This window comes from Diorhabda carinulata, chromosome 9, assembly GCF_026250575.1.
Source record: "Diorhabda carinulata isolate Delta chromosome 9, icDioCari1.1, whole genome shotgun sequence".
Classification (NCBI taxonomy): domain Eukaryota; kingdom Metazoa; phylum Arthropoda; class Insecta; order Coleoptera; family Chrysomelidae; genus Diorhabda; species Diorhabda carinulata.
The window spans coordinates 18,644,230-18,716,318 of record NC_079468.1 but is presented as its reverse complement, the minus strand read 5'-3'; the positions used below and the strand labels follow the sequence as shown (position 1 = coordinate 18,716,318).

Sequence of the window (72,089 nt, the reverse complement as noted above, 5' to 3'; positions counted from 1 at the left end):
AATCTCACGGTGAATGTGGAGAAACTATTGAAATTTTTCTATCATACTGGAAGATTGCGATTTCTTTCTCAGAACATTGAATGAGTCACAAAACACGAAGAGAAGTTACATATTTGGATATAATTATCTTACGCAAAGTGAAATAGAAAGACAATTTAGCGAAACCGGGAATGTTTGAAAAATATTCAACAAGTATAGAGAAATCATAGAAATATCAAAATAGATGTACTGCTAATTCAAAAAAATTCCTAATATCTTTAACAGGAGATGTAATGAAATTAGGAGTCGTACAAACTTCCTCCACGTCTTCCACGAAGTACTGGAAGATAATCCTAATAGAAGACTGAAGTTTGGATATGGATGAACTAGAATCGAACAACAGATTGGTCCCTCATCTGTCTTATTCTCCTAAGTGAGGTCCGAATGACTATTTCTGGTTCCCAAACCTCTAAACTCTGGCTCCGACGATGAATTCTTTTTACAAACAAATTCATCTGACGATAAAAAATTGGTGGATGAAACCAGAAAAAGCTTTTGCATGTCACTAATGTCCGTATTCTGTTCTACATTGGGAAATCTTCATTTTCATTTAAGAAAATCTGGATTGAGTGTATATTTTCTAGTCTTTCAAACTACCATTTTTTTAACAAACCAAAGTCTCAAATTCAGTTTGAAATCAATTGAAGAAATAGGAAAAAAAGTAAGAGTAATTACCGATAGCAGAAGCAGTAGCTGTAGCAATGAGATTTCAAATGACTGATATAGAAAACCAATTGGTTCTAGAACTTATATCAATTACCATTTATATTACCCACGTAACAATAATATCAATGTAATCAAACAGATGATGAGTCTTTAGAAATTCTTATACAATATTTCATAAAAATAACATCAAAACTTCACAAACTTTTATATGAATACTCATAACCTTCATATCTTCTAAGACGTATTTTATATAATACATCTGACACTGACTTTGACATCAGTTGAGAGAACAATATTAGTTTCAAAGCTATCTCATTTATGTATACACCCTTACCATATAAAAATTCAGTTATTCCTAAACTTTCCGGAATCTTCAAAAATATAATTTGAAGCTAGTTGAACAACAACATTTGGTACTCCAATGAGCATTTACTAAAAGTTAGTTAGAGCAAGAATATTCCCAACGTAGTTCATGAGAGTCATCATTTAAATTGGGATAAGAAGTACATTAGTCATTACCAATCAATAACCGCTCACAAAATGGACAAATTATATCCAAACAGATGATTACGTTTTTTATGAATGTCATTCTACGACTTATAAATATACCAAAGTTTTGACATACAAAAGAACGCATGTTTTAAGAAACAACATATATTGCTCAAAATGATCAGTGATTTAATAAACTTAGTGTAATATAAGCGTATCTTTTCGATTCTGAGGAACAAATTCTATGAAAAATTCAACGTCTTCATTAACGAACTAGCTTCATGATCAATATAATGAAATTAATTTTGGTTGAACCTTGTTCTAGCGTGGGTTCAACTTTTTGTTCATATTTTGATGACCTTCGAGGTTAATTACCACCACAAATGCTTTCATCGAAATCGTTTTTATGAAAACATGCCACAAAAATATAAAAAGTCACAAAAAGTAAGCAGACCAAGAAATGCCCGGCGCGTTCACCAAACTTGAACTTCGACAACATATCGGAACAGGACCGACTTCACGGTATATATAGGTGATGATCATGATGATGATCAAATTCAACTTCGCTCATAACGACCTAACCTATAAGCATTTAATATAATTCATAATTTTACCAATAACTAATCAACTTCATTCATAACGACCTAACCTAATCTAGCCTATAAATATTTAATGTCATTCATAATCTAACCATTTGAAAAGCAGCCAGAATCAATAAACTTAATATTTATGTTATCCAATTTGAATATTTATTTTTGAATCCTAGAATCTTATGAATTTTGTTAATTTTCGAAAAGAAAATCAAAACTCAAGACACTACAATTCTTAATTAATATATGTAAGTGATTTTTAATACTTTTATACATATTTTTAAATAGTATTTTGGCCATGATTTCATTCCCCGATGAAGAATACATGAGTACCCGAAACCTCGGAATACATATAAAATATATTTCGGGATTTTATTCCCCGAACTCCAAAATTAAGACCTCATAAACTAATTGGCAGTCCAATTATTTTTCAAATTATATTGATATTCATTGAACATAGTTGTGTGTATAATAAGCACATTATTGGCATAATTAAAGCCCTAACGATCCATGAAATACAATCACCTCTTTGACCTTTTTATACAACAGAGTGGTTACTACAAGTTGTAACCAAAGGTAGACCACATGTTAGTGGGTGCAACGTGCAATTATGGTCACATGTGGCACTTTAAAATATCTATTTTTATAGCGATGCATTTCATTTAATCCAACATTTGGCATCCAGCTCGGTGCCGATCAACAAGAGACGAAAGAAGAGAGAAAGAAGTATTTCCTTAACGTTAGCGAAAACACATTCAAGGAACACAACACCCATATGGTCCCTAGACACGACTCTCACTACATAACCCAGATGATTCGTCTGGTTTTAGTTTTTCGAGAAAAAAGTTCTTGAAAATTGTATAATTTATGTTAATGTGCATGGGAAACCTTATCTTCACATGATCAAATTAATTTCTATTTGAAATATTAATATATTACGTGTAAAGTATTATATTTTCATACATTATTTTATAAAATAAAAAAATACTGAATTATGAGAAATGAGAGTAGCTACATAGCTATGCATGGAGGAATGATTTTGATTGATTGAGATCAATGCAATCAAATAGAGTGTGAATATATATAGAGTGATTAAGTAATATCTAGAAATCTTTGTTGAAAAAGATAAGCGTTTTCGAATTTTTTAGTAACATTGCGTTACAATAGCAACGAACAATAACTTGAGTTACGCAATAAATTAAAAGAAAAAAGATGTCCACCGAAATTGTGAAAATCGAAAAATTGGAGTCATCAGGTACCTGTATTTAAAAGGGTTGAGAGGTAAGCAGATTTATTAAGATATGCTTAATACACTTGGTAATCATTGTCCTTCGTATGCGACCGTGAAAAATTGTACTGCAAGCTTCAAAAGAGGTAAATTTTCCATTGAATATGATGTCCGATCAGAAAGGCCAGTTTCTGTGTCAGACCCCAAAAATATCGATGCAGTTCATGATATTATTTTATCAGACCGTCGAATTGGGCTAAAACGGATATCTGAAGCACTGAATATTTTATACGAACGAGTTCATCATATAGTTCACGTCAATTTGGACATGAGCAAAAAATTGCTGCAAAAGGGATCCCCAAATATTGACCAAAAGCGTGAAAGGGTAGAAGCATCGCGTTCGATCTGTGCTCGATTTGAAAACGATGTAGACTTCTTAAACCAAATTTTTACTATGGATGAGACTTGGGTATATTTCTACGATCCAGAAACAAAGCAACAATCGATGGAATGGCGACACTCTGGTTCTCCAAGACCTATGAAGTTTCGTGTCCAAAAATCTGCTGGAAAAGCTCTTGCTTCAGTTTTTAAAGGATTGCCATGGAGTAATCATGATTTTTTGGATAAGGGTAGAACAATAATAAGTTTCTTAGGCGCTTTAGTTTTTTGTGAACTCATCTCTTTTCAAAAACTTCCCATTACAAACATTTTATTTTTGTTAGGTAATCCGTAGATATATGCTGCACTTTATTTCAAATGAAAATTTTATTTTCATTAAACAACAGTAGATCTGAACTAAATAAAAAATCGTAAGTTTAAAATTATTAATGCAGAATTTCCGCCATCCGGTTGGCAAATAACGTCATCCCTCCAGTATTATTGTTTACATGTAGCAATATCTGGAAATTAGTAACTACAACAAACCGATTATTTTAATACTTCAATTATGAAAACCAAGCTTTACCATAATCTGAATTTGATATCTGAGCATTTGAAAACCAAAAACCATACCTAACCAACAATCAAAATCTAATCTAGATTATCACTAATCTTCATATAGGTAACTAGATAAAAATGGTGGGAATACGCTATAATAAAAATGATCATCCGATATCACATTATTTCCTAATTAGTCCGGGAGCCAATAACAGAAATACACCACCAAGTTCCGTTTAAGACATAATTAGTAGAATGAATCAGAAAGTTGTATTATAAAGCCTAGTGAACGTCATCTGCAGCTCAGTGTGTCGGATAAGATGAGAAAAAAAAAAGAAATTCAGTCATTTTCTCCCAAATAAAAATTTGTGATACTGTAACTATCCGAATATCTCGAGGAAACAAAATAATCAGCTGAATATACTATAGTGTATTATAGTTGGCGCCTCGAACATGAAAAAAATATATTCTCAGTGATTTCCTCTCAAATAAAATTTTTTATTGATGATACCTTACATTTAGATGTGAAGAAATAAATGAATCAGTTGGTTATATCTCGGTGGAAAAACAGTCAGCTAATTAACTTTCAAAAAAAATAATTAACCGAATTTTCATCTGGCTTCCGGACTAAATGATTTGTCTTTGCCAAGCATCTTATTTTAATTGAATGCAAGTGCTACAATGTAGTCCTCCTACGAAGCAAAGCTGCCTGATTCATTGTCTGAATGATGAAAAAATCGGACATATTCGGACAATAAAAAATTGTATTTTTATAATTCAATCAGTAAGTATCAATAATATATTTGTAAATTAATTGAAAAGTATTTTTTGAATCAAGTTAATGTAGGATAATATATTTCCCCATGAAGTTGTATTTTTTGTTGATAACTCACCTTTTCAAAAATAAATCTACCCATAAAAATAACGAAGGTAAACTTAGCGTTTACCTGCTTTGATTCCCGATTCCCCCAAAACCATTCAAATAGAATAGTTTTTGCTAAAAAAATAACAAAAAGGCCGTAGTCCTCAATTTTTTACGTGAGTTGGTAAATCCCTAAAAAAATTCCGTTACTTCTTTTGTGTTTTTCCCAATATTATTTCAAGATTTATTGAAATACAAGGGTAATGCGATTAGTTGATACAACGATTTTTTTTTTAAGAAGACAATCTGATGTATGAAATAATACTTCTTAGCATTCAACATAATTTTTTCTAGGTTTTGAAAGAAAAATATCAAAATTGATATATTCTAGGGGTGAAAGAGATTATAGGATAATATGATAAGTTATTTTTCTTATTTAAAAAATATCTCACTTTCAACAGAGTTCTATACAAGAACAGATTCAAAGTCACTAACAAGAAACTTTATTTTGTGAATCCTTTTCACAATAAAATTTAGATTTAGCATAAATCTATAAATCACTGTCCCAATTCGACGCCTAAAAAAATCACAAAACAACAAGAAGTGTTTATGAGATTATCATAGATTAAACGAAGTAACAGAAGAATATTCTCACTACAGATTCAAGAACCAGCACCTGCTTTATAAAAATAGATCAAATTAGTTCCTGATAGTACCACACGGAGAAAAAGAAACTAGTTTTTGCAGAAATTATCTTATAGTTGTTGCTAATTTGATCAATTCATCTGTGTCATTATGATTAACTATTTCTATATTTTCCCCGTCTACAAGTTGGTTATAAAAATGAATGTCGAACAGTTATAAATGAAATGTCAAAGGGCAAAGCATTTACAACAGTTTTACCTACAAGTTTTCACTGTGAGCACTATTTGTCACACGGTATACTTCAAATATATAGCCCAAACGTTGATCAGTGTGTGCTCAGTAATTGTTGCAACAACTGTTTAAATTCTGTTACTTGATTCAGAAATCACATGGCGTCAGATCTGGTGGACGGCATAGATCGTTACACCAGTGGTATGGCTCATCATCTTGCTGGGAAAACAAGTTTTTCATTCTAAGTTCTTCCAATTGAGAGAAGAGTCATTTCTGTAGAGTATCAAGGTAAGTAGTACCAGTTATAGTTTCTTTACCAAAAAAGAAAGCATCATAAACTTTCTACCGTGATAAAGCATGAAAAATATTGATTTTAGCGAGCACTCATGATCTCATGATGATTTTCTGAGCCCAGATGCACACATTATAGTGTTAAGTGAAAAGTCGATTCATCACTTCAATTAAATAGCGAATTTGGTACATAATTTGTAGTCTATAGACTTCCTTATAACCATCCAAATGGTCGCACAGAAATTCCAAATTAGAGAGTAGCCTAACAAACCTCTCACTCGTTCAACACACACATCCCAAGCTCTTGGTGTACGCATGTCTTTTTTTACAATGACAAGTATCTTCAAACTGATCATACCATCTACGGAGGCTATTATCACTCCGAGGATCACAACCGACCTTAATCGCTATCTAGTGGATTGAGGTGGAAATATTGCGTGCACATGCGCACTAGTAACAACAAACAAAACTGCGTTGCTATTTTATTTGACATAACATTTATAATTGTAATATATTGAATTTGTTTATTATTTTATAGTCACTCATTACTTTTTTCTTCTTGTCACATACTTATGCATTTCCAGGCGTCGAACTAGGATTCAGTGTCATGCTATTAAGTCCCTAACAAGTACATACATAGTTGCACTTCTTGAAGACACATGCATTTAAATCCAAATTACAGCTTCTGCGACTGTTGATAATTATATCCATTTATCCAAACATCATTACATCTCGTGAATGTTCTTACTTTCAATTGTAAATTTGCACTGAAAACAGCTCCATTTACTATATTTTAATAACCAACCGTAGATTATCATGCAAAATATACTGACCCACTTAATTGCACTTCATTTACCTTCGAAATAATACACGAGGACGTTCTTTTTGTATTTATTTATTAAAATCAGCATGTAGGCCATAAATAGCTTCAAGACAAATGAAATCAAGTAAAACGTACTCGACCCAAGTAATAAGTAATTTGGTTTTTGTCACTTCAGCTTATTATATTTATTAAATAGTAATTTTGGGAAAAGAATACTGCGAGCGAGAATAATTAGAAAATTCTTTAAAAAACGTGACTCTTATTTTTTGTTATTAAATATAATTTTTTACCCGAAGCGACTTTTTAGCTTTGTATGTAAATAAAAAATATGATACAAGTATTTTCATTAATTCTGTGAATTCACAGAATATTAACCCGGTCAAAAAAATTTATAGAAGGGTGTGATAGAGATATTGAGTAGAGATACGCCCAAAACTACTACCCTGACTCTATTGAAATATATTAGGTAAATTCCATATTAATATGCGCAAAATCACTTAAAAGCAAATAGCATCACGGATAATTCCTTTTCAAATCCACAAACTTTGAAATTGAAAGATTATTTTGAATAATATTTTCAACCTTAATAACCAAACCAATAATTGAATTTCGAATTTGGTTTGCTAATTAAGCGTGTTCATTCATTTTTTTGAATTATCATTTATTGCTCAATAATTTTATTATAATAATATTAAATGAATTAAATTGAATAAAAAAAAAGAAATCTGTTCATTCTATTTTGACTAAATACTCTGAATTTTTCTGAATCTGTACCCAATGCTCTGTGTCTCAAAAATTCAGAATATTTCAGAATTTTTTCATGTCAACATTTACCTCAAAGGCTGGTGTATATTTTAGTATAGAGTAGCCTTTAATTTTTTAGAAAGCTGAAAGTTTCTAATTTGCAGAATTGGTAGTGGAAAAATAGCCTCGCCTGCAAGTGTTTTTTATTCCCAAAATTTTTCTCCTTCTCCCAAAAATATTGTTGAGATAGAGTGCTGCTTACAAAAATTGTGAAAATTTTAAAGAATTAACTGAACAAAAGTGGTTTATTTTTTGGCTTTAAAAACTATTTAAGATATTTCAAATTTAATGAGGATTCGAAGAAAGCAAGAGATTTCCTAAAAAAACTATCTACTCTCAGAATTGTCGGACAATTATTTACTATTTTTACCGAAGGTTGAAAATACTTCTGAAAACAGATACTTAAGTTTCCGCAATCCTTCCTCATCGAACAAAATATATCATCTGAACTAACTAAATATGAAGAGAAAAATTTGAGAAATCACAGAATGGATCAACAAATGCTAATCCGCTGATGAAATATTTCCATCGCGCTTTTTCAATAGGTTACGCATTGAACAATTAATAAGCATTGCAAATAAGGTAATTGTTAATCTACAAAACTTTCTTTTTTTTCTTTCGTGGAACCTTAGAGGGCTTAAGAATAGATTTCGGTTGAAGGAATTGAAAAATTGTTAATACTTACATTGTTATTAACAATTGACATCGGTGACAAACTCGAAAACTAAATTTTCCTCAACATCAGTATTTACTCGTTCTTGCAGAAGTTACAAATGATTTTTAATAATTTTTCGTTAAAAAATTTGTTTGTTGCATATAACAGTTTTTTTGAGCAAAAATTCCTCTTTGCTACTTGTATTCAACATTGAGGAACCATTTATTTTAAAATCATAATTTATCTGTGATCATTAAAAAGAAAAAAATCGTTTTCATCCAAATATATATTGCGTATTTTTTATAAACAAATTGTTTATTGAATGAAAAATGAACAATTGTGGCAACTATTCCCTTTGCAATATTTGCTTATTGTTGAACATGGAAAATCAGCCTCTCAGCAACCATATCTATAAAACATAGTTTCAATTTTGATCCAATCCCAATTTGTCGAATTCAGATTATTGCCACGCTAATATTGTATTGGTAATACACTTTGAATGGATGGCATGTCAATGCATTAGACGCTGGAAAACGCAGTTGCTAAATTTATAGTTTTTATTTCGGCATTTTAAGTCTATAAATTTCATCAACACGTCATGGTCTCGCAGTTATGTTGCTCTTTAATTCTCCATACACTAATAGCAATAAACATTCTGCAGCTCCCTTTATTTCTTCTTTGGAAGAACTTCTGGACGCACTGCCTCATTCACTCGTTTTTCATTATAATGTCTAATAAATTTTTTCTCTGCCAAATATTGACCTGACTGTATCACAAACTGTGGAAGCGTTAGCGTACGCTATAACCTTTTTTAAATGTCGATTCTTCTGGTTTTAATCGATTGTTTGGAAAAAGCACGCCACATCATAATATTCTCTGAAGAAGTTCTAGCATCTATTACCAATCTCCATTAGTTTATCAGATATAAATTTTAACAAGGGACTCACGATTAACAGGAGAAATATAAAGTGAAAAAATTTGATTGTATATAACTAATTGTTTATTTGATTAATAATGATAATTTAGATAAAAAACCAACATTTTCAGTTGTCAAAGAACAAGATTATGATTAAAATAAAAGTTGAATCGTTAAAATAAAACCAATACAAGTGGTAAAAGGAAATTTTTAATCGACCAAACCGTTTTTAAGCAAAATTTCTAAAACAAAGGGAAAAAAATGAAAAATTACACCCTCACCATTCCATTAACAGATCTAGTGTAACAGAATGTTTTATGATGGTTGCTGCATGCTTATATTTGGCTTTTTATTCGGTTCCAATATCAACATTGCAATATCGCTGAAGCATGCTTCTAAATTTACACCAAACAAATATGTTATCCATTACTACATAAACTTAAACTAGCTTTTACCCGCGTTCTTAAACCCAAACGAACTCTGTAGCTATATTAGAACCTGAGATATAGATCTTTGAATGTAGAAAAATTGCCAAAAACCTACAAAAATCCATAACTCCACATTGAATGTCCGCTCCTAGCTCCTTTCCAACTCAACCGATTTAAGTGTTCAAAAACTCAAAATAGAGAAGGTGTTTCAGCGAGTGTTCTTAAACCAAAACGAACTCTGTAGCTATATGAGAACCTGACATATAGATCTTTGAATGTAGAAAAATTGCCAAAAACCTACAAAAATCCATAACTCCACATTGAATGTCCGCGCCTAGCTCCTCTCCAACTCAACCGATTTAAGTATTCAAAAACTCAAAAGAAAGAAGGTGATTCAGCGAGTGTTCTTAAACCAAAACGAAGTGTCTATCTTGAATAGAACCTGAGATATTGAGGATAGAACGTGTGTATGTGAAAAGCTCCCATAAGTAATGTACAGGGGGAAATCGCATTTGAGTATAACTTGAGCATGGTGAAGATTAGATGAAATCCGATGGTTGTTGGCTGATCTGTGCCTCAATACCTTTAATTGAAAAAAAAAATTAAGCAAATCGGTTGGGTAGAACGCCTGAACGGACTCAGAATGGAAATTATCAATTTTTTTAATATATAAGATTTGTGACCAATATGATCACTGGATATATAACGAGAAAGATTAACCGACCGGAATAACCTTATTTAAGTAAATACGGTTGGTTAGAAGGAAATTTCCATGTAATACTCTGCTATAGATACTAAACTTGCATTTAATTGAATTTGTAGTGTTTTAATACTTGATAATACCACCAAATATTAACAAGATCTCCTGTTAATATTCGGTGATAATACACGATAATACAATTTGGGAGCTAATTGACATGTTATTAGAATCAAACATTAGCAGAAATATAATTTAATAAGAAATTGGGAATTTTGCAAGAAAACGTAGTAAATATTTTAGTCATATAACAAAAAATGAACTGAATATTCAATATGAACCCATTTTGAAAATATGAAATACAGATATAAATGTTCGTGTGTCACATTTTGAAAAAACAACCACTAAATATACTGCAGATATATTTTAATAACGGTATTAGAGAAACAAAATATTTTCTATTTAAAAAAATGTTCCAGCCCCTTTGACGACAGTTTCAATGGTTCGTCTGTAATCAATTTGATACAAGAACCCAGGCTTACGTAACATAAAATCATTTTAATCCCCTTCACAATCGACCAAGTCGAATAATCATATCCTAACTGTATATTGCACAATAGTAATTGGTTGGACAACATTTGACTGGCAGTTACGATAAAGAATAGAAAATCCCGTCAATTGTTGTGCAAATTTAAGCTAACAGTCGCGTGGCAAGAAGTGTGACTGGCTAGACATTCCCTCTGAGCTCAGGTATGCTTCTGTCTTTTTCTAATTTGTAGAGGAAGCTAGTAGGGGAGCTCGGAGTTATTTCAAACTCACCAGTTTCATATCACCTGATCAAAGCCTTACAAAAAGTAATGGAAACTAGCGAAGAAGACTTTAAAGACGTATATAGATTATTAATATAGAAGAAGACACGAAATACCACCAAATAACTTCAGAGATAATTAAATATTTGAGGCTAAACGACAAGAAAATATTTTTGCAAAGACGTAGGAAATAGCGAATGCCAAGTTGTGTAAAGAAAATATTATCATGCAGTCTTGTGAAGAAAAAACTGGTGAACCCATAATAAATAAACAGGAACCGAGTATCCAATTAAACTTTTTAAGTTGATTACTACATTCCGAGTATTATGTTCTTTTTTGTAAACGTTGTTTTCTTTTTCTATTAGTTATATGTTATTGGGTTATATTTTCAATACCAACGTCATCTGAAGTTATATCAAATGGGCGCTAGTCTTAGGGTCGAGAATGGTGATGAGGTAGCACAATAATCAAAGTTCGATAACTACTGAAACTTACTATATAAACATCGATAAAACAATATACAAAACGAATCGCGCGTGCCGAATCTGTAGGAGCCGCTGTCATAATGAGGCGCTATTCGATTCAAAATGTCTTTCATGGACTCCTGTAAGTGTGTTGGTTTTCCTAAAACGTGTACCAGGTATATCCGAGATGATTAAGTTAATTGCATGTTATTAGGACATTACATACGTTATAGAAGAAATGAGACTCGGAATTCTCAAAAAAAAAAAATAAACTGGGAATTCCCTGGGTCAGGTATCAGTTATTCATGGGTAGAAGGATTATTGTTTTATTGAGGAAGATGTTCGGAAACTCGGTCGAATGATGGATATTGAACCTTATGTATTTTGAAATGCAAGGGCACATGGCGTTGTCGCCAAACATATACCTGTTCTACTTATTCCTTTTGCAACATCGTATATCATGTTGATATCTGGTGACAATATTGTGAATTAATATTTATTGATTTTCGACTATTTCTGATGATGATATTTTAATAATTCTATTGTTATTGATCTTTAACCGTCAAAATCAATAAAAATATGGGTATACAGTTTCTGCTTATTTTATAAAATTTTTTCAAGAGAAAAAATATATTTATAAGCCCCAATTTCCCCTACATTTAATTGAATAGAAAAAGAAGGAATGAGTGTTAGTATGAAACCTGAACATCTGGCGTAATTTCCTTGCTATTCTTCAGATTTAATTCGTCGACCCTTAGTTCGATTGCAATGCCCTTGGATATTTATTGTGCTGGATTTTTGAGGATGAGGTGTGCAAGTATCTGCTGCATCAGACACCACAAATAAATTCAAGTTCAAAAACTGGTTTAAATACTTACCGGGAATGGCACCATACGAATCATGCGTTATTAATTTTGTTATTAGTATAGCAACTGTCATATTCTTCCATTCTGACAGTGGATATATTCAATATCGTATGAGTGTGATGAAAAGTTTTCAATAGATTCAGCTAAAGATTCAAACATTAAGTTGTTATTGAACATGTCCAAAATACAATTGAAAAAATTAAACTTTAACTGAAGAAATTATCGAGATTCTCTCAAAATACATAACTTACATATAAATTTTATATTAACGGAAAGCGGAAATGAATCTAATTGGACATTAAAATCTTACACTGGTTAGTTGGTAGAAGATTCAAATTAACGGTTGAGATGAAGCTCTTTCTGGATCCATAAGTAACTTACTTTGCAAACGCTAGCAGCTTACTTATAACTACTTAAACTGGATGGATTTACTACGAATTGAGAGAAAATATCCACGTGTTTTTTCCTTTACCACCTCGTTCCTAGCTTTCGACAGTAAAAAAAATTGTGTAGTAGTCATAATGTTCATCAATTTGACGATCTGGAAATAGTTTCATAAAAAAATTTCTAACTTACAGAAATTCTATAAAACTTTTATCAATTTTTATTCTGTAAAAGTAGTATTAAAAGTACAACTGTGAGCAATATTAATTTGAAGTACTCTTGGTACTTGAATTGACAACATTTAGCGAGAAATAACATCGTCTATAGTATTATTTGTACTTATTGGATTGTTGGCAGGATTGTGAATATTTACAATCTTGCTTAAAGTCGAACTAGTTGTTACCATTAAAATTTTCACTGCGGAATCCATTTGGTTTTTTATTGAGTCGTTTACGTAACCGTCCGCAACTGTGTTGGATTCCCAGGCACCGTGCTTCTTTAGTTAAATTATATCACCACCGGAATCCACTTATAGAGACGCCGATGAGCGTCAAAATGTATGCCCAGTGTTGTTTTTTGGATTTAGTAAATTCAAATATGTTGCGATTAGCGAAAAGATATTGATACCTACAACTTAGTTTTTTCATTTTCCATTTCTATACTGCATAAAGAAATGATCTGTTTACCAAGTTTAATCTATTGTCAGATATTTCACTAATAACAGTAAATCGACGTTGAACATTAGTTTTTGTATCAGGTACTGTGATATTTAAAACATTTACGGTATTATTAATATAGTCACGCTTCAATTTATATAATTCCTCCATCCGCAGATATCCTGCAATTCCGAATATTAAAGCAACCTGAAAAATGTTACAAATAATATCTAAGCTTACATTAAAATTTTTTGCTGCCATACCATATGCATGAGATAATAATCGTCTGGAGCTTGCAACAGAAACTTGACGGAAAAATGATTTAGATTTTTTGGGTCTATAGCCAACTGATTCATTTTTCAAATATGCAATGAGTATCGAGTATTTACTGATGTCTACGTCGTTATTTACCATTAGGGTGCCTTTCAGTTTTGAATAAGTCGACCGAAGTGTTGAAGACTTCCACATTTTGGATTTAGTTTCAAAGTAAGCTAGTAACAATCTTTCTGTGAAGCTGTTTATGTCTTTTTTCGTACGCCACTCCATAAAAGAATTATATTCCATTGAATACTGTTCCCTGGATTTCTCAGGAAGAAGATTCATAGTCGCTGCAGTTACCGATTCAACAACATCTTCTAGTAGACAGTTTAAACTTTCTTCATTATTACTCTCCATCACTAATAATAATACTAAACCCTTTTTAATTGGACACAAAACGGATTTTCTTGACAGAATATCAAGAAATAAAAGTGTGACAGTTTATCGGAAAAACGAATTGACACGAGAAAGAAAGCATTCACAGCCCAATATTTTGATAAAACAATTTTATAATTGTGTTAAAAAATGACATGTTACGGCACTTTTTTCAGAACTTTCATTCATTTTTCCCACAGCTTCATGGTAGTTCTGCCCCGCTTCACTAAATATTAGAACTGCTTCACATTTTTATGTTAAATCACGATGCTGTGCCATTTTCATATAAAAAGTCTTCAAATTGCAGTTAAGCTAATTTTGTTTAACTTTGTTCTTTTCAATATAATTCACAATCAATTATTGATAAATTTTGACATTTATAAAACCTAAAACACACCAATTAGATTTTTACAATAGTGTTCTAAAAATACAAAAGTATTTATTCGGAAAAAAATAAATCGGTATAAGCGTTAAAGATTAAATGTTGTATAATTTTTGTTATTTTGATTGTCTAAAACTGAAACAAAACCAGTGTGATTTTTTTCATTATTATTCGTAATGAACCAATGAATCATTATTAACTAACAAATATTTAGGATTGCAGCAAAGTGTGATACAATTTTGAGTTTTGCTTTTCATACTCTCTTCAGTGAAATATCGCACAACCCCATTAATAAATCTGAGTGGCAGCTGTCAAGAGTAGGGGGTAAAAAGAGTGACATTTTTTTGATATAAAACACCTCTATTAAAAAAATTGACAAGTTCGAGGATTTTTCATCTTTGTCTAGAATAACGGAGATTACTAGGGGTGAAAGACTTAATATCTTCACCGGATATATTTGTAGTGGTACATCGATTGAATTATCAATGAGAGCCGCTAGTTTAGTTCAAAAGCAATAATTGAAAGAGGCAAAAATTAGGGGAGAATTTTCATACCAATATATATAATTTAATTATTGATTCGTTTTATAGAAATCACTAGAAATAATTTTTCTCGTGTCCATATTTCCCATTGGCGGCAGTCATTGCTGCCTAAATGGTTTGAATACGTTTGAAGAATAGTCAAGTACATACCAAATAGGTACAAAATATTTACCAAATCTCAATAAGTATAATTAAAAGTAAATGTAATCAATTAGTAGATAAAAAAATAATATGTAGTATAAGTTTGTTGTAATCACTCTCTAAACTGCAGTTGTACTCTATCAACTTTCGTTCATTAATGTAGTAAGTCTATATTTACTTTATTAATTCTTAGTAAATTGTCTACATGACAATCAGCGGCGTTTCTCATTACTTTAGCAACAATGAAGGGAATTGTTGGAACATCTCGGTTACCTCTATCAATTACACGCGCTTTAATGTTGAAGAAAATTTCAACTGTACTGGATTAATAATTTTCATTTATTAACTATACATAGGTGACTCTGTATATTTTGAGATATCTACTAGTAAACTACCAGTCGTTTTATGAAAATGATTTGATTTATTTTCAAAGCAATCACTAATTAGGTCGATGCAATTTTTGTTGACGAAGTTCTCACAACTAGAAAGTTTGAATTTATTGCTTTGAAATCTTTCCAAAAATTCATGAATCGCTCCATTCATCTTATCCCCCGTCGTGAAAAGACTATCACGCCCTTTGTTATTTAGAGTGAAAAATAATCATAGATAACACATAGCCAAATCAGGTGAATAGTGTAGACGTTCAATGACTGTAAAACACGTGAAAATTCAACCGACTTCTGTGCAGTGTCTGACGATGTATTATCGTGAAGCAACATGCGAATATTCAATGACTCAAGAACTGCAGATAAACATTTTGTGGTATACAAGTTTGCTGTAACTATACTTAATTCCTTTTACAAAGATTGTACCACAGAGAAAAACTACGTATATAACTTTCTAGACAGACCTTTGCTTCTTAGCCGTTGTTTGTGTTGGTGAATCTTCGTGAGTCCAAACACGGTTTCTCTAGCGGTTAGGTTAGTTACTATTCCAATAAGAATACGATGTGGTGAATTATTTGAAATTTGTATCGTTTCCCGTCTTGGTGTAATCATTATTCTCTTAATAGTAACTCATAAACAAGCTCTACCAACACGCGCTTCATCACCAAGCAATAATTCGCTATATCAACGAAATACAGTTACTCCAGAAGGACATTCATCACTAAATGCGCTTTTGTTCACTTAAGCCCATCTTGAAATCATAGTAGATTGGTTTTTTGGGGTGAGGGAGCTGGGTTTTTATGGGGTTTCGTGCCTATATAAACTTTTAATCAACTTGCTTTAAACTATAATTGTATCTAGGTTCAGAACAATTGGCCAAAACTAATTCCCTTCTTCCCGAGGTACCTTCGGTCACATTAGGGGTACTTTTCACGTTGAGAGGGGGTTGAAGTTTCATGCTCATTGAGACTTTTAATTAGCTAGCTCAAGTCAATGAATTACAAATAGAATATATCCTTACCCTTTTTTAATTTGTATTCACGTTCTATACATCTATTCTCTATCCTTCCATTTAAATTTGAAGTATGCTGATTAGTAATATACAAAATATTATCTTCTAAAACAAATTTATGAGGCAGTGGCATTAAGAACCTTCATTCCAAAAATTTTAAGTTAAGTTAAGTTAACTTCAACATATTTTCCTCAATAAAATAGTATTCGTTAATTTACGAAAATACCGCTTGTAAGTCCATAGTGTAAACATCAGAATACATCGATTTTTGTTGAAAGGGCGATTTTATCATGAATGTAAATGGGACAAACCAGTATTTTGTTCTTTTCTTAAAGAACTGAGCTTCTGTTCAGTGAAAACTGTTCAGGCCAAAACAAAAACCAAGCGATGTTGAGGTTCTGCTTATATCTGACAGATTCAGTTCATTTCCAGAAGGTCATTCAGTATTTCACTGTTCGCCGCCAAAGTTTCCTCCCGTGTGCCAGGGATTTCGGAATAATATTTGAAGCTTTAAAGAAATATGACCGCGCATATTTTTGATGTTCATAAAATAACTGACACAACTCATCACAGTTTAATAAGTTCGCTGTTCATGAGGTTACATCATCAAATGGCAAAAGAAGTTTCACAAAAAATCGTGTACTTATATCACAAGAAACAAAAGAAGGGAAAGAAGGATAAAATGTATTTTCAGTTTAGTACTCTCTTTACGAGTCTAAGTTGAAAGGATGTGTTAAAGCCTACTCTACAATAAATGATTCTCTTTCCTCACCTTCGGTTAAGGCTTACCAAGGTCGAGTGCCAATAAAAACTACCAAGATGGAAGATATAAAAAAACTGAGAGCCTACATTCTAGATGAGTATCGGTGATTTTTCGAAGAAATTTGTGGCTGGCCAACTAATGACAGATCTCAAGAGATTACCAGCGATTTTGAGGTTGAAGAAACCAACGATGATCCGTAAAGCAGAAATATGGCCACAAATCTACATCTTTAATTTTTCTCCTTTTAAACTCATTTAAGTAATTTTACTATGTTTTTAGTAAATTGTAAACATTCTCTTACAATAAAATTAACAGTTTAAACTTGAAATTTAATGGTTTATTGTCTTCTTCCAACTTAATTTTTTTAAAAGAGCGATAGTTCAACATTTTTTGAGCTATATAACTAAATTATGGATAAAGATACAAGATACAAATTTTGAATCTTGTTGTAAATTGAATTTCTTTACATGTTGACATTATTTAAAAAATATTTTAAGTGAAAGTAAAGTCAAACAGTTTTTTTTTAGTTTTCCGAAAGTTTACTCTCTTGGACTTACGCCCATTTAAAAAAAACGATTCGATTAACAAAATGACTAATAAATTTTTTCTCAATTATTATTTCTGCAACTATTTAAATGCTTGCGACTAGACAAAAAGATTGGAAATGTTACAACTCTAACTTCCAAGACCATTAACAATAATTAAAAAATAAATTACTAGTTGAATGACTTAAAGTGGTACAAACAAAATAAATTAATACCACTACACTATATAACTACCATTGAGAAAATTACTTGAAACGTCGGCTTCGACATTCTTTTAAAATTACATCACGATGGACACATTCATGTGAAGCTGAATAAATATTACAGAAGTGAATTCATTCCTCATAATTAGTGATTATAAAAGGAAAATTATTGATGTCTACAATTTTTTATGAATGCACCCGAAAATATTAGCTGCATCGACATAATTTTCATATGATTACAAACTTATTCATTTACCAATGATGAAAGATGGATATCTTCAGATCAGAGGCACAATAGCAGATAAAGAAATCAACTCAAGAAACAAAGTAAGAAATATAATTAGTACCAAAATAAAAAAACTACAATCAAGAGGTTTCTAAATTCATGCGACAAAAATCATGATAATTACCCGTAAGAAATTAAGATGGGTCTTTCCTATCTTCTGCGAAGATATCAACCCTACAAAGTGGTGAATAAACTAGAAATCATATCCTAAATATACGTTAATATAGAAACTTTTATAAGCTTCGGGTAATCCTAAAAATCACCGGTATACTTTCAAAATTCCTTCTAGATTATAAAGGAGAGAAATGTTAATGTTTATTATCAAACCTTTTTTTAGAGATTTAAATTCATGAAATTACTTTTAACCTCATTTAACAAACAATGATTTCCAATCTATAGAATAATTTGATTCGGAGAAAAATACCTATATATTCACTGTTTTCCATTACAATATGCATTTTATTACACAAAACAGCTTAACAGGCCTTATAGGCCCAATTCAATGCTAGATTAAGAAATGTGAATGGAATATACAGGCATTTCAGGGCAAATTTCTATTATAAGTAACCGAGTACGTAAAACAATTTGATAATGACGTGATCTCCATACACCAGCAGCATTCCAGGACATTCATGATACTTACCAGGGATATTGGGTCTTATATTTCGCATGACAGGTGTTTTCATCTATCTCCGCAGATGATTTCTTGTGAGAAAACTACTCAGAGATATAATAGCTACACACGTAGGCACAATTTGGTCACTTCTCATCATAATGATTCGCTATTCACGTGCAGCCTACGTCCAGATTATCGCTTGTCCCGTTACTCTAGCCTCCAATTAATTGAGGGTATTTAACTTATGGAGCCACCACACGATGGCTCCGTATGTTAGAAGAAGTACCACCATCAAAGGATATACCCATTGAAGGATCTTCGGTGGAGGGCCTTTTGTACAACCGAAGGCGCTTCTACATGCCAAGTGCATGCAATTACCTTTGGTGCTCACGTTTTCGAACTAGAGCAGTTTTGGATACGCTCTTAAGTACTCGATAGTCACGTTTCCCAATGTTATAATTGTGTGTGTGTGTGTAAATAATGTGAATTTTTGTAAACCGATGGAATTCAATTTTTTTTACTCAGCTTTCAGTCTTTCAAAATGGTACCATCGGTGCAGACTCCGCAAAGTTCTAGACATGAAGGGTTCTTAGGGCAAAAGCGTCTTTACCCGGACAAAAAACTAACAAACTAAACTTTCACTTTAGGTCTATGTATATAAGCCTATCTTGTTCAGGTGTAGGATTAAGCACTTTTGTGGTTGATTCAAAAGGCTCAATTTTGTTAAAAAATAGCGTGTTAAATGTTTATGCTTCATTTTTGTTTGAATGGAAATATATGAAAATTAAATGAAATTCTACAGCTTCCTTAGCCGCTTCCCGCATTCGTACACCACATATTTCTATCTATCCACTCGTTTTCTTGGATAGCTCTGTCTCTCATGGTCTATTCAATCGCTTCCTTCCAGTTTCTCGAGCTTCTTCTTCGTCTTCTCCTATTCTGTTGATACATCAATACTTTCTTCCGCCACCTGTTCTGCTCCATCCTCATCATACGTCTTTCTCTGAAGTCGTGTATACTATATTGTTCTGGATATCCTGCACTATCTTCTCAAGTAGTTCATTTCCACAGCCACTATGACTTTGTATATTGTAATTTTTGTGTTTAGGTTAATTTTTCCTTCCTAACCATAGCAATAAGTAAATATTTTTTTTGTTGTTCTATCTTTCGAAATTACTCTTATAATGCATAATTTTCATGTATGCACTTTATTTTGTCTGTTCTATTCGTTTTGTGTCCTCAAATCTACTGGAAAAGTATAAGAAAAAATGTAATTTTATATTTTCTTGGTTCCGTCGGTTTTTGGATCTAGAAAATCAAAATTTTATTTCCGATTTCGATGGTTTTTTTTTAATATTCGTTTTTACCACGGACTTACGAAAACAATTATGGAATAATAAAAATGGGAATTAATATTGGTTTCAGGGCTTGTTCATTCCCGTGTAATTGTTGATAACTTTTTTCCAAATAATCAAATGAAGTTGTTATATTCTTTTTCATAATCTACACAAAAAATTAATAAATTGGAAAAAAATTATAGAGAAATTTTGATTTATTATGTTTTTACAATTAAAAATAATAACAATTTCTCTTAAAATTTACTTTTTCTTACATAAACGTTTGTACCTTTTTTATAAAACACTCATTAAAGTTATATGAACAAAAACATTCTTAAAATAACTTATTGTAATCAAGTGTACAATATTGAAAGTTAACTTTGAGAAATTGAAAATTTTCACCATTAAAAAAATGGCATCTTAATAAGGTTGACTGTTAAAGATAAAAAAATGGGTAAACAAAAATTTTTTCCAAAATGTTCGTTTTTTGTCTAGATTAACAAAAAAATATATGAGCTGCATTTGATGCTTTGTAAAAAAGTAATGAGTAATGAACGATTATATGCGAAGAAGTGCGTTTATGATCACATTTAAAGTCATAAAACTATATGAAATCTCCAGGTGATATATTTCCCATATTTGTTTTCATAAATTCGCCGTAAATATAAAGATTTAAAAAAAATTCATCGAAATCGGATGATTTTTCGATTTTCTAGAGCCAAAAAACGAGAGGACCGCGAAAGTATAAAATTACCAAAAAATTATTACCCACATTTTCATAAGACAGTTTTTCTTTTTTCAGGAGACCTTGCACAAATTTAGGGGAAAAATAATAGAAAACGTTATTCATTAAAATATGGCTAAGTTTAAATATACCGAACCGTTTGAGTTTCTTCTTTAGAAAAGGGGCCAATTATTAGACAATTATGTGACAAATTACTTTTCGATAGATAGAAAAAGAATCCTACTCTGATAATAAAAAGTTTTTAACCATTTCTATCATAACATTTTTTCATCATTGTGTCAATAAACTCTTCGCGTGTATCGAATTCGTCTATTAACTTAACACTTGAACCAACCTTGAACCAACTTTGGTGATCAAATTATCATGTAAAATTCTCTTTACGAATATTTGGGACATCCCAAACTCCCGGCATATTTGTCAGTACTTGAATGTAGATCGTCCTCAAACACGAGAAAAACGTCGTGGTTATTTTTTCTTTATACAATATTTTTACATCCTGATTTAAATGAATGCTTTACATCATCAGTTTGAACTCACTACGTATATCAGGTATACGACAGAAGAATCTCACCGACCATTTTGTGGAGAAAAACACTCTTCGATTATTCGATTCGATTATATTTGATTATATGTGATTCCAGTGTGTCACATTGATAAGCGCTTTGGATGTTTCCTTTTAGAACTTTTTATTATAGCGTGCGGTTTATTTACAGTATTCCTTTTATATAATTTCTAGAAGAGTCTATTTATCTATTTCTTGAGTTTCTTTTTTTTTCTAGAACTTTTTAGAATTTCATTTAGGTATATAAATGATTTCTGTAAACGCAGTAAGTTAGTTTTAAATAAATAGTCGTAGTGAAAAGAACGAATTAGTATAAGTGATCGCAGAAATTGTTCAAGTCATATTTATAAGTAACTTAATATTAGTTAGGTATATTGTATGTTGTATAAATAAATTAAGAACGTAAGAGACAGTGTTTATTAATTTACCCCATGAATAGAAAAAGTATAAAAACGTTACATTGGTGTACTGTAAATAATAGTGACATAAACATGACCAAGGGACTAAGTAATCTGAAAATGACGGAACTAAGAACCGAATTGGAGAATCGTGAGTTGGAAATGTCCAGTAAGAAGAATGAATTGATAGAAAGACACTGGTTAGTTCGAAGACGACCTTGATCTCGTCAATTTCTGCCTAAATGAACGAGAAGATTTCAACTTTGAAAAACAATTTTTCTATCAATATATGGAATATGAAGGATGATATTTCGACTACGAAAAACGTTATATTACAAAAAAAAGATAGAAAAAACTATTGTTCAAGTAAAAATTTCGAAGTTTTTGGATGAATCGGGTCTATTCACATCGTATAAAAATATTGCATAATGATTCAGCAGGCTTGTTATTATTAGTGCCAAGTTTCTGGTTGTTTAAATTTAGGTCACTCATTAACGACAAATAAGCGTGAAATAACCACTTCCAAATCATGAAATAACCTTCTTTAACTGATAATTTTATTGTTCCATTGCATTTAACAATACCTTTCTTAATCATCTACGTTATTCTGAAGGAAAATGACTTAGGTATACCTCACTTGTACTTAAAGCTGTCACGTTCTTGAAAGAAACATTTAATTTTTTAAAGTAATTTTTACGATGTAAGTAGTCATACGGTAGACGGAAAGTCTTTACTAAAGTATTTAAGATGCTTCATACCCAATAATCGGAAATTTCAAACAACGTGTGTGAACTATTTTTTACATAAAACACTTAAAAGACGATAAAAATCACTTAACGATAATTGTAGTGCTCAGTGACGTACGTTACTGAAGGTACTCATGAAAGAAGAGAAGGAAAATTTGGTACAGAAAATTTACGAACTGCTATCAAATGTTTTTAGTGCGATCATTTAGAAATTATCTCTAGTTTTTGAGAAAGAGGTTAATTTAGATTGATTCTGATAATAAGCAAAAATAAAACAATAAATATATATTTGAAAACAAAAGTAGAAATATTCTAATCATAATTGGTTCTGGAATCAATTTTCTCATACTCGTTAAACCTTCTCGATACCATAAGCTCCAAGTCAAATTCAATGAATTGCTTGCAATCCTCAATCAAAAGTTTTTTTACATAAACTTAAAACGAGCGGTGCTTTATAATCAAAATGTTGTGATTTGTGAAAAAATTTACAATATCTACTAATATTTTATGGAATTTCAAAATTTAAATCAAATTTCACAATCTATTTCGCGTAACTTATACGACATATGTTTTCCCTGCAATAGTTTATATTTACGCACTAGTACACAACGCTCTTAACACCATGAAAAAAAAATGATCAATTAGTGGCAGTTATTTAGTTATATTTTAAACGTTACTATATTAACATTACATTTCAAATGCATTAGTTTATAGAGGGTCACATAAAAGACTTTCGAAAAAATAGGATGTTCAAGAAAACTGAAAATCGTGGCCTAAACTAAAATTATTTTACTTTTTGTTATGTTATATTATGTTATCTGTGGCTACATATTATTTCAAAAATCAATCTATATCATATAATGAAAATTAATTTATCATCGCTAGTAGAACTAACTTTTAAGAATGCTATGAAACATAACTGTCTTTCCAACACAATATTCACAGACAGTTCTTCAAAACCAACTTAATATCTCAATAAGCAAATTTCTTGAATGTATGATATCAAAATAGATGTTATTTGCATCGATAAAATACGGATACAGGTCAAATTTCTCTCAGATCTTCGTTTTAATATATAGGTAAAAATTACTAGAGGCCATATCTAAAAATTGAGTGGACGCTGAAATAAGTTTTAGAAAAAATTTGAATGCTAGCATACTTTTAACCATGGATACGATTCCAAAAATTCGTTTTAAGAAAACTTGGAACAATCTGAAACTAATTCAGGAATTGAATATGATCACATGAGATTTTATATATTCAATATATTGTTGTAACGGATTCCTGATTGATGTTTTCACGTCTCTAGTTCAAAGCAGTGAAGTTATTAATAATATTAATATTAATTGCTGAGATTAGTTAGTAATATGATAATAAGCTCCAAAATCGGCTAGGCTAAGATTCCTAACGTTATTGAAAGTATAACTAACTTGTCTAATTACCCAAGAACTATGCAAAATTAGTTCTAATCTTAGGTGAAACATTCATGGCACACCCATTTTGTTTACGTGGACGTACCTAAAGTTTCATCAGTTTCGTTCGCTTTTTGTTAACATGACTTTCTTCCAGTTTAACCATGTCTTTCGAATTTCAAATAACATTTCTAGATTTATTTTGACTGTATTTTCCCGTTGTTTTGAAATAAATTGCTTAACTAAAATTGGTGTCAGCTTTTCATGAAATTTCTACTACTTACGTATTTTGTAACCAAACGGAATCAGAGGAATTGTCACTATAAAAAAACAATCTATCTCTATCTGATTCAAATAATTTCCTATTGATTGATTTTGCTTCGTGAGACTCGGATGGTTCAGTCTTCATATGATATATGTAATGAATATCACATCCCATATTACGCCAATGGTCAAGCGATGATATAAAGTACCAACTGGAAGAAAATTATTTTTCAGCTGACCCAGATTTAATGTTTTTTATGACCCTGGCAAAAATGAACGATTCTTAGCTAAGATTGTAATTTTTTTGATGTGATGCCAACCGATTTACTCACGGAATATCTCACATTAATTTAGTAAGTATGTTTTGAGATCATTTCGAATTTCTTTAATTTGAAAATTTGGATTGCCCTTCCTTAAATCAGAAAAGTACTACCTGGTTAATATCGCATAGAATATTGAATTAAACCTTCTCCGAAAAACGTGATATCCATCGAGTTCTTTGCTTTTCCAGAGATGTCAATATCGGCAACTAAATTTGTAACAGTTTTTAATTCAACGGATTTCAATTTCAAAAAACAGAAATCAGATATAACAAATCCAATATTTACTTCATTTTAAAATTGCATACTATAAATACCCACAGTTACTTATAGTTTTCGTAAAGAAGTTTGTGCAGTACTCATAGATTATCTCCAGGAAATATGGAATTTTGAGGTTTCTATTTTTCATCTGTTTGAATGAATTGATGTTACCTGGGTGATATAAATGATAAATGTATCTTCCAGAACATATTGGTTTCCTATATCAGTCGATTAAGATTTTATTGTTTTCGTCATTAATAAATTTGGTGCCAAAAAAGGTCAACATTGTTCAGCATTCTTTCTTTATATCATAAATATTATATGAGGATAAAAATTTTTAAGTAAAATAGTAAATTATCAATTTCATCCTATGGAAGGAATAGAATTATATCAACTGCATACTTTACAATGAAGGGCAAACCCAAAATATAATTAGAGTTGGAATTGGAGTGTTCATTGATACTTTAAGTGGTCTAGCTGATAATGTAGATTTATAAATGTTGGTGAACAACATTTTTTCTTTAGTTTCTATAACAATTTGTTTTTTTTGTTAAAAAACTGTTTTATAACAATGATTCGTTGTTTTAAGAGTGGGATCATTAGGAAGTTCTTTATAGACTGTATTGCTGTCTTTCTATTATAATTGCGTCATTACCTTTGTCAGATGGTATGACTATTAAACTTCGATTTTCGATCACATAAATCCCAAAAGTTTTCAATAATAAATAATAAAAATATCCTCTATAACATCATAACATGTAATGGGTTATATTTTGGGCTTTGTTAAATCTGCTTTACCCTTCAAACTCTTACTAATTTTGATATGATGTAATTGATGAAACTATTACTTTTTACTATTTTACTTCAATAGTTTCGATCCTCTTGTACAATTTTCTATAGAAAGAGAGGATGCTGACAGTGACTTGAATATCAGACAAGGTTTACCGTCTAATACTAACACTAATTTTAATAAAACCATCTTGCCTTGAATACAAATTTACCATATATAAAATCAGTTAAACCTGATCTTTCCGAAATCTTTAAACAACATAATGAAAATACTTTTCAGAAAATTCAATCTGTCCTTACTGAAATGCAAGATAGAACATTAACCAATAAATTGTCTAACATAGTTTATGAAATTCCTTGTTTAAATTGGGATAAAAAATACAATGGTCAATCTAAGAGGTCACTCACGATCCTAACCTAACCTAACCTCTCCCAAAAGTGACAGCAAATTATACCCTGACAGATGCTCGTCTACCTAATACGTCTTCTATGAAGATCACTCTCTGGATTATGAATCTGCGAAAGTTTCAACATTCGGAAGTAACTACAAAAAGCGCTGGTTTTTAGTAACCATATATATTGGTCAAAATTGATTTAAGTAACCCTAGTGTAATTTCTGCAAATCTTTTAGATTGTAAAGAGCAAATTCTATAAAAATATTTAATGTTAATGTTGATGTTAATTTAAAACCTAACTAGTTTATTGTAATTCATAATCTAGCATAAAAAAAGTTAGTTCATAACGATTTAATCGAACCTATCCTAAAATTTGACGTATCTGTATGTCAAAAATCTTTTAATAGAAACAAGAATAAACAAACTACACAATTCTATTAATTCTTACAAAACTCCATATAACAATTCTCTTTTAATGAACTCAAGTTATTTTAATTATTGTTATACTTTTATGCAATGTACATATTTCAACATTGTACTTTGACCACATTTTCATTCCCCGTTGATGAATACATATGTATTCGAAAGCTCGGAAAATATATTTAAAAGAATACGCTATGGTGTTTGATTGCCAAAATCCCATAAAAAATATTATATGTAAGTATTGAACCGCGCTGGGATAATGAAATTTCTCGACGTTTTGGATTCAACCCTGAAGCTTTTTTCATTATTATAAGTTATCCTTTTCGTTGGTTCATTTTACCTACCCCACGCCATAAATCACCTTCCTCGATTAATTGCAATGTTTCAGTCTGCCTACTTCTTGGAATTCTACCCACAAAATGGAAGCTATAAAATAAAAATAGTGATTCAAATTCAAAATACCGTGGACATGCCGCACATTTATGATCTAACCTTATATACAGATGATCTATTGGGAGATTTTGGTTTCTCGAACTTCTTGTTTGCTCATTAGCAATCACAACTTCAAGTTATCTTTTATTTGACGTCACACTGAATTTGTTCATAATTTAATAGAATTTTCTTGAAGTTCTCAATTTCTCATTTCATAGCAATTCAATGTCCAAATTTATACATTCATTTTTTTAAAACAGTGATTGACAATAGATATTTTTGTTGCTTATTGTATATTCACAGAACGTGGTTTTAATTTCAAATCCCACGTTCTGTCCGTAACATATAGGGCGACCCAATGGGAAAATCTGCGAGTTTTAATCCGTCATAGAATCTTCGACAAACATCAATGAGAAATAAATCCCATAATCCCAACCGACAAAATAATAGTTTCCGATTTAAGGTCATATGATACTAAGTAGGAAAGTGAACTTGGCAAAAACCTCAATAGAGATATCAACCGATAGTTGACTATATATATTTATTGTACAACTTTGATGTATAATCATATATTGACTTGATTGAATTTCAGATTGTTTATATGAAATAAACCCCGCTCATATCATTACAAAATTGAAATAACACTCTAAAATTATATATCCATTAGTGTTGCATTGTGTTTATGTGAAGTATAGTGTATATGTAATTAAACTATCAATATCACTTTAATTCGAATTTATACTTTAATATAGAATTCACAATAATATTGAATAATAACCTTCCCGTGAAGAATGATTAGTTCACTTAAATATGTACTTACTCCGACATCTATGAGTCAAGAGCTAAATGTCGACACTGACAGATTAAAAATAAACTAGAACTCTGTAGGGGACATGAAGAACTTTTATGCTTTAACAGATTTATCAAAGGATGGCAGCAGAAGCAAGTGTACAATTCACCTACTTCTGAGATAAGTTTACATTCAAGTAAACCTATTCTTTTTAAGATATAAACATTTGTCATCTATACGATTTCAACACGTTGCGATCAAATTATTGGTAGAAACTTGTAGAAATAGTGGACACTACTTTTTTCGTTCACAAAAACGCTAGCAGATGGCGGGTTGATGCAGTATATCTTGTATCCGGCTGTTATTGTTGTTTTATTGAAAACTACAATGATTTCTTGTTCTTCGGGAAGTTGTATAGGTAGAGACAGCGTAAAGATTAAAGAAACATCTGCAGTAACATATCAAAGGTAGCAAACAATAAAACCTAAACTGTTCTAAAGTACCTAAAATATTTCTTCTATTAGAAATCATTTTAACTTTATAAAGATACTATTACATATAAATATATACATCCTCATAATGATATTTATAATTGGATATTATAAATTTTCCAGTTTTTGTTAGCATCATGCATAATTCATTATTAAAGGCTTGTTTATTATTTCGTCAATTTATTTGACTGAATTTTCTTATAGTTTTACCAGAAAATTTCTTTACAGAATGAAATAAACTCTAAGGGACAATTGACTTCAAATACTACCTGATTATTTTAAGAATCTACTAAGAAAATCTTGAGTAAAATTGAACAACTTAAGATGATGACTAATTATTTCTCAATTGAAACTTGATGATGTATTGATATCTAGTTAGCCTAGACCAGTTCCATAGCAACGAAGAATAACTTATTGGAAGTGTCAGTGTGAAGTTTGACGTCAAAAAAGTAAACCAGAGTTACGCAATAAATTAGAAGAAAAAAGATGTCCACCGAAATTTTGAAAATCGAAATATTGGAGTATCGAGCAATCATCAAGTACCTGTATTTAAAAGGATTAAGAAGTAAGCAGATTTACGAAGATACACTTAATACCCTTGGTGCTCATTGTCCTTCGTATGTGAACGTGACTGCAAGCTTCAAAAGAGGTAAATTTTCCATTGAAGATGATGACCGATCGGGAAGACCAGTTTCTGTGTCAGTCTCCGAAAATATCGATGCATTTCATGACGTGATTTTATCAGACCGTCGAATTGGGCTAAAACGGATATCTGAAGCACTGAATATTTCATACGAACCCGTTCATCACATAGTTCACTTCAATTTGGACATGAGAAAAATTGCTGCAAAATGGATCCCCAAATGTTTGAATGTTGATTAAAAGCGTGCAAGGGTAGAAGCATCGCGTTCGATCAGTGCTCGATTTGAAAACGATGTAGACTTCTTAAACCGAATTGTTACTATGGATGAGATTTGGGTACATTTCTACGATCCAGAAACAAAGCAATAATCGATGGAAAGGTGATACTCTGGCTCTCCAAGACCTAAGAAGTTTCGTGTTTTGTTTTTGCAGGACAACGCCCCTGTATACAAATCTCATGTTGCCATGACAAAAATTCGTGATTTAGGGTTTGAATTACTAGAACACCTCCCTTATTCATCAGATTTAGCTCCGTCCGACTATCATCTCTTTCGTCAACTGAAAAAAAGTTTTAAAGGTCGTAAATTTCCTTCCAAAGAGGAGGTGGTAAAAGCTGTGGAAGTCTGGTTTGCAGAGCAAGAAGAAACTTTTTTTCTGAAAGGTCTAGAGACGTTGCAGGTTCGCCGTAATAAATGTATCCAATTAAGAAGAGAAATTGTTGACTAATAAAATATATTGACATTGAAATTTCGTTTAGTTCTATATTAGGCTAAGAATTTTTCAATATATCCTCGAATATCAGCCACTAAACACGAAGATCAATTTAATTAAACAGGTGAAAAATATATTCCTTAAAATTTCAAACCTAATATCTAATCAAAAGAACCTACAAACTTTTTATAAAAATTCATATCATTTGAAACGAATCCTATATAGTACATATGACATTCTCTTTGACAAAATAACAATCTCACCGTCTAATACTAATTCTAGCAATACTATTCTCATCATATATAAAATCAGTTGATCTTAAACTTTTCGGATTCTTTAACGTTATAATTTTGAGCTTCTCACAAACAAAATTTGATTCATCGCGAATGAACTAGTCAAAGATAGAACACTAAACAAGAAATTGAATACTATAGTTCAAATTATGATAAAAAATGCGTATCTACCAAAACTTTTCGAAAACCCTCTTTGTCTACTTCCATTTCCAAGAATCCACTTTTTTCTTGGACTTAAAGCGAGTACCAGATTGTCTACGATGTCTGCTTTTCTGAAGCAAGAATATAACATTAAAGCACTAGCCATTATTGATACCCTTCCAGAAATGTCGAGACTTGCGAAAAGATGTCTATGCCTGTTTCATAGGCATAGAATGCCTTCGATAGAGTTAATCATACCGTCCTTCTGATATTACTTCAATAAAAGGTGTAGACAAACAAGGCATCGATTTTATTAGAACCAAGAAGCAACGGCTAGATATGGACAAACGACATCAGAGCCGGTGTGCGACAAAGTTGGGTTTGTCGCCAATCTTGTTTAGTAAGTACTCTGATCACATATTTAACCAAGCAATAGGCGATGATGGGGATGGAATTAAAATTAACGGCAGGACAATCCACAATCCCTTCAACGTCTAATCAACTAAGTTGTATAAGTGAGAGATCAACTAGGCATGAAAATTAATGTAACTACAACAAAAGTAATGACCACAACTAAACTTCCAAGTAAACTTCCAACACACGTCTGAAAAACCTATTATGTAAAGCAACCTTGAACTCAAACTTAAGAAACCGTTCTGTTAATGGCGTACGTGCACTCATTCTCTTGTATGGAGCAGAAACATGGACATTAAAAGTGGATACCATGAACAGACTCGAGGCTTTTGACATGAGGATCATCCGTAGATTACTAATAATATTATGGACTAAACATATACCTAACGATGAAGTGCTTAGAAAGGGGAAAGGAAAGAGAGCTACTTACAAGAATAAAGAGAAAAAAGGCCCCTTATCTGGGCCACATATACCGTAACAACAAGTATGATATCCTAAAATTAATAATAGAAAGAAAAATTGAAGGAAAACGTGGACCTGGTTGCAGACAACATTCATGAGCACATCATCATTAATTCGCACCATTCAGGACCGAAATAAGTATGCCGAAATTGTCACCAACCTTCATTGAATGGAGATCATCTCATATTAAACTCTTACATGAACCCAGGTACACCAGCTAGTATTATTTGCAAGAAAATTGCATGAAACTCCATTTTACTGGTATTTGTTAAAAATAGGTTAAAACTTATAGTTGGTATCCGAAATTCCCTTCCACTTTCGGCGTAAACTTTACTTTTATTCTTTTTTCTAGACATAACAATGTCAAAACAATAGACAGATCTCTTTTAACTACTCCGCTACTTCCTTTATTTATTAGATTTATAATTTCGCTTATATTGTATTAGTAAAAGTACGTGGTATTATCTATTTTCATTTAGATATTCCTATTATTGAACAATAGAAATAATAACCTGGTGCTTTGGTACTTTTCCAAAAGTCATTGTTTTTGCTTATTAATTTAGAATGCCTCAATGAATGACGGTTAAGCTCTCTTCCTATTGATATAAAACTTGTAAATATATACAAATTTATTTGTTTTGTGTAATTGAATGGAATCTATTATGTCTATGCGGAAATTTCTCGGCTTACAAGTTAGTGTAAATTCTGTAATTGTTACACTACCCATATGTTATTGAATATTTCATTTTTCTTTTTTAAAAATGAAATAATACGATGATCAAACTAATAAATAACCATTTTTCCAGACAATAGGTATAATTAAGAGTTCTCGGAACGGCTACAAACGAAAACGTTCAAGTTAAATGGAAATTATCTGTTCAATCAAAACACAGACATGACCACTATACGACAGAATGATAAATAACATTATGAGAACTGTATATTTAGTAGCTCTGCTGGTGTCAAGACAGTAATTATAATAATATTTTCGAATAACATCCCTGATTTTGTTTTATTCGGTCTTTCCATTTTCTGTATAACAAAGTTTCCTTAGTAAAACAGTAATTATCGATTTTATGAATCAACAGTCACCTTCAGCTTCAATCAACCATTGCTGGGTTTCAATTAATAGAGGTGCTACAATTATTTTTCTCACTTTACCTATCTTAGTATAGTTCTAAATGCTACAAACACCATTAGCATTATGTCTAGATGATTTTGTAGCATTAAATATCTTCCATGTTGATTCAATATGAATACAATGTCATGACTTATTAGCATTTGGTTGATTAATAATGGAAAAGAACAGACTATCACAAACAATTGGTTCTATTTGCATTAAGAAAAACAAAGAACATGTTAGGCTTTGTAATATATCTTGTAAGCAGAAGCAACAGAATCGACTCAGGCATTGTATAATTCAAATATTTACAGTAATCAATGATCAATGAAATATATCTTCCGACGCGATCAGCATGAATTTTAATAAATTTAATTGAGCTTTGTATTCTTTTTTGCTCTTCCCAAATAATAATTCCTATGTTTGTCCAAAACTGATTCCCATACTTCTTCTCATACATTATATAAAAGGGATAAAATGAAATTGATGATTAACTATCTTACTTACATAGTTTTGATCATCATATACTATAAAGAGAATGCTGAACAATCGTCACCATTTCTTGGAACCAAATTTATTATAAACGAAAATGATAAAATTTTCATTGACTTTCAAGGGAAACCAAAAAGTTCTGGAAGATATATTAATTATTATTTATATCACCCACTTGATAATATCTAGATTGATTTGATTTGACAAATGAAAAAGAAATCTTAAAATTTCTAATCCGATATGTCATAAAAAGAGCCTTAAAATACTTGACAAACTTTTTTATGAAAAATCATATCCTTCATATCTTATGAAACGAATTCTAAATAATACATCTGACACTAACTTTAACTTCAGACAACAGTACAGTAGTAGTTCTGAGAGTGCTGCTGACCTATTTATATACCCTAACCATATATAAAATCAGCTACTCTTGAACTTTCGGGAATCTTTAATAATGTTTTTTGAAGCTAGCTTACAAACTAAGCTGTCAATCTGCCGACCTCACGTAACGAATCATCTCTTTTTGGTTGATTCCAAGGCCTCAATCTGCCTACTTCTTCGAATTTCACCAAGAAAATGAGAATCTTAAACAAAAAACAGAAGAATAGAAATATAGAAATACAAGATAATGTGCTTATCATTGAGAACACTATCACTGCTGAACTTTAGCCAACTTGATGAACTGTCCAAGTTTTCAGAGTATTTAGCTTTGTAACCGTCATCTCTATTCTAGCTCGGTATGCTTCGGCTCGGAGCCCTCTATGTATGTAGCATTTGATGGTTTTCCTGTTCATATCACAGATTCGATCAAATTCTGAAAAAATTTCAGCTTATTTCTAATGAATTTTTTTCTAAACATTCTGAGTGGATTTTTTCAACCACGCTTTCTAAAAATATATGGCGACGTAGAAAATTGAGGTTTACTTCAAGTGCAGACGTTGGACATGTTCTCACTAATATAAATTAACTGGCCAGACTTTGGAGAGTTTGATTTTCGTGGTGTTAATAGTGATCCAGACAACTCCTCTATGATCGGTTTCACTATCACTCTGTATATACACACATACATATTTGTTCTAGAGGAGCTCACTATCTAGAGTGTTTCCCAGATATTTCTCATTTCTTCTACACTCAGTGGCTTGCGCCCGTCCAAATTGATGGCTTAAGATCGAGTTTTTTCTTCCTGATGAATGTGAGTAGGTAAATTTTATTCGGGTTTACATCTAGTCCCACAGATCAACACAAACTTCTTCTATAATTGAGTGCTCTATGAACTGTATCGCAAAGAGTTTTCCTAAGCCCCTCTTCACGTAAATGACAATGACATAGACGTATCCCTGAAATGAGAAAGGTAGGGTTGCCGAAATCAATCAGTCCGCATAAAACTTCGTCTACTATCAAGCACCACATAAGTGGGAATCCAACTACCCCTCATGGACATCCTCTATTTGGACTGAAAGAAAAGATGTCCCGCCTTTCTTTCATTCCATAATGTACTACATTTTCTTCATTCGTAGGGTAGCGTTTTTTGTCACTTGTGCCCTTGCGTTTAAATGCGTCGCTGTTTTATGGTGTGTCTTGGTTCCATTAGTCTTTGTAGTATGGAAATAGCCTTGCGTATTTCTTTATTGATAGTGGCAGTTAATGCTTAACTGCTAGCTTAAGTGCTATGTGTGTACTAGCAGATGTCTTTTTGAAAGAAGAAGATCAAGATAATCTAAAAAAACATATGAAACTAAATTTTTTCAATTCATTAGAATTTTAAATATACAGTTTTTTGAAGTGTTTTTCTATATAACCTAACAAACTTCAATAACATTCGTTAATAAACTAATTTTCGCAAATCAACTGTTTGACTAAAGTTAAGGTGAGTTTTTGTTTATGATATGTATTTATCTGTATCACGAACGCTCTAAAATTCATCTTCATTTAGCCTTACTGGGGTGCTTCGACTTTCTTTAGCATCAAACGCCATCCTTCCCTGTATCTTGCAAGAGCCATCCAGTTTGCTGCACCAATCTTTCTAGCATCTCCAGAGACATATTAGCATTAGTCTCCCTTTGCCTTTACTGCTCATTGGTGTCGCCTTTTGTGGGCACGCTGTTGTCGATGCCTGCAAATATTTATTGGTGTTATTATGTCTCTGTTTTCTGATCTTCTGTAGTTGTAGAGCTGATCTGTTTTACGTAATTATTTTGACAGTCCAAAGTAACATTGTTTAGCAAGCATTATACCCATTTTTATCTCTTTAAAACGTCATTCACCCACATTTCGAGCCCTGCGCTCTTTTGTCGTAGCCACGAAGTTTGTCTTATTCACATCGTTGATTTGTAGTCCCACATTCTTCGCGGCGTTCCCAAAATTTACAAATTTTTATTTTCTCTAGAGGTCAGGTCTGCGTAGATAAGCACCCGCAATTCATCATTGAAAATAGTATCTCTAGTGTCCAGTTTTGCGAACAATTTTTTTCAGTGCTATGTTGGATAGGAGACACGCCAACGCATCACCCTGTATCACACCTACTGTTGTCACGAATGGATCTGAGATAGAGAGGGAAAGAGATTCGTTGGTTGAAGTTTGGTTTGTAAGCAGGGGGGTTTTGCTGGAGTAGGCTCTGATATAGGAATAATTCCTCTGCACGGCTGGGGTTGTAGTGGTTGCGTTGGGTTCTGTTTGTCTAACTATTTCTGAAGGGAGATTTTAGCAAGAAGAAAACGAAAATGAAGCTTGTAACCAAAAACGGCTCTTTATTTATTTATTTTTCATGGTTTCTTAAAAATATTGTATTTTTTTGTTTATTTTAAATTGAAAGGGGCCGAACCTGTACAGCTATGGCTGCGTTATTCCCTATCGTCGGCCATTTGGCTGGACAACCGGTTCAACAGGTTACAGGGAAACCGCAGAAAATGTGCAAAACCTACGATCGACAAGGTGTGCAGGGTGAGTGTTGCGGATTGGAGTTTATTTGATTGATATAGGGGAATTATCGAGAAAGTTGAGGTAGATATCACGGAGGTCATCGGAGGTCGAAGGGGCGGATAAGGGAGTTTTTTCTTGGGTTTTGAACCGAGAGGCCACACATTGTTGAGGGTTTTTTTGCAGCGGAATTAGTTGATTCGATAGTATGAGTCACATATCGGGCTTGGAGGTCATTTTGGCGGTACGTACTTTTATGGTGCACAATTGAAAGGAGAGATGGTGAGAAGGATTCAGGCTATATTTTTTACTTATTTTCCAAGAAAAAACGTGATATTGAGGTTGATTTCAGATTGCGGGAATCTTTGGAGAAGTGGAATTCAAGTCTCGAATTAATATTACTTGTTCAAAAAGCAACAGTACAAAAGAGCCAAAGACATTTGATGAAACCATGGAATATTGGTTTGAGACAAACATATATGGAAGATTTCATGCATTTGATTGAGCAAATCGGAAATGTAGAGATAACCACTGATCATGTGTCAATATCAATCAAGTCATTGACGATGGGCTTGCAGCTCGATGTTTCGTCTTCTTATTTTGCAGTTTAACTGCTCCAATCAGAGTGATTTTTGGAATCAAACTTAAATAAGGGACACAAACCATTTAAAAATAAACATAATTACAGATATAAAGGAATTGTCCTAAATGGAAGAACGGAAGATTCATATTTTTCTTTCATTATTGTACAAATAAATAAAATTAACTCTTTGAAATTTTGAAATAATGATTTATTCTGTGATCATTCTGAAGGGATATATTTATGCTCAAAATACCGACAAATGACAAGTATTATATATATAAAAATAATATTGAGTGGGTATTTAGAAGCGATGGGTAGATGATAGGAGAAATAATATTGATAATAACCGTTAAAAGTATAAAATACAATAAAAGTACGGTAAAAAAAATATTAATGAAAAAATAGGACAAAATTAAAGAATATACAGAAATACCTCAAGATGAATTTATAAAAGCTATAGAACTCACACTTATAACAACATATTTCAAATATGAAAATGAAATATACAAACAAACTGATAGTTATGCTATGGGAGCTTCCATTTCAAATTTCAAGTGTTATAGCACAATTGGTAATGGAAGATGTTGAGGAAACGGTTCTAAGCAAACTTGATATAAACATTCCATCCTTTTTTCGACATGTAGATGATTGCATTACAACTGTACCAAAGAATCAAATTGAAAACATCAGTAAAAAATTCAATTCTTATCATGAACAATTCACAATCGAGGTTGAGCAAAATAATACAATCAATTTTCTTGATGTCACATTATATAAAATTAGCAATAACATAAGAACAGAATGGTATACGAAACCAACTTGGTCTCAAGATATTTGAACTTCAATTTGTGTCATCCTATGTCACAAAAAGGATCAGTGATAAAAGTTTGATCGATAAATGTATTCAACTATCAGATCCTGAATTTAGAAGATTAGAAATATCTGCATTGAAAGAAAATAATTATCCGGAAAAAATGATAAACAACATATTCAAGAAAGGGATCAACAGATACTACATCAAAACATAAAACATTTTTCCTTACCATATGTACAAGGACTTTCCCAACAATTATCGAATTATTTCAATAAATATGATATTAGTATAAGTTATTAAGGATATAATACATAATCCAAATATTTCACTAAATTAAAATCTAAAACAACAAAAAACAAAAGAAGTAATATTATATATCAAGTGCCTTGTAATAATTGTGACGCTGAGTACATAGGACAGACATCTCAATATTTAGAAAATAGACTGAGAGGTCATCAATACGATAAAAAAATAGAACTGCATTAACGAACCATGATATATCAAAATAACATAAATTCAATTATAGATAAGATTCAAAAATTCTTGAAACGGAATCTAATACACGAAAAATAGAATTTTTAGAAATGGTTCAAAATAAGAACGAAAAAGCTATAAATGATAAAAAAGATCTAAATAATTATATAGCTCTATTTTGTGAATTCTAATAAATTTAATATATTTGAGACGTGGAAACCAAGGAAAAATTAATTTTTCTTTTTTTTTTGGTGATTTATAGATCGATATAAATAAGCAAATTGTCAGTGTCAATATCATATTTTGATAAAGACTTAAAGAAATGTGGAAACGTCAAAATTTATCTTTCTTTTAAAAACTATCAAAAAAGAGTAATTTTGAAACAGAAGAGACCTAAAATCAAGAAAATTTAGATTTAGAAGCATATATATATATATATATATATATATGGGTGATTCCGTTCTAACTGTGATATCCAATGTCCTGTATTGTTTTTTTGTACTAGTCATTAATTAATAATCAATTAATAAAAATTTTGTGTTAATTGAATAATTCTTAAGATATTTAAACATTATTTTTATACAATATAACTTGCCACTTAAAGAAAACTTATACTACATCACTTGAATGTCAGTACCGTGTCATGTCCATTCCTAGAATTTACCGATAAATTATTAATTTTTTTTGTCGTAACAAATGATTTAAACTAATTACCTTATAAATTCTAATGTTTATGATCAAACTGAGGAAAATTGATGCACTTGTTGTTTAATATCTTAAGTTACCATGTCAGTACCGTGTCATGTCCATTCCTAGAATTTACCGATAAATTATTAATTTTTTTTGTCGTAACAAATGATTTAAACTAATTACCTTATAAATTCTAATGTTTATGATCAAACTGAGGAAAATTGATGCACTTGTTGTTTAATATCTTAAGTTACCATGTCAGTACCGTGGATAAATGAGTCAGTACCGTGGAACTCAAAATCCGACATTTGTGTCTTGCTCGTGATACTTTGAAGTTGTAGTAAATTCCTCTTAGAGTTTTATTTTTACAGTAAAATAGATGAATAATATGCATAAAAAAGTTAGAAAAGTTAAATTTTAAAATCTTGAAATTTTGAATACAAAAAATCACAGTTAGAACGGAATCACCCATATATATATATATATATATATATATATATATATATATATATATATATATATATAATACTCGTACATACTATTATCTGAACAATTATACAAAAAACAAAAAAAAATTCTTTTTAAATTCAACTTTTCTAACATTGAGATCTCAATAATACAGCAGTAGTTCAACTATTGTTGTTAAATCCATAGTACGGTCCTGAGAAATTACAGAATTTGAATATTCATGGACAAATATACATACATTCTAGTTAATATTAAGAGAGCCTTTTTTTATTTTTCCAGTACAATACGCGCTGTAGTGAAATCAAAATGTTACAATCAGCGTTGGTAAGTAATCAATAAAATAAATACGCAATTATCCAAAATTATTCTGGGATTGAAAAATGAAATAATTCTATAAATTGAAATTTTTCTTTCGCTTACTTCTATAAACTGAAATTTTATGGAGTGTCTAGAAATTACATGTTTTTCAATGACTTTAAAGATACTTAAAAAGTTTTGGTTCTACACCAAAATAGAGGCATAAATAAAACAATGAATAAAATAAAAATATGAAGTATTCTATTTTTGAAATTAACAGAAATTATCTTTATGGAATATAACTGCGTTTGCTGCATTTAATTTGATGTGATTCCATGTGATATAATTTAAGCGTCTGGTTTATAGACGAGAAAATGTAACGAGTGTATATGGTTTTTTTTGTGTACCTGTTAACTAAATCTATTGACTTTAATAGGGTGAAAATCAAGTTTTTTTTGTATAGAGGTAGTCCAAAGGCCATACACTTTCATTAGGTTTTAATGTAGCCGCCATAAGTCAGTTACCATTACTAGAAGAGTTAGAGAAAATCGCGTTTCTTTGAATAACTGGATCGACAACATCTCTTCACTGTTTTTCGAAGTACCTCGAGTATATTTGATGATTTGATAGTTTCCCACAAATGAATAGCTCCATCCTTGATAGAAGGTTTCACTTTGACGTTCAACAATTTTCGATTATAAACCTCAATAACAAATTCTCCAACTTCAAGATTCCGAGAAAGAGTTTTATATGAGATAAACGTGAAATTCTATTCGCAGTCGCTAACGAGCTTTTCCTGGTGTTCTTTCTGCCGATCGAATTATGACAAATTCAATTCAATTTTTTTTTATAATTTTCAATAGGATTTACTTCAGAGTTTTCAAACTGTTTGCTGAAATAAGTGCCTCAATGGAAGTTTTTTGCATGTAGTGGACTAATTATTAATTGCATGGGACTTTTCAGCCTAAATTTCTAATATTTTGATGACTCCAGATTCATAGTTTCACCGCTCCACTTGCGTAGAGCAAATGAACTGACCGCATATAGGGGTCCAAGGCTGTCTGCCGTTAAAAAAAAGAAAACTTTAATTCTTGGAGTGATACTTCGCGTTATAAGAATTTATCGATGAGAAAGATATAAATAGTTTGGAGAATTAATAATAAACTTGAGTTATTTTCGGTAATCAAGGGCTCTGAGGTAACACTACATTTATTTGGAAATTTAAACAAAAATATTTTTGTTATGTGGATGAAAATTTTCAACTATTACAAAATAGTTGTTGTAATTAGGCCATTAATTCGTACCTCCAAGGTCACATGTATAAACATTCCTAATGACTGTTTTCTGGATCTACTGAATTTCCCATGGATTTTTTAGGGAAATCAGGTGAGTCTACTTCTCCCATACAACTATTGTACATTCCAACGATCATTTTTTCACATCTATTATTTATGAGAGTAACTTTTCAGTTATAAGTACTCTATGAAATTATTCATGTTTTCTTATATATTTGCTTTCTCCAGAAATTTCATAATCCGTTACAGATTGTAGTGATTTTGCAGCCTTTTAATGAATCTTTCATTTCTGTGGTCTCCAAGAATTGTTTCGTTTCTGATGTTTCTGGTCTTGTGTGATGTATAGGTCATTATAGGTCTGTCGCTTTATAAATTCATGCTTTGTTTCTTGTCCTCTTATATCGTCTTCTACGTCTCCATAAGTGGTTATGTCAATTTCGTTGTTGTCTGGTGACAAGTAGTTTACCTCCAACGTTTATAACCTTCTATATGCTAAGAAAGCTCTTTCACTTACATTTGTCCAACTTTTGTCCAACTTTTCGATTGTACCAAGGAGTTGTGTTAATGTTTTGGTTGTTGGTTACGACTATGTTTGTGCTTATCGCCTCCTTGGTAGCGGTTTCTATGTTCTTTCTTTTGCTCCGGCTTTCATTCATTTATATTTTCGACTGGTCTTTTTTTATATGAATCCATTGTTGGTTTGTGCCAGAGGAAATCTATGTTCTTTTTTTTTTATTGTAATTTTTTCCGGTTCCTACCGGTAAAATTTGTATTCCTATTTCAACCAAAGACTGTGATCATTTCCTGCATTACCAGAGTTTAATGTTTTGACGTCTAGTATTAGGGTAGGGTGTATTTTTTGGTTAGTAACTATGAAGTTGATCATTGATTTGTGTCTTCTCATCTTCTTGAATGTGTATTTGCTTTTTTCTCTTTGTTAGAAAAAAGTATTATTTATTCTTAGCTCGTTGTAGGCACAAAAATTGACCATTAGCTCTCCGCATGTTTTGATATATTCTTCGTTAGTGTTGTTTGACTTCGGGTATTATATGTTTGACGATGCGAGCGTTCAAATCTTCTAATAATATAGTGACTTCCTCGGCAGGTAAAGGAATCAGCGTGTTTTGTAAGAAGCATTCATATCGTGTTTGGGTTTGCCGTCTTCTGGGCCATAGACAGAAAGTATGTTTAATTTTTTAAGTCCGATAAGGATTTTTACACAAAGTACACTTCCTGATTTATATTGACAAGTTGTAATATTTGTTTTTAAATTTTTTAAGAATTATTGTGCCTACTCCTTCCTTTGATCTTTGGTCTTTGTCCACTCCGCTACATATAAGTATGTAAGGGCCATATTCTCTTTGCCATTTACCTTTCGTTTTTGTTTCCTGGATGCCAAAGATCTCGATGATCCTCTCTTTCAATTTTTCGATTACCTCTTAATCTTTGTTTATGAGTGACGTTACGTTCCAGTTGGGTATTCTCATTATGTATTTGTTTATCCATTTATTCAATCTTTTCCTCGCGTGGATCGTCATAGCTGAATCAGTCCATATTTAATGCCTTCTATCTTTGAGTTAGTTATCTGTTTTCTGGGGGTAGGCTTCCTTATTTTTTCGGACTTGATACCGGGAAATGTGCCACTAGGCTACTCAGTCCACCCAAAAGCACTACGGCAGAGCTGGATTTGCTAGAAACACATGTGGAATAACAAATTTATGTAATCAGATAATGCCACGTTGTCATGGGCTTTGGAGACATATATTCGTGATTGAAAAAACAAGCGTCAACCATGAAAGTCTATTAGTATCAAAACAAATAAAATTCATGTTTCGAAAACATAACGTCATCAAGCGCTTTGTTGGGAGAAAGTAATTATATTCAAAAATATTAGACTGATTGAACGGTAAAAAGAATAACTCATCTAAAAACCAAATTGATTTATTTGACATATATAATAATGAAGGTCAGTGAATTAGGAATAATTGTATTTCCAAATTAACTCAAAAAACAAAAAAAATTTTGAATTCAGCTTTGACCTTTATATCACCGTTTCAATATATATTTTAGTATCGCAATTGTTAGTTTTGTAATTATGTTGAAAACAAAAATAGTTTGCTTGTTGCATTTTGCTCAGGAACATTTGATTGTATAGTGGGCCAAAATTCGAATGAATGGAAAGTATATAATTGTGAAATACTGCTTCAAAAATCTTCATTCTGTGTTCGAAACTATTATCGTTGTGTTCATTGCAACAACTAAAATGCTAAGAATAACAGTTGATGAGTAGCAGTTTCTTCATGTAAGGCAGATACAAGGACCAGCTGCAAATACACTATGTGATTAAGTCGAAATGAGCGTATTGCTTGAGTTTGAAGAAAAGCAGCATACATCGAGTAGACATGCATATACTTCATCCAATGTTATGCATACATCCACAGTGAACATTTTAAAAGAAAATTAAATGCCTTTCTTGGAAGACGATTTTGATAGAAGACCTTATTTATATTAGTAGGTGGATATTTCCGATTAACAGTTATACTAATCTGAAAATTTGTCACTGATGGTCAACGGAATATCCTCATTTGGTCAGATAATAGCATACGAAATATTCTCCAGAGGTTAGTGTTTGGGCAGGGATTGTTAGAAACCATACCAGCAGTACCTCAATAATTCTGATTAGCGTCACTAGAATTAGCAGTTTTTCAAATCCTATTTCTGCTAATTACAAAGGGACGTGCTCAGACATGCGCATTGCGTTTCATAATCGAAGAATAACGAGATATTCTAAGAAAGGGAATTAAAGAGCTACTCCACATTTCATGTATAAGTTAATGATTTATGAATAAATAGAAATAATAGTTTAGAAAACTAAAACCCCCCCAAAAAGAAGCTAAGATTGGAAAATAACTTTTTCATAATTTCAAATAACGGTAGACTGATTGATAGAAGATTATATTTTGTCGAAAAAAAAAACCGTGGATAAAAATTTCAGCTATAGAATAGGCCTTTTAAATATCAGATACTTGTAGCTGTAATTCGAAGGGGATTTAAGGTAAGGATCGCAGTTTCACGTAGACAAATATTAATATCTACAATAATAATCCAATGCACTCTTACTTTGCACTATTTATCCAAAAAACCATTTGAGTGCACTTCGTAGTTTAATTAGGCAGATAATAGGCCCTAGTGTGAACAAATTATGGATGTCTTTTAAATCAGTATTTATGGAGGTTAGATGCAAAACAATTTCACGTATCTGGAACTTGAAAATATATGCATTACCGACTGAGAAAACCTCCTCTACCTCTGATTTCTTTATGACGGAACCTCCGTTAGGCATAACCTAGCAAGGAGCAGAGTGTAACTGTTACTCTTCCTGCTTCTCTTCTTTCATCCTTAATCACTTCTGGCTCTGTTCTTTTCTATTACAAGAGAAATATTGGAGTACTTTCGTTACGATTGTACTGGTTACGATTAGAACCATCCAAGTATTTGTGTCAGGTAGTACTCGACTTCCCTATGATTTCAATTCAGCCAAGCATCTATCTATGATATGAGGTAGTATGTTAGTTAATGTTAAGTAAGTTAAAAATACGGCTTACGGTAATACATCACCGAAGTTTTGTTTTAACGCACTCAAGTGATATGTTGACTTCTCTACCAGATCCGCATGTTTCTATAGAACCAGTACAACCAGAAATCCTATGAGTCTGAGGCGACTACTTATGACTCAGTTATTTTCTCACTATCACTACAGACACAGATCAATGTGCCAACTGCTGCTTGAAATGTAATCGTGCTTCAAACATAACTTCTTAATTCTTGAAGATCGTCTGGGATGTAATTTTGTGCTCCCCGACTTATTACCCAATAGTTTCCTCATTTTTTACTAGTATGGAGCCCGACCTCATCTCATTAAAATATTTTGCCATGCTTCAAAGCTGCATAGTTTGCGTATAAACCTCTATTCCAGCCAATGGTCGTTTTTCTGAATATTGTACCGATGTAGCCACCAAATTGAACTATTATCGCATCCTTGTTGTCCTGCATAATCAAGAAAAATGTTTTGTTTTGGTGGTGAAGAAATTATTGTGAAAGGGTTTTAGATCGAAATCCCAGCAGATTCTTTGAAACTGAATCTTCATAATACTTTACTACAAGTTTTCATTAATACGAAATACAGTTGTAGATTGTTAAGTTTATTAATAAAATATGATATGTATGATTTTTTTGTTAATGTTTCAGGCACAAAATATGGAAAATCAGACATCCATACTTGGTAGTCTGATTCCATTAACACTTGCAGGTGTGACCTTAGTTCTAATATTGTATGAGATATGGTTCCGAAACCAACGATATGTACAGATGGGAAATAAATTTCCAGGACCGAAATCGATTCCAATATTAGGAAATGCTCACTTGGCTATCGGGAAATCCGCAGCAGGTATAATTATTTTATCTTTTCTTCTTGATTTTTGGAGCACGGAAATACCTTAATAGGAGTTTTTGATCTTTGGAGAAGTAAATTGTAAATTCATTTTGTAAGGAGATTTTCGTAGTTTTTAAATATCTGAAAAATTATTACAAATATCCAAGGTTCAAAGCACTTTTCACAAAAAAGTGCCACGCTGTAGAATTTTGATATCGATATTTTTAATAAATCGTGAGATGGAACTAATACTCCACATTTATAGGTATATTTGACTTGGTGTGCGAAATGCAAGCAAAACTTAAGGTAACTACTGCTAGAGTTTGGCTTGGACCTAGGCTGATCATTGGAATCGGTAATGCAGATGATGCAGAAGTAAGTAAATATATTTACTAACAATCATTAGTACAGACTTACAATAGTCAAATTCTTTTGACTATTGAATTTGAATAATTAGCACATTCAAATTTGAGTACTATATTTACATTACTCAAAGAATGTATAGAATGTGCGTACTTGATAATATGATAGATTAGGTTAAAAAAATCAGATACGCATAAAAAAAATATCTTTAATGGAAAATTGAAAGGTATTTATAATTTGTGAATCAGTAATTTCAGGTGGTTGGTGTCTAAGGTTATATAACAGTCTTTCTAGAAATTTGCAAACGTGTAATTTGTTTTTTCAAAAATCTTATAATATTTAATGGTTCCAAAAAATATTAAAGTATTTATTACCTCATTTTTAACTAATTAATCCTCAAATTTAACGGAAATAATTTTCTTCGTTTATTTGTGATACTACAATTTTATTTACCCATTATAAAAGTCAAAAATATACCAGAGAAAAATCCAAACGACGTAAAATTATTAAAACGTTAAAATATGTTGTTATTAACAATTATTTTAATATTAATAGGAATGTTTTCAAATAACAAGTGATGAGTTTAGTTACTGCAATCGATGAATCAGTCAATTTATTTATGTTGTAAAATAGTATTTTTGTGAATGTGATAAATGAAGATTTTTAAAACAGTCTTCGGTGTCAAAATATATAATTCACGAAGTGAAAATAGCACAGGGTGTTTCCTAATTAATTTAAAATATTTAATGACCGCTTCGTCACTCCATTCTAAAACGAAAACTTCTTATGAACATGTGTGATTAGACTTGTAGTTAATGAGATACATGGTGTCTAATTGCTATATTATTTTATTGAAAGCAACAACATGTGACGTCTAATGGATTGCCCAATAAGCTCGAAAATACCAGAATTGTTGAAAATAAAATTATAGACTTGTATGATATGAATTCGAAGATATCATAAGTTAAATATCAGGATTGTGTGAATAAGCGAGTTTATATAAATCTAGACGATTGCATCTATGTGACGTTGAGATCCTCGTCCGATCCAATGGTCAGAAAAAACGTTATTTGAAAATTCGCGTATAATCACTACAAAATGTGGAGGAGCGGCTTCATACATGAGCCACATGCGTCTTCTAATAATAAGAGGTACATGTTCTTAAAGAACTGGACGTTCATTTTCTGAAGATATGTCTGGCTGGTTAACTGTGCAGGAGAAAAAAAGGTCCTATTAAATAATATTCGATGATGTCAAACCAAATATTGACCGGAAAGGAATGTTGAAACCGGGCTACAATTGTTGCATGTGGATTTACATCTGCTAATATGTAGTCATTATGAAAATTTATAATGCCACGTCTTTAAAAGTTGGCCTCATCCGTAAACATAATATTGGCAGCAAACTTTAGGTTGTTTGTGGTTTTATTTGAAATCCATTGGCGATATTGTATACGGAGCGGATAGTCAGTAGATACTGAACACATTGAACGCGATATTAATACAACATATTATCTTTTAGAATATCCCAAATAGTTCTGTTACCAACATTCACTTCATCAGCAATTTTTCTGATACTTGTTTCTGAATGATGGTCAATAATTTGAAGAATCTAATTTCAAAGTGGCTCTGGACTTGTAAAACATCCTGGAAAGTTTGAAGTATAGCTGTTAGACATATGCTTGTATTTTTTCAAAACTCCCATGATCCTTGGTCTGGTCTAAATTGATTTAAAATCCACAACCAGAGACAACGCAAAGCTTAATCGGGTTGACTTTCATCACTTTTGCTATCTTTATTCTTCCTCTAGTCCATCCTTTGCCATAACTTTGTAATCATTTTATCCTCTTCCCTTCCTTTTTTTGCAATCACGATCATTTAATTCCCTTTTTTATCCCATATTACGTGAAGATTTTGAATTTCACATATAAATAACTGTATCAATATCCGAATCTTCCAATATTGCCATGATGATACGAGTAAGCACCTACGTCCTCTCAAATTCGTGTCTCGTTATGGACAAGGAAGCGGAGCATTTTTACGCGACAGTGCAAAATGGCATCCACGATGCTATTCGCAACGAATTTGCTACGAGTGCTCGGCGTGATCGTGGCGCACCAGACCCGCTTTGAAGACGCTCGCAATCCGCTAGTATGGCTTTTAAAATGAAGCGCCCATTACAATAATTTAGATTACTGATACTCTGCTCAATTTAGCCATTTAAAATAACAAAAATTCCCGTAATTCCCGTAAAGCAAAAAAATGATTGAATTTGATTTTTTTGTATGACAATAACGTTTATAAATATAAGTGTTGATCTCATGCGTTTTTTAAGCGCGTATTCAATTGATAATTGTCATTGTTTTCTATTTACTGACTTGAAAATAATTTATTCTTCTTATGTAGAAAAACAAAACAGTTAGAAAGATATGCTAGATAGAATATTGTATAAAATACAACACAAAGAAAAATCATTTTACATAGTGCTTCTATTGTTACCAATGAATTCATAAATATTCAAAAACTTTTTAAAATACCAACAAAACGTAAGGAAAACTTTACATTGAATATAATAACAGTATTTGTAAAGGCAAAAATTAAACACGTGCTAGTGTTAGTAATTCTTTGGATGTTTTGTTTGATATATCAAATATTGATGACACTGAAATATTTTAAAAAAAAAACAAAGATTGATAAATTTTTTGAATGAGCATCGTGAATCAATGGTAGCAGTACAAACAAAATTTTCTTAAAATTCTGATACCACATGGGTGCTACAACACGAAAACATAAAAATAAACATAAAGAGTATTACTGACGAAGATGTAACAACAAATCGAACACATTAGATATAATAGAAATCGATTTAACGGAGCTGCAAGAGAACTAAATTGAAAATCAAAGAAATTTAAAAAAAATACCTGCTAAAGCTAACACCTACCGAAAATACAAAAAGTACTCAATCTACAAGGAAATTAAGAAATCCGCAGACAGAAAAGTAGTAAACTAAAAGCAGTAAGGCAAAATCACAAGCTTTCTCAGAAGCATTGCAACCATTTTATATAGAATTAACAATAGGAGAAAATGTAGAAATAATAAATATCCTTGGACAACCTTTTCAAATGAAATTACCTATCCAAACTTATAAAGTCAAAGAACTAAAACTAGTTATTTTTAACGAAATTGATTTAAGAAAAGTTCCAGAATATCACCTTATAAAAAGTGAAATACTTCAAAAGATTACACGCAAAATATGCTCGTAATTTTGCAAATATATAATGTCATCCTGGGACTCGGCTATTTCCCCAAGCGATCGAAGGTATATACCACATTATGTAAGTTCATACACAACCATAAGTTTTCTACGAGCTCGTCCAAAAGTCTTCGAAAAGTTACTAGTTACGAGACTCAATGCAATTATAGAAAAAAAACCTCATATCTGATCCTCAATTTAGATTTTTTCAATGGTATGGAACTATCGAACGAGTGCACAGAGTTGTTCAGCAAATCAGCCATAATATCGAAAACTAAGAGATTATGTTGGTCAGCTTTTTTCGATCTAAATCAAGCCTTCAATCAGGGGTTCTGCAAGATAGCGTCCTTGATCTCCTATTTTATTTAGTACATACAGCGGATTTACCCACGACGATGTACAAAATCTTGTTTAACAATCAATCCGTCGAACAGAAAATCGAAGTGAAATATCTTGAAGTCCAATTACATCGTAGGTTAACATTTATCTATCTAAATGTTAAATGTGACAACAGATAAATTAACAACAAATAACATACCAATTAGTAGAAGGGTTATACAAGGATGCATTCTATCTCCACTTTTGAATGAATTACTTAAAAATGAAGATTGAGGAGTGGAAGTAAACGGGATATATGTGAACAATATTAGATACGCAGACGACTCAGTTGTAATAACAGACACTCTTGAGGATTCACAGCACATGATAGACCGACTAAACTGTGTTAGTAAAACGTGGGGATTAAAGATAAACAAACAAACCAAGACAAAGTTTATGATAATCAGTAGACCGTTAAGTGCCGTATACACATGCACAACTCTTTGTAGATGGTGGTGCATTGGAGCAGGTAATACGCTACATATATTGCGGTAGTTGATTGGACGAGGACTGGGAGGATAAGAGAGAGGTAAGAGTGAGAATTGAATTGGCTCGCAATTATTTTTCCAAATTCAATAATATCCTCACAAACAAAGATATTAGCTTGAAACTTAGAATGCGATACGCTAGATGCTACGTATGGTATTGTGATATTATCTCAGCGGGAGATAATTTTTTCTCCGGCATATCGGTTTGTTTCTTTGTGACTCATTTCTTCAATAATGAGCATCATAGTTACTGGTAATTGGTTCTCCAAGCTCCAAATAGTCGATGCCTTGTTTATTCCAAAATTCAGAGGACTTGAACGTGTCGAAAAGACTATTGCGTTTTAACTCGATTCGCTCGGTCCAATATACTACGATGTGGAGTTTATACAAGGTCACATGAATTATGTATCCGTTACTGTTTTTGTTCCATTTAGAGGTAACGCGACAACCATTTGTAAGAAAACTTTTTCATGCTCAAAGTAAAAAAGCATACAATAACTCACTTCCACATTTTCTAGAGTTTTTTTCTGTTTTCTAATGTAACCGCATCTTTTTAGATGACCGATTATTGATTATCATAAGCCACGCTAAGACTTTGGAGAAGCATTACCATAATTTTTTTTCAGCTGATCTTCTTTTTTTCCGGTAAAAATCACGAAGTAACGCAATGATTTCTTAACCTAGAAAACCTGAAAAAATAACCTAGAAATTTAATATTTTCAGTATGAAGATGATATTTTAAGGAAAAAATGTCATTTTTTGAGACATTCATCAGTTAACTCGAATACCTACTTATTAATAGACTTCATATTATCAGCGAAGTGTTTACAGATATCGGTTCTCGGACCGGATTAAACATACTTGACGTACAAAACATATCTTCTGAATAATTTTGTAGAATATAAATAGCTTCAGAAGCATAAATTGCGATCAGGGTTTGGCATCGAGTGGATGAGATAAATGCTTGGAAAAAAGTGTGGTTTTTTGAGTGATGGGATATATACATAATTTGCAATATTCGTATCATGTCATTTGTATTTTAGATATTTTTAGATCAGATTAACTGTAATTCGTCGATTATAACATATTGTCTCTACTTCTCCTAAGATATAGGTACTGCAATTATATTTGGAACAGAAAATTGAAGAAATTCATCACAATATTGATGTAATCGTAGTTATTGTACAATATTTTTGCCCAGTACTAGAATTTAAGCTCACATGAGATGCAATATTACTATAACAAATCATTTGTATAATTTTTCCCTCACATCATTCAATCAGTTCTGATAACCGAATGTAGGCTGTCACAAAAATGTGCATTAATATATCTCAGATCATAATTTATTTCTTTATTTCTAGGTTATATTAGGAAACAGCACACATTTAGAAAAATCACCTGACTATGCACTTTTTGAACCTTGGCTGGGTGATGGATTATTAATTAGTAAAGGTAAATATAATTAAAGTGCAATTGTAGTGTGCCTGGAAGTCTTCTTACAAAATGGCTATACATTGCTCTGTCGTTGCTTTCTGTATATACGAGGTCTGGCTATTAAATAACGAGACTGGTTACGAAAAAGGGGTTTTATTATAAAAATTATTCGAATGCTCCCTCCCTTCACCTCTCATCTTTACATCCATTGCTCAAAGAAGTGCTGGAAGTCTTCTTTAGAAGCTCTGCCGTTCTTTGCTTTACCGCTTCCATCGACTAAAACCAGGGCCTTTTCAAAGCAGATTTTTTTCTATCTTCGTTCACGCGTTAGCTTTTGGTGATGAGATAGATTTTTTGGCAGAGACTTTTCTCACGTGTAAAAATTTTCTAGCCGTTTTTTTATCGACGTTTACTGCCTCGGCAATCATCCGGATGCTAATTCGACGATTTGCACGCACATTTTGGTTGATTTTGGTCACTGTTTCCGAAGTTGAAACAGTCACAGGGAGACCTGGGCGCTGGTCATCTTCAGTGCTCTCTCGGCCCTCACTAAAGCGCTCACACCACTCAAAAACATGCGCACGAGATTGTCCACATAGGCCCCTTGCAACAATTTATAATACTCAGTCAGAGATTTTTTCAATTTAACGAGAAATTTGAGATTGATACGTTGCTATTGTCTTTCGTCACACATTGTTTTCGGCACGAGAAAAAAAACACGTTCGTTTCAAACTAGCATAGACAAGATATCTAAGTACCCAACGCTCTACTCGTTTTTCACCACCCCACCTGTCTAGGGCGCCCTCTAAACGCGCAGTCTCGATATGTAATAGTCAGACCTCGTATATATAATTATTGATAAGGTTCGACAAGTGTCCACAAAAATAAGCGTGTAAGCGAGGTGCTGGCTTGCGTGAGATGATTATGAATATAAAATCATCTTCTATAAGGCCGATTCATAAACTTGACTTTGGTTGGTGACTTTCAACATAACACGAAAAGAGCCGATCACAACCGTTTGTGTTTGTCAAGTGATTTTGCCTGATGCTCCCAATAAAGAAATCTGTTCGTTGTTTCTAGGTTAACCGCAGCAAGTCAAGTTTATGAATCGGCATTTAACCATAAAAAACATTTTATTCGTAATTGACACATTTCAATACACGACAAAGAAGCAACTCTCAATTCAATTTATTCAATTTTGTAAATGTTTCTTAAATAGTTTGAGTGATTTTTATTGTTGACCGCTTCAATCGTCTCAATATAATTTGGAAATATTGAAAATCCATTATAAATAGCATCACAATTACCACAAAAAACCCATGATGTTACTTATTTTTTGATATTTTAGATCTCAGTAAAATATTCCTTTTTTTTTATATATTTCAAAGGATTGCTTCTGGTTGATCTTGGTTTTAGATCTTTTCTATTTAATAAAGAATTTTATAATAAAGAATGTTGTAAAAATGGGGAATCTGTTATTAATAAAAAGAGACTTCGAATGAAGTAAATATATTAAAAATATTTACATGTTTAAGAAAGTAAGAATCTTTTTTAAGCCATAAACTACTGAACACTATAAATAAAAGATCCCTGTGAGACGACATAAATCTTACGATTTTTACTTGCTACATTTGTAATTCAGAGTCGAAGAAAGTGACCCTTGCTGGGGTTGACGTGAAAAGGAGGGAAATAATTGTGTGACATATAAGTGACTGATACTACGAGTTGAGTAGTAAAACTATAATGGCAACTTGGCAAATGAAAATATCGCGAATAACAACCAGGAGGTATCGAAAGAAACCTGGAGAAACCAGAAAGTATTGGATGAATGCTGCAAAAAAATCAAATGATTATAGTCAGCTAAGTGAGAAGGAAGAAGAAGATATTTGTTACTTTTCGTAAATGAAAATTATTCCTTGCTTCACAAAAAAGTTATAAAAGTCTTGAATGCTAACTTAAATCAATTTATGCCTTTTGCTTGTACTATTTTAGTATGGAAACCAATGAAATGCTTCACATTTTTATGAAATATCGAATTGGTGAAATGAGATTTATTTCACTTCTGATATATGTTTATTTTGAAATCATTTTTATCTTTATGTATACAACGAAGATTTATAACCAAAATTGGTATTATTAGGTGATAAATGGAAGTCCCATAGAAAAATGATTGCCCCAACTTTCCACACATCAATCTTGAAGTCCTTCATGCCAGTTTTTAACAAAAATGCAGCAGCTTTAGTTGCATCTTTCAGAAAAGAGCAAGGAAAGATTTTTGATTGTCACGATTATATGAGTAGTACAACTGTGGATACTTTATTAGGTAAGTTTGCTTCAATACAATATATCATGCCTATTTTTCATGTTGAGAGTGCGATTTTTTCAATTTTCACCAGAATTCATGAATTATTAAAGGTGAAATTGTTTTCACATCAAACAATAATAAAAGGAAGCGTTTTACAATTTGTTTTTATTCAACTATCTAATGGATTTGGATTCAACTTATTTTGGATAGTATAGAACAAAAACACTATAAAGTTAAGAAATGATAAGAAAATTAGTGATTTTATTCATTTAAACATTGTGTCACTTATTATTTTTTAATAAAACTGATTGTTCAATAATTACAGAATTTTATTCTTTTAGAAACGGCAATGGGTGTTACGAAGACGTCGTCAGATAATACTGGATTCGATTACGCTATGGCTGTGATGCGGTGAGTAATTAATAATAATGAAAAAAAAAAAAAAGATAACAATCAATACTACAACTAAAGTCAAAAAACCTCAATGGGGACAGACGAAATAGAGTCTAGATGCGTCATAAAGTATTTGGGAGTGACCTTACAAAGGAAGAGGTCTTTCTAGCCCCTCTTACGGCAGCATTTCTGAGCTGCTTAATAGCAAATATTTACTGATAAGGGCCTGCTGATAGCGACAACTCACTCAATTCTTTTGTATGGGATGGAGATCTGGTCAGATATATTGAGAATAAAGAAATACTGCAAAGCGATGACTATGGTACAGAGACAAGGTGCACTGAGAATCACCATCTCCTACCAGATCTGTCTCTTTCCAAACTGTCCTAGTGATGGCTAGAATCTCCTGCATTTAGAGCATAAGAGGATATACAGAAGTAGCTCAGATATAACACGACACGATGCGGCAAAAATCGGACGTAGCAACAACGATGGACAGAAGAGAAATCAGCTGAATGGACGCTACGACTTAGATTGTGAGCCGAAAGGAAGTTTGTAGAGGTAAACTTCGACATTACCCAGCTTCACAAAATGAATAAAGCACAAACACTTGAGTATACGTATTGTGGAAACGACTAAGATGATGCCGAACACACTTTCTTCGTTTGTAATAACTGGACTGGGCTTATGAGAGGAGGTAGAGGAGACTGTCGGCAGCATAAACCATGATAATATCGTCCAGGTGATGCTACACAAGGTAGAATGTTGACAAATAATTGCTACCTATACACAGAGAATTCTTAGGCAAAAGAATGTAGATGGCTGCAGGGTATGACGATTTCATAATAGAAACAAAACAAACGGAACATACAGGAATAGATACACCTACCAGAATATCACAACAGTCCTTGGTTGGACAGAGATGACAGAAGATGCTGGTTTAGTGGATAGGTTATGGGAGTGTCACATATCCATCAGCTCTCCTGATGGAATTCGTTACGTGGATTCCGAATCTTCTTTAAAAAAGGTCGGAACTGACCAATATTTCACTCCTTTAATTAAAATGTAAATTTATACTTTTTGTTACTATCAGATTTCAATATGAGAAATGTATGTTTGAAAGCAATAAACGGTTGTTAATTCCCTTTTACCCACTTTCTTTAGTCCAGTATTCTTTAAAACAAATTAGAATAATTATATTTGCTATAAAGGGGTCAATAGTTTCGTAACCACTGACCAGGAAAACCAGGAGAGCTCAAATGTTTCCACTTACGTCAATATTACCATCAAAAACAACGTGCCAAATAGAAATCAACATCGAGCAACTTAATGTCAATTATAAACACAAAAAAGAGCTTTGTCCGTTAGTTCTTAATTTTTTTCTAAAAACGAGTGCATCTTAAGTTGTCATTGAGCATTTAAATAATCGTCGTCTTCAACTAATACTGGAGATGACTCAATTATCAATTGAACTTCAAATTTTATACGTGTTGTGATATGAAATTAACCACGTTGTGTATGAAGAAACTTCACTACTTTTCAGCATGTGCAACATACTTCACCAGAGACATATCAAGTTCTATTTGAGACCTGATATACTATTCAACTTGACTAGTTTTAGTAAAATTCAAGTTGGCCTTTTGAAGATAATACACGCTCTTACAAACGCGGTAAGTTTAATAACTCTTACATTTTGATTTAACGACTCTTCAATTTTGGTAATTATATCATTTTTAATTTTTCACATTATAAGAATTACCAATGCTTTTAAGGTAATTCGAAGGAAGAAGGAAAATTACTTTGAAAGACAAAAGAAAGGAGAGGAAAGTTTATATGGTCATGCGGTGAAAACTAGCAAATTTGATGATCAAGGTCAAATCATAGAACGCCAAGAAATCATGCCCAATTACTTACGAGATGATTTGGATGAGAATGATGAGAATGATGTTGGTAAGAATTGTCCAAAGACGTTTGTCTTTGTTTACAACAATATGTATACTTTCTAAATTTATGTTTCAATTATCTATTAATACTTCTCGTCGATAGACTGACCGTGAAAGTTTTCTCCATTCACAATCTCGCTTTTCCTAGTGAATAGATCTTAAAATCGTTCTCCCATTAATCAATTTCAGAAATGACTATTGGGGAAAGCATTGGCAAGAAATCAGGGAAGTTGGATAGATTGATAAATAGATAGATACAAATAAGAGCTAATGTATTATGAGGAAATCAATTTGTTCTTTGAACCTAATCGACATAAATCCATTTTTGTTATCAGTAGTGATTTTTTCATTAGTTCTATTGATTCATTTATCACTTCTAGAATAAAGTCACATACATTTTAAAGAAATTGGTAAAAATAGAAACATTCTCAGCTGTATAGGGTGTGACGCGAAAAGTTTTGATTAAAAGTAATGGCGATCAAGTTAAAAATCAGAAATAACGAAGTTTTAGTCTTTAGATGACAATAAGATCAAATATCATGGTGTCCTTAATACATAAAATATTTTAGGTATAATTTGTACTCAAAGTACCCCTTAGCTTTTATACTTTTTTGATATAGTATAACTGCCAGACTGGGAATGTTTGTACTCCAGTGAAAAGAGTGTCACCATCAAGAAACTATTGAATATTTTTGGATGAAAATTTTTTTGTATAATCTTTAGTAGATACCTAAATTATTTATATATAGATTATTATGGAAATCGTATGTCATACAAAAATAATTTAAGAATAAATATGGAAAAAATAGCGTTTTTTACGAAAAAAATCAAAAAAATTTTATTTTCAAGAACCTAAAAATTTAAATAGATACTCTTAAGAAGTGATAGTTTGAAAGAATAGTCTGTTAATGTATCTTTCAATAAAGGTATTAATTCTGACAAATTAAGGTAGGAATTTTGTTAATATATCAACTTTTAGATATTTCGAAATATTTATCAATTTTTATTGCTCCCACACACATATCAGATGTTTTTTTGCACAAATAAGTTTATAATACATTAAAAATACATTAAATGACAAAAACTAGTTATAAGAGAGAAATCAAACATAATTTTAAATCTCTAGGTAATATTTACAGCAGTAGGATGTATGATCTTGACAAAAAGGATACTAGCAAGTTGAGCAGCATTTACGAGATTTTTTATCATGTTATCTAGAACAAAATACACATCTTTGCGATTTTGGAAATGTTACAGCCTCTATTTTTCCAACTTTTACATCAACTTGACAAATACCAACAATAACGTACTTTATATATTTTCGAAAATTGCCAGTCTTACAGTTTTACAAGATTATGACTTAACTTCTCAAGACAAACGACGGCTGACGTATTTTCATTTATATACCTTCAATTTTATTTCGATATGTCCCAGTTCCACTGGTTCTGTTACTAAAAATGGTATAATCATTGCTGTCCTCGATGCCATCTTTCTCCAGCAGTTCTTCAAGTATTAAACGAAATCAAAACTATTATGATACGATTCACTAACCTTATTTGATACTTTTGTATCTATATAAAAAGAAAAAAACAAGCACTTATAATCACGAAAAAATCAAGTTGCAGACGCTTTGGGATACACAATCCCACTCCACTTGTTCTACGACCACAGGTACACTGACAGATGTCGCTGGAATAATCGATTACACGGTTTCAACTATTCAAAATTGCGTTAGAAATGTTTGTGGTACCGCGGGACCCCGAAGATATGACTAACGAGATATTTTAATTTGTTTTCCAAAGATTGGAAACTATATCTCCATTAATAACTCATCAATATTCCAGACAAGCTTTGTTTCAAAATTAGTCGCCAATATGCACAATTTGAATAATTCATAAGTTTAAATAGAACACCCTGTAACATTTTCAATTTCAATTATGGGTGATTCCGTTCTAACTGTGATTTTTTGTATTCAAAATTTCAAGATTTTAAAATTTAACTTTTCTAACTTTTTTATGCATATTATTCATCTATTTTACTGTAAAAATAAAACTCTAAGAGGAATTTACTACAACTTCAAAGTATCACGAGCAAGACACAAATGTCGGATTTTGAGTTCCACGGTACTGACTCATTTATCCACGGTACTGACATGGTAACTTAAGATATTAAACAACAAGTGCATCAATTTTCCTCAGTTTGATCATAAACATTAGAATTTATAAGGTAATTAGTTTAAATCATTTGTTACGACAAAAAAAATTAATAATTTATCGGTAAATTCTAGGAATGGACATGACACGGTACTGACATTCAAGTGATGTAGTATAAGTTTTCTTTAAGTGGCAAGTTATATTGTATAAAAATAATGTTTAAATATCTTAAGAATTATTCAATTAACACAAAATTTTTATTAATTGATTATTAATTAATGACTAGTACAAAAAAACAATACAGGACATTGAATATCACAGTTAGAACGGAATCACCCTTATATAAATTGACCCACTTATATTGAAAATACTGAACGGATCATTGATTTTGAATATAATTGAAAATTTTGACCAGATATTTTTCACCAGACCAGATTTTGACTAGATAACAAGGTTATCAGAACGTGCTCTATTTTTTAATATCAAACTGAATCGTCCCCTCAATTTCCTAAAGTATGTAAATCAAATGGCTTTTTCTAAAATGTGAAAATATCTTTGACTATTTAAATTTGCATTATAAAATTCTACAGCTAAAATTTCATGGTCTTTGTTGCGCATTAAACATCGGAATAACGTTCTTTATTAACGAGTGGATTTTCATTAGATCAAAAATGGGAATTATGTCAATCAAACCATCGATTTTTGGAAAACTTGCTTCATCTTACCATATCATTTTTTCTATCAAGCTCTTATCCTCTTAGGTCTCAGTCCAGAAGTATCTCAAAAATGGTTGGATTCAGTAATGGGAAATACCAACCGAATTGGTTTGAGAAATAAAGCGGAAAATGTAAGCAACTAAAATGGTTCAAATTGAGGACCTTGGCGGCCAAGTTTGAAACACCACGAATAAATTATCAATGAGTTGGAAATATCGAGTTAACTTGCAAGCGCTCGTTGTTTATTAGTTACAATTTCACGTAACTAACTTAGTTAAAGATGGAGATATCGCCATTCAAAATGAATTAGCATTTCATTAAAAATTTTATGTAAAATTCGAAAATTGAATAAAACATATTAGATTATATCTAAAATTACAAAACTCACAGCTCCGTAATTTCATATTTTTAATATAACTGTCTCCGCCCTTAAGTTTATTTGAAACTTTATTTGCCACACCCTGTATATATAAAGAAACTCTCTCGTAGGTTTAATTTTTCACGATTTAATCTATGAGAGGAATAAATTCTATTAGTAAACTGCAATTATTTACTTACATTGCTGTATTAAACTGAATTTTTCTATAGGAGAAAAGAAGAGATTGGCCTTTTTGGATTACATGATTGAAGCCAGTCAAACTAAAGGGAACATTTTGACAGATGCTGAAATCAATGAGGAAGTTAATACTATCATGTTTGAGGTTAGTAAGGTCGGATTTGTATTTTGTAATATGACATTCCTCTTCGCAACAAATTACTGTTCAAAAATATGTCCTTATGGGGAAAATTATTCAAACAATTCATATCACTATTTTATTTTACAGTTGGGAAGTTTTAGTTGTACTTATATATTGATGACGACATCACTTGTTGAGTTTAACCTCCTTTTAATTTTTTTGAATTCCTTTTCGATAATTTAGTCTATTCAGATAGTATCATCAACAGAAAGAAACATCCAACAAAACAAGACATAACCGGTGAGAAAACTATTGTCTGCGTTATGCCCAGGTGAAACAAGAATTCAAACTGTGTTGGTGAGGACTGAGAGTTGAATTGAGTGGATAAGTTTTAGTTACAAAAGTGATGGATGTAAACCATAATACTGATTGGTGAACTAATTTAGGTATTTGTCACTTAAAATCTGGTTATTTAGATAGTTATAATATACAAATAATGTTTTAGTTTAAATATTGAGGCCAAGAAGTATTTAGAAATAAAACTTCTCCAATGTCTCGACTTGCCTCGTACTTTCCGATTCAGAATTGTCGGCGAAATAAATACTAAGTGTTATTGCGCTTCTAAGAACTTCTATTTCATTGGATCTTTTTTTTTCTCTATTCAGCAGAAATAAATTATTCTATAAGTCGTCATATAACTGTAGGACATCTAACATTATTAAGTAATAAAATACGTACTGAAGCATTTCCCTTCTCCATATATGTGAATATATTAGCGATCACTGCACGATATTGACCATTTAAAATGTTTTTATGGAGTTCTTAACTCCATCTCTAGCTCAATATAGAATTTTACTAATATTTATTGGTTGAACGAAGGTGAAAAAACTGCACCCATAATATAAATTTAGCACACAACTCAAGGGCAGTATATGTGACTAAATGGCTTGTACGAAAAATATATTATATATTCATCCTAATGAAATGCTACGAACTCGTCCACAACATGGACCGTGAAGCCGGTCCCGATTGATTATTTCAATATAAGCAAAAATCTGGTGGAGCCGTCGGATGCAAATTTCGTGAAAACCTTTTGATGCAGTTTTTGCACTTGTATTTATATATACAATAGCGATTCACCGTTATAAATAAATTGAATGACTACGAAAATTATTACAGTAATTTATAAAAATGTGAACAGAACTAAATGAACCTACAAACTATTGAATGAAATGCTCAAATTGCTAATATGCAAGGCATACGTTTACAGATAAATGTGTTATTTTTAATAGTATTAATGAAACAGGTTAATCAGATTTTTGAAAGGATGATCATCATCGAGGTCATGAAATGACAATAACTCGAACAGAGATGTCGCGATCACAAATATGAGAGCATAAAAAATTTCTGACACTACAAATGGCCAAAACAAGCTGTAACGAATTTTAATCTTAAGGTGCTCACTATTTATCAAATGATTTCTTTAATTTTCTTTTATATATGATTATGTTTCCAAATCGTCTTGATTTTTGGTCTCTTCTGTTATAAAATTGGTTTTTCTCTAATTTTTGAAAGACAAAATTTGTCGTCTACTTTTTCATCATTTAGATTTTATAGAATTTTATTTTTCTCATTCTAGTGTCTTCAGGTAGAAATATTCGGCAAAAATACTTTTATTATTGAAACTATTGAAACGTTTCAAAGGGAATTGAAACAAAATTCGTTCATACTTTTGGGTTGTATCCAAAAAAACGGACTTTTCTGAAACTTTCAGTGACTTTAATGCCATATGAGCATTAATATAGGAGAGCTGGGCGATCCATTCTATTATTTAATTATAAATAGTATGTAGAAGTGTTTGGGTTTCAATATTTCTTTTTTTTGTAATGAAATGAATTGATACCTCCGAATACATTCGCAATACTATGTTAAAATTATCAGAGATATATTTATAAATCCATGACATAACGACTTAACACTTAAGCAAATTCTAAAATAATGTTTCCAAGATTTTTGAAGCATTATTTGGAATAGATATACGTTTGACATAAAATTTCTGTATGGCAAAAACCTCCACAATCTTCCACACATCTGTGTGTAAGCGTAAAATTTCTTGTTCAAATAATCAGTATTTTCGCACAAAAAGAAGTATGAGGTGAATGTGTGTTAGCGGAAGGAGATGGCAATTCAATATAAAATAAACTGAATATGAAATCTGTGATTTTCATTAATTTATTTATTTATATCCCAACGTTGATGATTTACAGGGTCACGACACGACTGCGGCTGCTTCAAGTTTCACTTTATGCATCTTAGGTATATATCCCGATATACAGCAAAAAGTTTTCGCTGAATTGAAAGAAATATTTGCTAATGATCTTCATAGACCAATTACGTTCAATGATACCATGCAAATGAAATACCTAGAAAGGGTAATCTTTGAAACCATGCGAATGTATCCACCAGTACCTATTATTGCTAGAAAAGTGAATGAAGACGTCAAATTAGGTAAGTCGTATCTAAATTCAATCAATTTTCATCAATTGAGATTCTACTAAGACCAGCATCTCATTCCAATCATATGTCAGTTCTCATTTCTTCGTATACTAATTAAAAATATCTCTTTCTTGAGTTATTTTCCATTCTAATTCATAGCAAAGATCAGATTCCAACAAAAATTTTTTTATCATAGTGTACTGTGTGTTTTTTACAATAAGCGACCGTTTTTTATGCAACTTGAATGCTTAAGCTAATGAAATCTAATAGAGAAGAATATGTTTCAAATTTATATTTGATATCTTTTCTATTATTCGTGATTAACCATAGGTTTCCAACATTAATAAGAATAAAACTATTATAATATAATTATGCTAGTGAATTCTGAAGATTTTCTTCAGACATTCGAATGTGCAATCACCGAGTTGGTTTTAGGACAAGTCATTGTGGCTTCAAAAATACGAATGGGACAACTAAACGAGAAATCGGACGCCATTGAATTGGATAATTAGTGATGATGTGAAGCATAGTTCTAACTAGAGTCTTGTTTTTGATTTATTACATACTCAAGAAAATTATTGAACAAATTTATTGATTTTAAGAGTAGAACTAGTGAATTCCTTTGAAATAAAAAACAACTGTTGATATTCTCATTTTAAAAATGTATCATATCGATTCTGTTTCAAGGGCGAAAATTTATGAAATAATTTGAAAAATTGGATAATCTTTCTTAAACCTCAATGGAGGTTTCGACATTTGTCGACTAATACTTAACAAAACAAGAGAACTAAAACTGAAGGAAAAGACGTATTACTCTAAAAAGACAGACTGACAGACAAAACAAAGATATAATAGACAACAACGAACGATATGGTAGAAAAAAGAGAAAATTATACGTGTCGTCGAAGATGAAAAGAAAATCGATGAAATTATTTTTTGTGACTTAACTTAATAATCACAGTTGAACAAAAAGACAAACATAACACATGTACAACAAATGAATTCCATGTGTGATAACTCAAATCTTCCTCATACATCTATTGTCGTAATATTGAATGAACGATTATCCAGCATAAATTTAGGAACACTCACAGTATCGAATCATTACTAATTTGGAATTTTCAGGCTAGTTAATGATATTAAGATTACCTTCAGTTTTTGAAGTAGATAACTTAGTTATTGAAAGACGCGTATTGGAATAGTTTTTATAGCTTTTTCTAACTAGAGCTTTTCTAATGAAATTGGTTACATATGAAGGTATCTACCCTAGTTATATAATTTCAGCTATACACTATACCCTTCACCATTTAGTGTGCAAAGATACATGCTTAAAAAGTTACTTGTCTAATTTATACGATAATCCAAAATATGAATCCAAAAGCACACATTAACCCTTAAATTGGAAAGTCAACATTTTAACAAATAAGATCTGTTTTCCCAAAAGTAAAATGAATTATTACTTTCTCTTATATAAATGAATAAATCAACTTTTTCTGATTACTATTCACTATTTGACTTTGTATTCTTTTGGAAGTTCTAATTCCTATATACCTCTACTTTTAACATAGTTTCTTGGCAACCCCATCTATTTTTACTTACAAGAACCCATGGGAGACGTTTTGGACTGAAGAGAAGTTTCTCGGGACAGCGAAGCGAGCAGATCTCGAACGCCTAGGGGTTCAGTACGTGCGATCTATTTTAATTTTACGCTTTGTATATATTTTTGTGTATATTGTTTTGTTTGTATATTTGTAAAAACTCGTACAGTAAGTTTAAGTACTTATCGAACTATTATCGTGCTACCTGTACACAATTCTCGATCCTAATACTAGCTCCCATAGAACATGACATTATGTTCTTCCTAATTGTATCCTCTAAATTCCTGGCTTCACGAATGAATAGAACTTCCATTTATAACGGATTATTTTGAAGACGATTTCATACATTTCTCTTTATAGAATTGCTTGACACTGCAAATCACCCAAAAACACTTTGCAGAGGAAACATTCATGATGTTGAATGTAAACTTTGGTACTACAAGTTTGATACGAATTTTTTGCTTTTTTTATCACATTCAATCAACTTCTAGCTTCTCAATAGTGGGAAAGCCACGCTTGTATGTTGAGCATATTCAACCCACACACTAATAATTGCACACACCCTAACTAAAATTGACGTTTTGGCTTTTTGAAAACTTCCTGGCTTCGTTACAGTTTTCCGACTGCTTAAGAATACATTGATCGAAAGTTCTGTATGAAACAAAGTCATTATATTGTACCTACATGTACCTAAAGTAACCAACAATTTGTTATGTATTTATTAAAGTTACTCATTTTACAATTAGAGTTTTTTCAATTTATTTATCATTCATTTTACCATTGAATATTGATTACGAACAATTTTTTGTTTTTCAGTAACTGGTGATTACACGATTCCTGCAGGCACTACAGTCATTATTTCTCAATTTTATATTCATCGCAATGAGAAACACTGGAAAAATCCAACAAAATTCGATCCTGATAATTTCCTACCCGAAAACTGCCAAGGCAGAAATTATTATTCATACATTCCCTTCAGCGCTGGACCTAGAAGTTGCGTAGGTTGGTATAAATGTTAAATTTTATTTAGAAACACCAAAAAATTTATATACTAAATTTTCACTTATTTGTATTTGTAAGACTTGGAGAAATTTACACGTCATCTTCCTATGCCATATTGGTGATATTTTACTTTCTTGTACGCCATTATTATCACTGATAATTATGATAATTTGATGTTTCTTCTTCATCTGCTTTCTTTTAAACTTATTTGATGCGTTTTTTTGTATCTGGTTTAATGTAACTCTGGTTATATTTTGGTTTCCTTATATTATATTGATTCAGTATCGGTGGTGATAAGATTATAAATGATAAAACTGGAAATTAGCGTCTCCCGGAACGAAGCAACCTGTTGCTTTATTTTTTTAACATCAAAGCATTTATGACAATAGTATTCAATAAAACTTCGAGTTTATCTTTATTGTAGTAGCGAATATGTTTTTGAAAGTGAGCTTGCGAGTTGATTAGATACAAGAATATCATATTTTCCTCTATTGTATAATCGCAGGAAGTTTTATTTTTGTTTCTTCACCTTTTCATTCGCCTCTTTATCACGATTCTCTCTATAGCTGTTAAGAACAGTGAAACGCGCCAATAAAATATTATTACGAGTTTCCTTTCCAATTATGTTCAAAGTTATCAATAAATTGAAAATAGGTACTGACGTAGATGAGTTCAGTCAACTTTATACAATTCGTTTGATACAATATACTTGAATAGTAATTATTTCACTCATCTTCTTCCTTTCCTTGAGAGTTTTTCCTTCGTCACGGTCACTCGAGTTGTAATCGATATTATTATCAAAATCCTCCTTAAAAATAGAAGCATGCATCTATTTAATTCTATTCGGCATTTTGCTCGCAGAATTATCGATAATCTAAGAAAAGTTTTTTACGTAACAAGTATGGACAGGCTTTTACACACGAATTGCGTACAATATTTTTTCTACTGGTGAAAATTTCTTGAAATAGTGCATAATAGTAGTTTATGCAACTAGTGTCGGTATGAACAATCCACACGAGTCGAACAGTATATAGGAAAAATTTCACTAAACTATTTTTAACGATTTTATTTATAATTTCACCAATTCAATTTTATATTTTTACTGATTTTTTGTGATAAACGTACAGTTGTTAAATATGTTACGGTTTCTACGTACTTATTTACTTCGATACTGTTATAAGTAGATGTTGATTCTATTGAATTGCACTGAGTATTTTGGATGGATGTTGATGGCATTCGTGTTTTTTATCAACTGACCCTACAATAGTATTAGCGATGTCTGTTTTTTTACTATAGAAATGCTCTATATACGTTTCCATTACCGCTACTGACTTTTCTTTTTCGGTTGACTCTTACCAGCCTGTCCTTAAGCATTCAGCAACAACTTTCCGAATGCTTATGACGGTTTTTGAGTCAATATATGCTTTTCAACCGTAAGTTCAGTGTATACACATATCTAAATAGTGAATTTCATAGAATGAACTAATTTCGTCATGAGTTACTATTTCCTGTTATACCGATTTCCTGTTATGACTAGGAAAGTTTTGTACAGTTTAGAATAGCGTAATGGATTGTAGCACAAGTCTTTATTAAAATAAAAATCACGCACTACTCGTTTTTTTTTAGACTTCTTGTTGATATTAGTAAATCTAACAGGTTGTCAACTTCGTGAATGTTTCTGTAGTACCTACAAATAGTACCTGAATACACTGTTTACACCACCTCTACACCAACACTCACAATTACACTGTCTGACGCACGTTTTGATAATAAAGTTATCGTCTTCAGACACTTGGCTTACCTTTAGTCACTGAAGACGATAAATTGGTTATCGAAACAAAAATGCCATCAACATTGATCCAAAATACTCAATGCAATTCAATAGAATTAACATCTACTTATAACAGTATCGAAGTAATTAAGTACGCAGATTTATGAAAGTAAATCGTAACATATTTAACAACTGTACGTTTATCACAAAAAATCAGTAAAAATATAAAATTGAATTGGTGAAATTATAAATAAAATCGTTAGAAATATTTTAGTGAAATTTTTTCCTATGTGGGTCCTAGAAAAAGTATACTGTTCGACTCGTGTGGATTGTCCATACCCACACTAGTTGCGTAAACTACTATTACGCACCATTTCATAAAATTTTCACCAGTAGAAAAACTATTTAATTCAATTCGTGTGTAAAGGCGTTTTTTCGACACATGTGATTGTAGTGGTGGTGTAAACAAAGTATTCAGTATGAATATCGCCAACGGTTCCAGAAATTCCTACTTAGTAACAACGACTTAATGATTTACCACGCAATTCTTGATTATTCATAAACATTAAACACACTTTAAGTTTGGATAGAAGTCTTGCTTTTGTTTCCTCTACAATTTAATCATTTTATATTTTCATTGCTTCGGCGTGGAGTTTTATTTTTGTTGGAAAATCTTTCTTTCCATCAACTATTACAATAATGCTACTTGTCACTATTTGAAGTAGACTGAAATTATTTCACAGAACAATACTATCAAAATACCAATAAATCGTGAGCAAAGCAAAACTAATATTAGCGCTTTCTCCGCGGCTTTAATATGAATTTTAATATTTTTTTGTACTCATTTATTGAATATATGATAATGAGGTTATAATACGAATATTCCTTATTATTATTTATTTACTGAGCGATGAAATTATAAAGCAAAAGAGATTCACGTCAACATAACAAATGCATGAAGTATACAACTAACGGTGAGAATAATGATATTGTCTGTTTTTCTCCTTTTTCCCAACTACTCCATTACTCAAAGTTGAAAGAGATCACTGAATATTTTCAGGTGACAATTCACTTAACGTACGTTTGAATTTTATTACGTTCAGTATCTCAGAAGACCAGGTTAACAAAACAAAAGTTAATTTTCTTAATAAAAATTGCATTTACTTTTTTATTTCATTTGATAAATCATCTGAAGTATTTAAGAGTTTGTCAATAAAATCGCTACAAATCGACTGTCTGCAACCTTTATAAACTCTAAATATATACTTCAAATTTTGAGATATTTCAAGAAAAAGAAATGTAACGTAACAAAAAATAGTCATATTTTTAATTGGAAGGATGAACTTGATGGATTGACAGCTAATTATCAATATTTGGCTAGTTTTGTCGCGCAATTTACCCAGTTGAGGACATTGCATAGGTATTTCTGCTTGCGGTCGAAATCTTTGATACCCTCTTTCAAATTCCACCTTCATTATCCGTTCCATCAGTCATCAATCAGAGCAAATAATTGTTAAGCGTATTTCTGAATATTCTCATCAAGATATTCTAACTGTGAAAAGACTGGAAATATTCACGTCGACTTAAATTCTGCTCAATAAATATCAATTTTCCAAGAAAGGTCAAAGTTACATCCTTTGTTCCCATTAAATTGAGGCTCCTGTAATTGTAAGTTAATTTCATTGAATTTTTTGAACGAAATTGTAAAAAAGTGGACAAATTTTTGTTGAACACGCATCTTGTACTTGTCTACAGAGGTATGCTGATGTATTTCAGCTTTAATTAATGAGCTTGTTTCATTCAAACTTAATTTCATCACAATTAATCCACGTAATTTGGTAAAATGTGGAAACTGTAGTTTCTAACTTTTGTATAGTAAATTCATCACAAAAGAAGCGAATTAACTTGCTTAATATGGAATAAAATGAAAACGATTCTATGTTGAAACTAGAAATGTGTATCATAAAATCTATGAATATATTCGTAGTTTGTGAAAATTTTTTTTCAATACTTTTGACGACTCATTTCAACTTTCATTTTAAGATAAAGAACATAGCATTTGCATGGAATTCAATGTAAAAATGACAGCAATTTCGTATAATTACGTTACTTTAATATCTACTCATACTTACTCATATATTGAAACATAAAAATGAGTCTCTTTGGCTAAGTTTCATTCCAACAAATAACAAAATACGGAAAAACATTGTCGCAATCAAAATATAATAATAATTTTTTTAACTAAAGAGGCTTCCTAACTAACTTTGTTCGAAACATTAACATTTCACAAAATAGAGAAACTGAAGTACGAGGTCTACTTTCGTAAAATCAATATTTAAAATGCTTAGGTAGTTCAAATATATATTCATATGCACGAAAAATTGTCGTCATATGTCACAAGCTCATTTTATAATGCGATAAATTGCTTGTTTTGCTGCATCCCCATCAGATTCGATGAGCCAACGCGTGATGGTCGTGAATTTACCTCGCTAACACTTTGATCTGTCTATCTACAGTGTACCCTGGTCTGCTTACTTGTCATGTAGCAACTGCGCAAAGTGAGACACCTGTCTAGAGGCAAGGCGGGTTTTTCTTCTGATTTTAAGAAATTTGAATGTAACTACAGTAGCCTTTATCTATGGATAGCCTCTTAGTTACAGAGAGCTGTCGGTAGTTTCCCCTCAGCTCTTAATTAACCAGATAGTGTTCAGTAACCATACCAGCAACTCTCCTTGGTTAATATCTGCTTTCTCTCAACCCTAAGCAGGTTTTTTTCAATAAGTTGATTGTTATAAGGTGCATTTTCCACTACCTGGGTTCATTTCAAGTAAATTCACATTTTTCTTCTTATTATGATTGTCTCCAGATTGAAAGCTTGATTTACAACTAAGCTGGAGAAAATTATGCTGATTGCATTAACAATAATCATACGATCGGTTCTATTAGTGTGTTTAAAATTCCATTTTCTTTATGTTCCAGCTTTTCTTGTAGATGTGACTAGAATCAATATAAGTTTCATTATTATATATATAATCGTCCTTCCATTTTCCGTTTATTTGTTTCCACCTAATATCATTTGATCATTTTTTCCATCTGAAAAGTATCAGCCATATTTCTAGCCGAAGCTAGCCCATTTCAAATGAATTATCCGCGAAAATGTTAAGGAATTTTCTTCTGCTATATCATAATTATATGATGTTTCTATACATACATATGCTGTGGCATATCATAATACAAGTAAAAGAAGGTTTTTCATTCCAGCAAGAGTCCCAAATTCGGAAACAAGAGCGTAGCGCAAGTGTCTGAAGGAATGAGTGTTTCATACTATTTATTTATAGAAAAATCGTTGAAAGTATACATATATTAGGGAAATTACACCGTAACGTAGATAGTCGGTTGGTAGCACTGATTCATGTTTGACAGTTGAGTTTAGAAATATTTAAATTTGAAAGTTTGCTCGAGTTAGAAAAAAACTCGCGGGCGTGGCCTCTATCTCCATAAATAATTCATCTCTTCAGAGAATGACACATTATAATTTAAATATATTAATCCAACGATTCATTTTAAGGTTAGGTGTTTCGGAGAAATTTCTTAACTGTAGATTTGTAGGTTTTGTAGAAATTTCATCACTACATTTACTTTGTATAGGAAAATATTGTAAATAATATCTTAGAATTGAAATAACTTCACAACACCACTACACATGACCGAATAATGCATCGTCCAATCAGCTATAAAAATGAAACTGTTATTCAGGGGCACCAACCCACTAGAGAAAAATTACCAAAAATCGTTTAAGAATAGAGTCCATTTCTAACGAAAATACCTGCGAGAATAACGTTGTTCTAATACCAGAACAGAGAAAATATATTCTGACTCCACTTTTTTAAAATGGTATAATTGGTTATATTTTTCCTACTTCTTTATTAAATGAGGCCTCAATGTCGATAGGTGGAGTTTGTCACCGCATAGTGTCAGCTAGGAAGGTGTACCCGTCCGCCCCCTTTCAAATTAATAATAAACAAAAAATTTTTCAAAAAATCAGAAATGAAAATAAATAAAATTTTCCAAAAATCTGAAAAAATATAAACAAATAAAATTTTTCTAGAAATCAAAAAAATATAATTAAATAAAATTTTTCAAGAGCTCAAAAAAAAGAAAAACCGAGAAGCCGTTTTTATTTGCAAGCTCTTTTCGTTTTCTTCTAGCCAAAAAAACCTAAATCTCCACCTTTCCTCCTCCGGTAAAGTTAGCAAACACAATCCCACGCAACCATCACAGCCTCAGCTCTGCAGAAAAGCAATTCTTATATCAGGGCCCACTTCAACAAACCCTCCTCTTATTAAAATTTTCCTTATCCTACCAAATTCTATCCAATGAATCTCTCTCCCTTACTAGCTAGGGAGGTCGAGTCATAGATATCATTAACAATGACCGTTGATTGGTTCTTGGAATATGGATGTATTAATGGATACAACCAATTTAATATGATAATTACGTTCAATCGGAAGTGATACAGATATGATTACATATTTGTCGTGTTTTAATTTTACAAAATTTGTACACATATCACTTTACAAACTTTTTTTCAGGAAGGAAATATGCAATGTTAAAGTTAAAAGTACTTCTCGCTGACGTAATAAGAAAATTCGAAATAATATCATTGGATCGAGAAGAGGACTTCAAATTACAGGCTGATATTATTTTAAAGAGAGAAGAAGGGTTCCATATTAAAGTAGTTGAACGCACTTGAACATTTATTTGAAAGTACATTCCTTGTAACGATATCTATGCTCAATGTTTATTTAAATGTTATTAACTAGTTAATAAAAAGTTGGTTTTATCAAAATAGTTTTTGTTCGTCATTTTCTCCCTTAATTCTACTCAGTTGAGAAAAAAGCGCAAAGTTTCTTGAAGGGTGTTAAAAGATTTAAACGGATTGCCTCAAGTTGTTCTTGTTTCTCAGTTTTGTCCACTTATACTGTGAGAATAGTATAAAAAACAATTGGACTTCGATAAAACTTCAAGAAAAGCCTGATTTAATTAAACATCACAATGATTTCTGTGAATATTCTGAAGTAAACAATAACATAAAGTAAGCACTGGGGTAATAAGCTATTACACTATTTTTTTAAACTAGTAGACTGAAGCATTATTTTACGTTTTATTACATAAAACGCGTCAAATTTCGAAAGAATTATGAATAATTATTGAACTTTAGTGTTCGAATAGATTCCCACTCCGCTTTGTGAATCCCCTACTTATTGAAATCAAAATCGATCAGTATAAAAACCAGATCATGGAAATGTACATTAAATACTGATCTGAATATTTTGAAACAAATTGGTTGATTTATTGACTATTACGATTTAAGCAATAACGATGCCCCTCGTTGTTAATATATTATTACATTTTAGAGTTTTCTATGATTTGGTTGCCATATTCTCGTAGAAGCTACTAACTTACTTAGAAGTTTGTAGTACTTCCATTAAAGATGATAATACAAGTTATAATAGTAGGTACTATTTTCACTTGAGGGAAAAATAACAAAGAATTCTGTAGTCTTCAGTGGAGTCCCATTCTGAAAAGAACGGAATCGTATTATAAAAGACGATAATGTTTTAAATATATTTTTTATATTGCAATTCTAATTGGATTAGTAGAACTTTTCAAAAATTTGGTTAGTTTTTTTGCCCTCAAATATATAATAAATGGCTCCGATTTCAATTCAAACGTCATTTTTTTGCCATTCAAATTTGTTCGACACCTGATATAGAATAAAGTGGAGCAACTATAGGTTATAACTTAACTGCTTTGAGTCCACCTCGCAAGCGTTCATTAAACATTTTTTATCACGAATTAGCTTCGTATTTCTTATAAATATTTCAAAGAATCCAAGCTCTTCAAAATGGAATGAAGATTAATTATTAATTAATTATTTCTTTCTTTGGAAAGTATTTAGCACTGTTGACAAAGTATGATATATCTTGACGTTCACTTTCACTCACTTCTCTCACCGCATTCAAAGTAAACTGTTAGTTTTCCTTTTAATGTACTCGAAACCATGTTTATATAATTGAATAATACCCCGAACGCTCCGTGCAGACGCTACGAGGGCAGAAGAAAGCGGACATGCGCTTTAGGCGACCACCATTTTTGACATTCAGGCGTCAGTCGGCGTTGTGCTACAGCAACGTAAACATGTCTGCCATTATTGATACTCCCGCCAAGTGTGAATGCCTAGTGCTGCAGAAATCCATCGAAGAATGAGTCTTGTGTATGGGGAAAACTTCATGAGTGAAGATGTTGTGCGTGGATGGTGTCGAAAGTTTAAAGCTGGCCCTAATGATGTGTATGATGAAGGAAGCCAAGAATGCAAATCAGTCGTTTTATATGACCTAGTTCAACGAGTTGACAGAATGGTTGCCACAGAAAACCGCAGATTCACCGTTACTGCTTTATC

General features: G+C 31.6%; 1 protein-coding gene across 1 annotated transcript; it reads left to right on the top strand.

The window, feature by feature from the left end:
• The first annotated feature begins 38,820 nt into the window (after positions 1–38,820).
• On the top strand, positions 38,821–70,475 carry LOC130898205 (cytochrome P450 4g1-like). The gene is made up of 12 exons (XM_057807308.1): positions 38,821–38,957; positions 44,474–44,672; positions 44,923–45,032; positions 50,500–50,590; positions 52,713–52,895; positions 53,219–53,288; positions 54,814–54,940; positions 55,043–55,220; positions 58,671–58,783; positions 61,027–61,267; positions 63,670–63,855; positions 70,219–70,475. Exons 1-12 carry the CDS (start codon positions 38,940–38,942, stop codon positions 70,377–70,379), a joined length of 1,677 nt encoding a protein of 558 aa, XP_057663291.1. The 5' UTR covers positions 38,821–38,939; the 3' UTR covers positions 70,380–70,475.
• Positions 70,476–72,089: the final 1,614 nt, after the last annotated feature.

Bases quoted from the DNA above. Each gene is read 5' to 3' on its own strand.
- LOC130898205 (XM_057807308.1), top strand. The intron at 52,896-53,218 runs GTAAGTTTGCTT...TTATTCTTTTAG, and splicing joins AACTGTGGATACTTTATTAG to AAACGGCAATGGGTGTTACG. The intron at 53,289-54,813 runs GTGAGTAATTAA...ACTACTTTTCAG, and splicing joins TACGCTATGGCTGTGATGCG to CATGTGCAACATACTTCACC.